Source organism: Muntiacus reevesi, chromosome 6 (genome assembly GCF_963930625.1).
Source record: "Muntiacus reevesi chromosome 6, mMunRee1.1, whole genome shotgun sequence".
Lineage (NCBI taxonomy): Eukaryota > Metazoa > Chordata > Mammalia > Artiodactyla > Cervidae > Muntiacus > Muntiacus reevesi.
In genome coordinates, this window is record NC_089254.1 from 14,881,695 (window position 1) to 14,936,256 (window position 54,562).

At 37.9% G+C, this 54,562-nt stretch overlaps 1 protein-coding gene across 7 annotated transcripts; it reads left to right on the plus strand.

Annotated features, from left to right (window-relative positions):
• The first annotated feature begins 11,837 nt into the window (after positions 1-11,837).
• Positions 11,838-46,909, plus strand: MIOS (meiosis regulator for oocyte development). 7 transcript variants are annotated; one of them, XM_065938937.1, is made up of 13 exons: positions 12,032-12,520; positions 12,650-12,709; positions 13,012-13,103; positions 17,688-19,029; positions 19,346-19,444; positions 25,583-25,837; positions 27,973-28,142; positions 30,534-30,599; positions 32,550-32,708; positions 36,626-36,778; positions 38,184-38,388; positions 44,438-44,567; positions 45,675-46,909. In XM_065938937.1, exons 4-13 carry the CDS (start codon positions 17,736-17,738, stop codon positions 45,769-45,771), a joined length of 2,628 nt encoding a protein of 875 aa, XP_065795009.1. In that variant the 5' UTR covers positions 12,032-12,520; positions 12,650-12,709; positions 13,012-13,103; positions 17,688-17,735; the 3' UTR covers positions 45,772-46,909. The 7 variants fall into 7 exon arrangements, with proteins under 7 accessions (XP_065795011.1, XP_065795007.1, XP_065795009.1 ...); XM_065938939.1 differs by lacking the exons at positions 12,032-12,520; positions 12,650-12,709 and adding an exon at positions 11,838-12,025 and having other exon boundaries at positions 17,685-19,029; XM_065938935.1 differs by lacking the exons at positions 12,032-12,520; positions 12,650-12,709 and adding an exon at positions 11,839-12,025.
• The last annotated feature ends 7,653 nt before the right edge of the window (positions 46,910-54,562 follow it).

Consider the following 54,562-nt stretch of genomic DNA (forward strand, 5'->3'; position numbering starts at 1 on the left):
TTGGCCACCTGATGCAAAGAACCTACTCATTAGAAAAGACCCCAATGCTGGGAAAGATTGAGGACAGGAAGAGAAGGGGGCGACAGAGGATGAGTTGATTGGATGGCATCATTGACCCAATGGACATAAGTTTGAGCAAGCTCTGAGAGATGATGAAGGCCAGGGAAGCCTGGTATGCTACAGTCGTGAAGAGTCAGACACGACTGAGTGACTGAATAAAACAATTTTAAAATAATACATGCCTTATTTTTACAGATAATTCATGAAATATATTAACTTAATAAATTAGATTTCTCCAGATTCGTAAACATTATTGTAAACTGAATCCCTTTTTTGCAAATTTACATCAGTAGATTCTTTTAAATGATTTTAAGAGAAGACAAAATATACTAAACATTGCAACTATTACAAAACTGATACAAAACTTACAAAAGGGCTAAAACTTAGGAAGAAAATTTGTTTCCTCATTGTTTCTGTCCTGATTCTAATTCTGATTCTCTTCATGCTTCTGATTTCTTTCCTCTTCCATTTCTTCCTGGGATTACAATTATACTCAGCTAAGAAAGCCAGGCTTAGCTTTGCAAATATGCTACTGATAGTCCAAATTTTGAACTTGAAAATTAAGTCCATTATCCATTTGAAGATTTTTATAGTCATACATTGTACATTACATCAGAAACAGTCCAAATTATTGACTCAGGCCAACCAGATATGCCTTGATTTTTCAGTGATCTGGTCTTTTCCTCAGAATGACACTGGTCCTGAACTCATTATCTTCAGAATTAGATATGTGTCTAACTTTCAGTGTTGGTTCTGGACATCTTTTTCTCATTTTACTACCAAGAGAAACCTACTTTTACAACTTCTTTGGACTTCATTGTACTTGCTGCTGCTGCTGCTGCTAAGTCATGTCAGTCGTGTCCGACTCTGTGCGACCCCACAGACGGCAGCCCACCAGGCTCCCCATCCCTGAGATTCTTCAGGCAAGAGTACTGGAGTGGGTTGCCGTTTCCTTCTCCAAGGCATGAAAGGGAAAAGTGAAAGTGAAGTCGCTCAGTCGTGTCCGACTCTTTGCGACCCCATGGACTGCAGCCCACCAGGCTCCACTGCCCACGGGGATTCTCCAGGCAAGAGTACTGGAGTGGGGTGCCATTGCCTTCTCCGTCATTGTACTTAGGTAATTTTAAAATTAATTTGATCCGTTGAAAATACAAATTTTCTTTTTCATCCACCATGAAGACTTACAACATTGACATCTTAACTCCAGGCTGAGGAGTTTGGATCTTGGTCTGTAGGAAACACGAGGCAATGAAGAGTTCTAATAAGAGAAACACTTGAGATGCCCTTCAGAAAGACTAGTGGTTCAGAGTAAAAGGGTAGGAACAGGGGAGCCAGAAACCAGTTTGGAGACTATTGTTTGGGTGAGCAGTAATTAAGACCTAAATAAACTAGGACTGTAGCTATGGGAGCACAAAAATTAACAGAATTTGAACACCTGATCTGTTTCAAAAGCATAAATGAGATTTACTCAAATCCTGCCAAATGAGCAGAAGAAACCAGGCAGAGAGGTGGCCTGGGATTAGATTGTAATGTTGATAGCTGCCACATTAGCACTTCAGTGCTCATCAGAAGCGTAGAAGGCAATGGCACCCCACTCTAGTACTCTTGCCTGGAGAATCCCAGGGACAGGGGAACCTGGTAGGCTGTGGTCCATGGGGTCTTGAAGAGTTGGACATGACTGAGCAACTTCACTTTCACTTTTCACTTTGATGCATTGGAGAAGGAAATGGCGATCCACTCCAGTGTTCTTGCCTGGAGAATCCCAGGGACGGGGGAGCCTGGTGGGCTGCCGTCTATGGGGTCGCTCAGAGTCGGACACGACTGACGTGACTTAGCAGCAGCAGCAGCAGCTCATCAGAAGGGGTGGGCCCCGTTTCTTAGTCAACTGGGACTGCTGTAACAAATTACCATTGACTGGGTGGCTTCTAAACAACAGAAATTTATTTCTCACAGTTGTGGAGGCTGAAAGTCTGAGAGGAGGTGTCAGCACAGTCGGGCTCCGGTAGGGTCCTCCTCTGGGTTTCAATGCCAGCTTCTCCTCGTGTCCTCACACGGCAGGAAAAGGGGGAGAGGGCTCTCTGGGGTCCCTTTTATAGGAGCACTACTCCCACTCTTGAGGGCTCCACCCTCATGACGTTATTACCTCAGGAAGGCCCACCTCCTAATATCATCACATTGGGGGTTAGAATTTCAATATATCAATTTGTTGTTGTCATTTAGCCACTAAGTCATGTCCAACTCTGCAACCCCATGAACTGTAGCTCCTCTGACTATGGGATTTCCCAGGCAAGAATACTGGAGTCTGCTGCCATTGCCTTCCTCAGGGGACCTTCCCTACCGAGGGATCGAACCCACATCTCCTGCATTGGCAGGCAGAGCCTTTCCCACTGAGCCACCAGGGAAGCCCATGTCAGTTTGGGAGGGAGTACAGAATTCAGTCCATAAGACCAGGATGCCCACAAATGAAAGAGACCCTGTGAAGAGGCAACTAGCAAAGGAGGAAACGTTAGGATCACCAGTGTGGCAGTTATCACCCTAAAACTACCCCAATTGATAAAGTGCTCTGCGTGCTGCTAGAACTTTATCATTTCTGAGTTAACTCTGTGAGTATCGGATAATGAAGTGTCCTTCTGTCATTACTGAATTTAGCATCCTAATCCTTCCAACAATGCTCTTTAGAATAATATTCATTGAGTTTTTTCTCATTAAAAATGTTTTACACTTTTTTATTTCAGAAAACAGAAAAATATAGTAAAGAGAATATTGATCACCTTTAAACCTACCACCCAGGGAAATCTACTGTTAAAATGTTGGCACAATTCCCTCTAGCCTTTAAAATATAAGGTTAGGGTCACCATGTTTATTCCATATGGTACTGTTTTATTCCTATAACAGTAAACCATGAGTGTATCCTCTATCTTTGCATATTTTTTCCCCCTAAAACAGAGGTTAGTAAACTAATCCAGGCTGCAACCTGTTTCTGTAAATAAAATTTCCTGGAACACAGCCCTTTGTTTCCGAAATGCTTGGGGCTGCTTCTGTACCACAACTGCAGAACTGAGGCATTGTGATGGAGGCAGTACAGTCCACCTAGCTGAAAACATTTACTCTCTGCTCCTTCACCAAAAATGTTGCCAACCTCTGTTCTAAAAGACACTTTTAATGACACATAGGATGAGATCAGAGGCTGTTTTATTTGATGGTGAATGGACCAGTAATTGGGGTTCCCAGGTGGTGCTAGTGGTGAAGAACCTGCCTGCCTATGCAGGAGACGTTAGAGACTTGGAGACGTTAGAGGCCCAGGGTTAGATCCCTGGGTCAGGAAGATCCCCTGGAAAAGGAAATGGCAACTTCCTCCAGTGTTCTCATGCAGAGAATCACATGGACAGAGGAGCCTGGTGGGCTGTGGTCCATAGGGTCGTAAAGAGTCGGACACAAACGAAGCTGCTAAGCACACACACATGGACCAGAGGTTAGAAGCACAGTGGTAGAGCTAGATTGTCTGGGTTCATATCCTAGCCCCACCACTTAAGAGATATTAGGCAATTTATTGAACTTCTCTGTGCCTCAGTTTTCCCACCTGTTTAGTTCATTTCAGTCACTCAGCCATGTCTGACTGTGACCCCATGAACCGCAGCACGCCAAGCCTCCCTGTCCATCACCAACTCCCGGAGTTTACCCAAACCCATGTCCATTGAGTCGATGATGCCATCCAACCATCTCATCCTCTGTTGTCCCCTTCTCTTCCTGCCCTCAATCTTTCCCAGCATCAGGGTCTTTCCAAATGAGTCAGCTCTTTGCATCACATGACAAAAGTATTGGAGTTTCAGCTTCAACATCAGTCCTTCCAATGAACACCCGGGACTGATCTCCTTCAGGATGGACTGGTTGGATCTCCTTGCAGTCCAAGGGACTCTCAAGAGTCTTCTCCAACACCACAGTTCAAAACCATCAATTCTTCAGCCCTCAGCTTTCTTTATAGTCCAACTCTTACATCCATACATGACCACTGGAAAAACCATAGCCTTGACTAAACGGACCTTTGTTGACAAAGTAATGTCTCTGCTTTTTAATATGCTGTCTAGGTTGGTCATACCTTTCCTTCCAAGGAGTAAGCGTCTTTTTATTTCATGGCTGCAATCACTATCTTCAGTGATATTGGAGTACCCAAAAATAAAGTCAGCCACTGTTTCCACTGTTTCACCATCTATTTGCCATGAAGTGACGGGACTTGAGGCCATGATCTTAGTTTTCTGAATGTTGAGTTTTAAGCCAACTTTTTCATTCTCCTCTTTCACTTTCATCAAGAGGCTCTTTACTTCGTCTTCACTTTCTGCCATAAAGATGGTGTCATCTGCATATTTGAGTTTATTGATATTTCTCCTGGCAATCTTGATTCCAGCTTGTGCTTCCTCCAGCCCAGCGTTTCTCATGATGTACTCTGCATATAAGTTAAATAAGCAGGGTGACAATATACAGCCTTGATGTACTCCTTTTCCTATTTGGAACCTGTTGTTCCATGTCCAATTCTAACTGTTGCTTCCTGACCTGCATACAGGTTCCTCAAGAGGCAGGTCAGGTGGTCTGCTATTCCCATCTCCTTCAGAATTTCCCACAGTTTATTGTGATCCACACAGTCGAAGGCTTTGGCATAGTCAATAAAGCAGAAATAGATGTTTTTCTGGAACTCTTTCGCTTTTTCGATGATCCAGTGGATGTTGGCAATTTGGTCTCTGGTTCTTCTGCCTTTTCTAAAACCAGCTTGAACATCTGGAAGTTCTCGGTTCACATATTGCTGAAGCCTGGCTTGGAGAATTTTGAGCATTACTTTGCTAGCGTGTGAGATGAGTGCAATTGTGCTGTAACCTGGGTTAATTTTCCGTCTCATCCTCATAAGATTGTGGTGAATTCTCTGATGCACCACCCAGAAGTCCACCTTCAGTAGTGAATGACTTGCTCCTTCAGCTACTGGGGGTGTTGCCAGAAACTGGACTTCTTTGAGAAACTGTCAGACTTCTTTGAGGACTGCCTTGCCAAGAAAACTGCCTCATTCAAAGTCATGCTAAAAGGTCTGGATCCCTTCTCTGAACTGGAAACACGTACGAAGGGCCAATTCAATTCCAAAGTTTCCCAGATTGGCTGAGGCCTTCATTGGTATTAAATCACAGCTCAGCTTCTCCCTCTGCCCAACCCTGCATTTTCTTCCTCTCTTTCACAAGTGTTTATCTCAATAATACTCCCTAGTAAGCATCCCACATCCTAATCTCCATCTTGGAATATGGTTGCCACAGCACCCAATCTGAGACAGTGTTAAATGAGCCTGTGTTGTGAAGTTTCTGGTACATATGTGCGCTCAGTCGTTCAGTCATATCTGACTCTTTGCAACCCAGTGGACTGTATCCTGCCAGGCTCCTCTGTCCATGGGGTTTTCCAGGACAGAATATTTTAGTGGGTTGTCATTTCCTACTCCAGGGAATCTTCTCGACCCAGGGATTGGAACCTGCATCTCTTGTGTCTCCTGCATTGGCAAGTGGATTCTTTACCACTGTGCCACCTGGGAAGCCCTTCTGACACATAGTATATGCTATGTAATTGTTTGTTACCAAACACATAAATCTACTGGGAGACAATAAAATGGAAATACAAGCTCAAGAAGAAAAAGTAGAATATAAAATTTCCTACAATTAAAGAATAGTTTATTTACTAAATTTTTACATGAATGATAGAAACTTTCACTAAGGTATTTAACTTTCACTGGATACATTTAAAGTTTGATATAACCATTTTATTTACAACATAAACTTTAAAAATGTATTAAAAATCATACCCTTGACAACTTTGTAAATGTATTATGACAATATCAGATGTAATCCCCCCAAAAATAGTAAGTGCATAGTTTTACAAAATTAATTTAGGAGTGTGCTAGAATACTTCTTAAAGACCACTATTTTAAGATGTCTCAGATTTTCATATCTTCAACCTTTGTAAAAAAGATTACCTAAGCCATATCCCATGTTCAGAGGGCCTTAATTTTCACTTGGTGCCTAAAGAGTAAATACTGCTCCCGGGTATAGACTGATTTTGTGTATGTGGAAATAAGGAGAGTTGGGATTGTTCAGTCACAGTCTCCACAGAATATTCCAATAGTTGCTGAACTGCTGCCAAGGGCAGTGGTAAAGTAGAAGGAAATTAGCAATCTTCAACTGCTCTCCTTTATTGGTTTAAAATCACAACCAAAAATTCTATGCTGGATTACCACAACATAAATAAAAGAGCTTAAAAGAAGAGCATGCTGTTAGGGCTACAGAAGTTTAAATAAACAAAACAAACACTAAGACCAGCAACTCTGGCATCCATTGTAAAAATGAATGTTTGATGAAGGCAGCTAGTGTAACCGCAGACCAGTCTGTTAAATTCCCTGATACAGTTTCATCTTCCAACAAATACAGTGCATTCTTGCACTCTGTAAGTATTTTTGAATGCATATTATGTACTCAGGCACTTTAGGAAATCCAAAGTTCTATACTAAAAGTTCGCTTGAGTGCATGCTAAGACACTTCACTTGTGTCTGATTCTTTGGGACCCTATGGACTGTAGCCCACAGGCTCCTCTGTCCATGGGATTCACCAGGCAAGAATACTGGAGTGGGTTGCCATGCCCTCCTCCAAAAAATGTTCCTGACCCAGGGATGGAACCAACGTCTCTTTTGTCTCCTGCATTGGCAGGTGGGTTTTTTACCTCTAGCGCCATCTACCTATGAGAAAAATACCATCTGCCATTTTCTAGACAGCAGGAAGGGAGAAGAGGAAATGGATGGCAGGCAGCTTCTAAGAGACATTCTTCAGTTTTGCTCACAAGAAACACAGTTTAGTAGAGGAGAATCAATTTCAAGCATAATGAGAAAAGGATCACATTCGTATAGGGACTTTAGGGAACAAGGAACTGGCAGCAATATGAGAAGAACGCACTTTCACAAAAGCATGGATGGAAAAAAGAAGGAGAGAAAAAGATATTAGCAGGAGGGGAACATGGATCAGAGAAAGATACTAGTTTAGGAGTTATTCAACAGATTTTTACTGAGCACATACTATTTCTTTTTGCCATTTTCCAGGGAGGGAAAAAAAATAGGAAGTAGACAGTGAGAAGCTTCTCTTTTGAGGGACATGATCCAGTTCTACTCACATCTTACTGATCAGTTTTGTTTTTGCTTTTTTTAACTTTTTATTTTATATTGGAGTAGAGTTGATTAACAGTGTCGTGCTGATTTAAGGTATACAGCAAAGTGATTCAGTTATACATATGCATGTAATCGGGCTTTCCTTGTGGCTCAGCTGGTAAAGAATCTGCCTGCAATGTGGGTGTGGGAGCCCTGGGTTTGATCCCTGGGTTGGGAAGATTCCCTGGAGAAGGGAAAGGATATGCACTCCAGTATTCTGGCCTGGAGAATTCCATGCACTGTATAGTCCATGGGGTGACAGAGTTGGACACAACTGAGTGACTTTCACTCACATGCATATAATCTGATTTAGGTCATACCTGAATGGTCTAGTGGTTTTCCCTATTTTCTTTAATTTAAGCCTGAATTTGGCAATAAGGAGTTCATAATCTGAGCCACAGTCTTGTTTTTGCTGATTGTATAGAGCGACTCCATTTTTGGCTGCAAAGAATATAATCACTCTGATTTCAGTATTGACCATCTAGTGATGTCCATGTGTATAGTCTTCTCTTGTGTTGTTGGAAGAGAGTGTTTGCTATGACCAGTGTGTTCTTTTGGCAAAACTCTATTAGCCTTTGACCTGCTTCATTCTGTACTCCAAGGCCAAATTTTTCTGTTATTCCCGGTATTTATTGACTTTCTGCTTTTGCATTCCAGTCCCCTATAATGAAAAGGATATCTTTCTGGGGTGTTAGTTCTAGAAGGTTTTATAGGTCTTCATAGGAGCTACACAAAGAAAATCTTCATGACCCAGATAACCACGATGGTGTGATCACTCATCTAGAGCCAGACATGTGAAGTCAAGTGGGTCTTAGAAAGCATCACTACGAACAAAGGTAGTAGAGATGATGGAAGTCCAGTTGAGCTATTTCAAATTCTAAAAGATGATGCTGTGAAAGTGCTACACTCAATATGCCAGCAAATTTGGAAAACTCAGCAGTGGCCACAGGACTGGAAAAGGTCAGTTTTCATTCCAATCCCAAAGAAAGGCAATCCCAAAGAATGCTCAAACTACCGCACAACTGCACTCATCTCACACGCTAGTAAAGTAATACTCAAAATTCTCTAAGCCAGGCTTCAACAATACGTGAGCTGTAAACTTCCAGATGTTCAAGCTGGATTTAGAAAAGGTGGAGGAACCAGAGATCAAATTGCCAACACTGGATCATCAAAAAAGCAAGAGAGTTCCAAAAAACATCTACTTCTGCTTTATTGACTATGCCAAAGCCTTTGACTGTGTGGATCACAACAAATTGTGGAAAATTCTTAAAGAGATGGGAATACCAGACCACCTGTCCTGCCACTTGAGAAATCTGTTTGCAGGTCAGGAAGCAACAGTTAGAATTGGACATGGAACAACAGACCTGTTCCAAATTGGGAAAAGAGTACGTCAAGGCTGTATATTGTTACCCTGCCTATTTAACTTATATGCAGAGTACATCATGAGAAACGCTGGACTGGATGAAGCACAAGCTGGAATCAAGTTTGCTGGCAGAAATATCAATAACCTCAGATACACAGATGATACCACCCTTATGGCAGAAAGTGAAGAACTAAAGAGCCTCTTGATGAAAGTGAAAGATGAGAGTGAAAAAGTTGGCTTAAAACTCAACATTCAGAAAACTAAGATCATGGCATCTGGTCCCATCACTTCATGGCACATAGATGGGGAAACAGTGGAAACAATGAGAGACTTTATTTTGGGGGCCTCAAAAATCACTGCAGATGGTGACTGCAGCCGTGAAATTAAAAGACACCTGCTCCTTGAAAGAAAAGTTATGACCAACCTAGACAATGTTATTAAAAAGCAGAGACATTACTTTGCCAACAAAGATGTGCCTAGTCAAAGTTATGGTTTTTTTCAGTAGTCATGAATGGATGTGAGAGTTGGACTATAAAGAAAGCTAAGGGCTGAAGAATTGATGCTTTTGAACTGTGGTGTTGGAGAAGACTCTTGAGAGTCCCTGGAACTGCAAGGAGATCTAACCAGTCAATCCTAAAGGAAACCAGTCCTAAATATTTGTTGGAAGGACTGATGCTGAAGCTGAAACTCCAATACTTTGGCCACCTGATGTGAAGAACTGACTCATTTGAGAAGACCCTGATGCTGGGAAAGATTGAGGATGGGAGGAGAAGGGGACAACAGAGGATGAGATGGTTGGATGGCATCACCAACTCAATGGACATGGGTTTGAGTAAACTCCAGGAGTTGGTGATGGACAGGGAAGCCTGGTGTCCTGCAGTCCATGGGGTCGCAAAGAGTCGGACACAACTGAGTGACTGAACTGGACTGAACTGATGCATGTAATATGTTCTTTTTCAAATTCTTTGTTCATTTATGTTGTTTCATAATATTGAGCAGCGTTCTTGATGCTATACAGTAGGTGTTAGTTGGCGGTAGTGGTGGTTGTTCAGTTGATAAGACATGTCTGACTCTTCTCCGTTTTAAATATAGCAGTGTGTACATGTCAATCCTAACCTCCCTCCCTAACTCTCCCTCTCCCCCCTCTCCCCTGGTAACACTAAGTTCATTCTCTAAGTCTGTGGGTCTTTTTTGATAAAGCCATGCCTAGCCGAAAGGGAAGCCAAGGAATGGTCATCCTGACTGGATCACCAAGTGCCTTGCTGACATGTGTGGGTGGCGGTTTAACAGAAGAAAACATGAGGATGTGGAACATGTATTCCAGAAGAGGATGACAGCAACAGGCAAGTAAAGAGCCATTTTTACAGAATTGTTGTTATTGTTGTTCAGTCGCTAAGTCATGTTCAACTCTTTGAGACCCCATGGACTGCAATATGTGAGGCTCCTCTGTCCTCCACTATCTCCCAGAGTTTGCTCATGTTCATGTCCATTGAGTTAGGAATGAGACGGTGAGTTATGGGATGGTGGGCATGAAAGCCTGAGTGGCCTGAATTCATGGGAAACAGGAGGATGTGGGATTAGAGAGAGTGAGTGTGGTCCTCTCCTTGGAGGAGAAGGAGTGACTCAACTGTACGTTGATGGTAAAGAGCCAGTAGAAATGAGAATGTTGAAGACTCATGGTGTAGGAGAAAATTGATGGTGTAAGGTCCCAGGAGTAAAGGCATATAGGGCCCCTCCTTTTCCTATATGTCAGCTATAAGGAGGTAAAAATGGGAGTGAATGAAGAGGTAGGGGAAGGCTGTGGGAATTCCTAACTAACCGTTTTAATTTCCTTTCTGAAGTAGGAAGCAAGGTCTCCTCCGGAGTGTGTGGGGAGATGTTCCCCTCAGCTTTGTGTGGTAGGAGTGAAGACGGAAGGAACTTGTATTGATGTTGAGGATTTGGGGCCAGGACCAACACCACTGAGAAGAATGGCAAGATAGTGTTGGAAGTGATGAATCCGGTGGTGTCTTGCCTCAGTGCTCAGCACTTTCTTTAGCCTCCACTTCTCCAATGGCAGGAGGGAAAGGAGCCTCAGACCTCCACAGGCAATACTTGCCGCAGACTCTTCCTCTTACCCAAATTATCTGCCTTGAAGATTATCAGGACTAAGCTCAGCATGCTGTTTATATGAATCACCACAACCCCAAATCATGCCCTTTAAACTAAGAACAGACAAGCAAAGATGGCGGGACATCTGAAGAAAGTCTCTGTGTCAGCTTTGTAACACCTATGCAGCATCATTCATTCAACTATGGGAGCCAGAAACCTAGAACCGTCTTTCTCCCTCACTCCCATAATCATCCCAACTTCTATATAGTCCTCAGGCCATACACTTCTCTCCATCCATGGTTATTATGGGTAACCATCATCTCTCATTTGGATACTTACCTATCCCTTCCCCTTCTCTCCCGTAAAAATTGACTACACCACTCTCCTGATTAAAAACGTTCAATGACTGTACTAATGCCTTTAGGGAAAAGTCCAGCCGGACCCACTAAGCTGGTTTCCCAACGCTAATATCATCTTAATCTATCCCCACTTCCGTTTCCCCACTGATACGTGCCCTCCTGACCCTGCACTTTCTCTTCCTCTGCTCTAGAAGGCTCTTCTCCTCCAACCCGTCTGCCCTGTTCCCTTTCCTAGCATCTCTTCGTCCTTCCTCTCTCAGCCCAGCAGTCCTCAAGGAAACATTTCTGACACACACAAACACACGTCTTTATTGCTCAGTCCAGTGTCCCCAGCATTACAGCAAGTACACAGTTAGGCACTCGGGACGTCTTTGTGGAGTGAGTGAGTGAATTGTGAACCAAGTATCCTGGATTTTCTGCTACGTCGATAGCCCGCAAATAAATTTTTAACGGAAACTTAGACTGATTAAATAAGCTAAAACTTCTAAAGCCCTTGAAATCTGAAACAACTCGGTGAAGCGGTCTGGGCCCAAGCGCCCGGGATCCAGCCCACGCGCGCAGGGGGCGGGGCCTGCGGAGGTGGGCCGCCGCGCTCAGGGGGCGGAGCCTACGGAGGTGGACCAGAGCGCCTAGGCAGCAGGCGGGGCCTGCGGGTCGCCGGGAGCTCCGGGACCTCCGGAGTTGTGACCACGCCCCGGGGCGGGGCGACTCCCGGGATCGCCGGGGGCGGGGCTTGCAGTGGGGAACTCCCCTTCCGAGGCCGAGGCGCGTCCGCGCGTCCACGAGGCTTGGTGGTCGGGAAGTGGACCCAGGCCGGGTAGCCAGGTTATTGCCCGCGCCGGCGCAGCCGCCATCTTGCCCGTGTGTGGACTCCCCCAGCGGGAGGGGCGGTGACTAGGCCGGAAGCGGCAGTACGACGGCCGCGCTGCCTCCCAGGTCGGTGAGTGCGGCCCGGGCTCCGTTCTCGGCTCCGTGAGGCTCGAGTCGAGGGCTCGGGGGCGCTGGGACGGCCTCCAGGCGCTCGGGAAAGCCCAGTTGAAAAGCCCGAGCGAGTGCAGACCCGGGGGGGCGTCCTCCGAGCCCAGACGTGGGGAGTCGCGTTCCGCGCTGCAGGGTAACCGCGGCGGGCCCGGCCTCGGAGCTGCGAGCGGCCGGGGGCGCGCGGGTTTCTCTACCCGGAGCTGTGTCCGCGCTGCAGCCTCCTCGGCGCCGGGTTTGGGTGGAACCGCTTCCTCGCCGTGGACGAGAGGCTCAGCCAGTGTCTGGAGCGTGGGAGCCGCCCGCAGATTCCTGCGTTACCCGGCGCTGCTACCAGCTGTGCTCCCCTTGTACCGTATTGAATACTTCTTCAAGGGCCTGTCACCCGGGTGGCGCTGTTCGCTGCCTGTACGGAGTCGTGAAAATTCCGTGAGAGGATAAAGCTTCTCACAGGTGCCACGAGCCTTCCTAAATCACTTAGAAAGTGACTGCCTTTGCAGTCTTTTTTATAGCTATATTTTAAGGGGAATTTGGAGTTATACAGAACATCTTGAAGATGGTGATTGTAGAAATTTCTTGCAGCTGCTGCTGTTATTACGTGTCGTGCTGAGACAAGTAGAAAAGAAAACAAGATGTAACAAGGTGATTGGATACTACACTTAATATTATATAGCGCTTCAATGTCCACTAGCCACACAGGGTTGAGATCTGCTGAAAGTGTAGAATACACCTTGGATTCCCAAGACTTGGTACCAGAAGAAAAATATGTGTCTCATTAATAAATGTTACACGGATTGCATGGTGAAAGGATAATATTTTTGATATGTCGGGTTAAATTATTGTTAAATTAGATTTGATTGATTTCTTTTTATTTTTCAATGTGACTATTAGGAAAGTTTGTTATATGGCTAACACTGTGTTTCCGTTGGACCATGCTATTACAGATGAACATCTGGTGAGGAACACAGAATCATCAACATGGCTTTCCTTTGCTCAGAAATCATTGCTGGGAAGTGAGCCCTTGTTGCACCTGAAGGTGAGGATCTAAATATAAGCTGTAATTATGGCAAATTCCACCCCTTTGCCCCCAGTTGTTGGTGTCTCCAGCATTTGAAAGCATTAATTTCCAGGGCTGTTGAAGGGAATCGTAGTGATACTGACATGTTTTCACTGCAAAGAACTCGTTTAATTTGATTGTCACTATGTGAGATGGAGATAGGAGATGCTCTATCTCTATTTTATAGTCTTGGTGTTTTAAGGTAGTTTTTAGGGTCAAGCTAGTAAGGGGCTGAAGATGTTCTGCTCTTCACCATATTCCTGGTGGTCTTTGTTCAGGAGCCAGGATCTGTCTATATTGTATGTTGGATGGAAAAGAAAAACAGTTGACTCTTCAACAGCAGGAGTTATACATGGGTTTCTTCCAGTGGTAAATACCACAGTGCCACAGGGTCCACAGTTGGTTTAATTTGAGGTTGTGGAACCACAGATATAGAGAAACGACACGTACAGAGGACCAGCTATAAGTTATATGTGGACCTTGCTGCAGGGTTAGTTACCTAACCGCCTAGTTGTTCAAGGGTCAGGTGTATGTTTTTTAAGAGGGTATAGATGTACCTGTGTATTCAGGGCCGGTTTCACGGTGTGTGACCCGTGCAAACATTGTCAGGGCCCATCTTTAAAAGGCCTGGCGCTTGCTATGGTGCTCTTCTGTCATGGTCTTGAAATTCTTAGTATGTTTTGGATAAGTGGGGGAGGGGGCTCTGCACATGCTGTAGTGATCCTTTCTCTGTGCTCTAATCTAGGATGGAGTAGGGAGGTGTTGGGGAAGAATCAGAACATCTGGTCCTCTCTGTACTCCTGTGTGAATTAAGCAGGGTTTGCTAGACTCAACTCTCAAATTCTGTATGAATTCTGATTCTGTGTGAATTACTGTCGTCAGATTTGTAGATGGTAATATAAATATATACATAATACGAGAAGAATTATGGATGATTCTTAATTGTGAGTCATGTAAATTAAATATTTTTTAAAATTATAGTAACACTTTCTGTTTGTTTTTTTTTTTTTAATTGAATTTTGCCATGTGGCACTGCATTTTCTTACCATAGGTCATTTGTGTAAGGAGTACAGTTATGGGATGGAAGCCTATATGATACGTGTGCTTGCTTTAGTATTTGTCTTTTAGCGAGATAGGAAGATGAGCCAGATCTTGGGATACCTCCACTTGAGAGGTTTCTTCTGTTTCCAAGGGCGTGAGTATGAATGAAGCCTCATTTGGCAGTATCTGTTCCTCCTTTGTGTTTTCTTAGCTACTTCCTGTTACACAAGGTGCCTTTTCTTCTTCTTAAATTTTTAAATTGTCTTTAAGATTGGGCATAACTTCAGCACAAGAATACAGGCTTTATTATACTAGTGTGTTAGTTAGCTTGTGCGTGTGTGTGTGTGTGTGCACGCACACTAAGTCCCTTCAGTTGTGTCTGACTCTGCGACCCTCTGAACTGTGACCCGGCAGACTCCTCTGTCCATGGGATTCTCCAGGCAGGACCACTGGAGTGGGTTGCCACACCCTCCTCCAGGGGATCTTCCCCACCCAGAGATCAAACCCGTGTCTCTTATGTCTCCTGCATTGGCAGTCAAGTTCTTTGTCACTAGTGCCACCCACAACTGGGGGAAAAAAAAATGCCATAGACTGGTTGACTTAAATTATATAAATTTGTTTCTTACAGTTCTGGATGCTGTAAGTCTGCGATCTGGGTGCCAGAATGGTCTGATTCTGGTGAAACCTATACTCCAGACAGCTGCCTTTGTACTCACATGGGGAGAGAGCTTTGGTATCTCTTCATCTTCTTTTAAGGACACCAGTTCTTTCAGATCAGGGTTTTACCTCATCACTTTGTTTAGCCTTAAGCTTAATAACCTTAAAGACTCTGTCTCCAAGACAGTCATGTGGAGTAATTGGGGCTTCAGCATAAAGATTTTGGGAGGACACAGTTCAGTCCACAGCAGCCAAGATGGATATCTGGTTGCTAAAATATCTGTCCCTGTTTACTGCTGTGTTCCCAGCATTTAGAACTGTGTCTGGTATATAGAAGCCCAGTAAATATTTACAGAATAAATGAAAGCCAGTGTATTAGAGCGGTCTTCTCAGGGCTGCTCACTGTGGGCCCTTACCCAACAGACGAACCAGTTGTGACAGTGACCTCTTAGTTTTTGGCTGGAGCCAACACCTACTAGAAAGGGCAGGGGTGCATGCGTGGGGAGATTGGTACAACTTGGAGAAATCAGTGTGAGAAGTGTCAGAGGAAGCATTTAACAAATGCATTTACTTAACAAGTAATTACTAAGTCTCTATTACGTGCCTCATACTGTGCTGGATACTGGAGGTTCATATGGAGAGCAGAAGATAGTTTCTGTACTCTCAGGCAGTTTATAATCTAGTAGGAGAGATGGAGAGGGTGATTTAAAAGGGAGGAATGTGATTCGATGAGAGTATATATCTAAGTAACCTGCTTTAGATTCGGGAGGGGATAGAGGGTGGTTGATTTAAGACTGAGCAGGTTTTGACTTGGCCAGGAAGGGAGGGGAGACTGCTGGAGGCAGAAGAAACGTTTGCAGAGGTGTGGCAGTGGGGGTGGAGGGTCACGTCCTAGGAACTGAGAAGAGGGATAGTATAGCTCGAGCACAGTTAGCAGGGAGGGGAAGGGGGTGCATTGAGGCTGGAGCAGTATAGGGTTTTATAGGTTATATTGAAGAGCTGGAAGTCTGTACAAAGAGCAGTTGGAAACCATGAGAGGGTTTTAAGCAGGAGTTGGATAACCTGGATAAGTTTGTGTTTTATTAAGATCACTTTGATGTTACATAATGATGAATTTCGTAAAGGCCAGAGTAGGAAGATGAATAAAAGAATTGCTGAGACAGCACCACAGGCCAGACATGTTGTCTGTTATTTTTTTATGGAGCCAGTATGCAGAGCCCTGAGACTCGGCAGCCTGGGTGGAGGAAAGAAGACAGTGAATAATTCAGTTGAGTTAGCGTCGGGGGAGGCAAGCCCGGAGTGGCAGGGAAATGAAGAAGTTGAGGGTGCTAGTAAGAATATAATTAAAGTGACTGATCTTGGGCATCAGACCTATTAAGGAAGGAAATAAGGCAGTGTTAGAATTCTTAAAGGCTTTTCCCAGTCATCTAAATTTTGTGAGTCTGTTGAAATGCTAGACTGCTAATTCCTGGCTAAAACTTGCAAGATCAAAAAGTTAAGTATGTTTGAGCTGAATTTATTTAGAATATCTTTATTAGGAGTCTTTGCCAGGCTCTGCGTTTGGTACAGGACATAAATGAATGAACCTGACTTTGCGTCTTAAGAACTGACAGCATGGGTGTACAGATACCGGTTGCCATGAAGATTATGAGTATCTTTGTTCATTTTTTAATCCGTATTTACCTATAGCCAGACTCAGTGAAAAACAAAAGTTTACGTTTTTGTAAGCAGCTTGTATTTTTAAACTAACCATTTTTAGCATAACTATTTCTAGTGTCTATGTGCTTAAACTTCTACTAGAATAGTTAACCTTTTCAAAAATCCTGTTTCAATACCTATCAAAGGTTATAGAATTGAAAATTGAAAAAGCCTCTATTGCTCATTCAGTTTCCCAGTGTGCAGTGTATCTTACTGGTCATAAGCAGGATGATTTTAGGTAACCCAGTTGATTTTTAATAGTTATATATTTATTCAATGTATGTTAGAAAAATATGTTTGACATGTCATACTCATGATTCATGGACCTTGTGATGAAAGCAAAATTGATTTTCAGATTTTAAGAATGAGTCAGTTTAAGGAAAAACATTAAAAAGGGCACAGGTGGTAGGTGAATAACTGAAGTTTGGGAAATACTAGTCTTAACCTAATCCTTAAGCTGTATAGATGAGAAAACAAAAGGACCCCCAAACACAAAAGACCTTTTTTGAGCCTTTACTGTACTAGCTGTATGGTATATGTCAGAGCTAGGACTGAAACTCAGTATATTCCTGCTTCTTACCATTGAAATTTGAGGAGACTCATGGCTTTTACTTCAAGTCTGCATTGTCCACTATGGTGGCCTCATGTGGCTATTTATATAAAAATTAATTTAAGTAAAATTTAAAATTTGCACTACCACATTTTCTAGTGCTCAGTAGCCAGTGTGGCTAATAGTTACCATATTGGACAGTTCAGAGAGAGAACATTTCTGTCATTGCAGAAGGTTCTGTTGGATAGTGCAACTTTATTACCTAGGTACGTGATTACTTAGGTACAGTAACCCTTTAAAGTTTTATCCCCTTCAAAGGGATGATACTTATTAATTTACTCACCACCTGAAGTTATTTCAACCCTGATTGAAGGTACTAAATTGAAGGTACTATTAATAGTGCAATTAAGATAATTGATCATGGGAAATAAAACCAGAATGAAGTTCTCAGATTCCTACCAGCTCAACTTACTGGAAGAAGTCCTTCTTTTCCTCTTTTTATTAATAAATGCTGTCTTGAATTCAATACAAATTTCTAATAGAAAATTTCCTGACTTTCTAAATCTGGCTTAGAATTATATTTCGTTAACATTTTAAAACTTTTTATTTTTGAGCAGATTTTCAGTGAATGGACCTAACTGGACTCTCTGAGATCATCAATAAACATGAGCGGCACCAAACCTGATATACTGTGGGCACCACACCAGGTTGATAGATTTGTTGTATGTGACTCTGAACTTAGTCTTTATCATGTGGAATCTACTGTGAATTCAGAACTCAAAGCTGGATCTCTACGTTTATCTGAAGACTCTGCAGCTACATTGCTATCAATAAATTCAGAAACCCCGTACATGAAATGTGTTGCCTGGTATCTCAGTTATGATCCTGAATGTCTCCTAGCAGTTGGACAAGCAAATGGTCGAGTCGTACTGACAAGTCTTGGTCAAGATCATAACTCAAAGTTCAGAGATTTGATAGGAAAAGAATTTGTTCCAAAACACGCACGACAATGCAATACCCTTGCATGGAATCCGCTGGATAGTAACTGGCTTGCTGCTGGTCTAGATAAACATAGAGCTGACTTTTCAGTGCTGATTTGGGATATCTGCAGCAAATACACCCCTGATATAGTTCCCATGGAGAAAGTAAGACTCTCAGTAGGTGAAACTGAAACATCATTATTAGTAACAAAACCACTTTACGAATTAGGACAGAACGATGCTTGTCTCTCTCTCTGTTGGCTTCCACGAGACCAGAAACTTCTGCTTGCTGGTATGCATCGTAACCTGGCCATTTTTGATCTTCGGAATACAAGTCAAAAGATGTTTGTGAATACGAAAGCTGTTCAGGGCGTTACAGTAGACCCATACTTCCATGATCGTGTTGCTTCCTTCTATGAAGGTCAGGTCGCAATATGGGATCTTAGGAAATTTGAGAAGCCAGTTTTGACTTTGACTGAGCAACCAAAGCCCTTAACAAAAGTAGCCTGGTGCCCAACTAGAACTGGTCTGCTTGCCACTTTAACGAGGGATAGTAACATTATTAGATTATATGATATGCAGCACACACCCACTCCCATTGGTGATGAAACTGAACCCACAATAATTGAAAGAAGTGTGCAACCTTGTGACAATTACATTGCTTCCTTTGCTTGGCATCCGACGAGTCAAAATCGAATGATAGTTGTAACTCCTAACCGGACAATGTCTGACTTCACTGTTTTTGAAAGGATCTCTCTTGCCTGGAGCCCAATTACATCTTTGATGTGGGCTTGTGGTCGTCATTTGTATGAATGTGCAGAAGAAGAAAATGATAATTCTTTAGAAAAGGATATAGCAACGAAGATGCGCCTTCGGGCTTTATCAAGGTATGGGCTTGATACAGAGCAGGTGTGGAGAAACCATATTTTAGCTGGAAATGAGGATCCCCAGCTCAAGTCACTCTGGTACACTCTGCACTATATCCTTTGTGTGGTGAGTTCTGTGAGATGAATCAGATAGAAATGTTCTTGAAGTTTGCCGAAAGGTCAGTCTGTAAATATCATGCTGAATGTTTTGTGTGCAAATACAAGTCATAATACTAAGATCACAAAGTGAAATTGTTTAAAACTGTTGAACTTGAGATACTGCCTTGCAGATTGAGTAGGAGGAAGAAAAGTAGATCTCTATAACGGTAGAACCAATGCCTTTTATAAATTGGCTCCAAATGAAAATAAATTTAGTTTTGAAATACTTTATTATGCTTCATCACTAGTATTTCCTATGCATTTAAATACTTATGAAGCAGTATACGGAAGATATGGATCAGAAATCTCCAGGCAACAAAGGATCATTGGTTTATGCAGGAATTAAATCAATTGTAAAATCATCTTTGGGTAAGAAAATTCTGTTTTTATTTTATGCAGTATGTGTTTAATTTTTGTTCTCTTTATTTTTTCCCCATATTTAGTTACTTCAGGATACTGTAATATCTGGCCATTTTTTTTATTGCATTGTTTCTGACTGGATATTTTAGTGAATTGAGTTAAATGCATAATTGTTTATATATGTAAAATTCTTTTTGGAGGGAGTCTTGGTTCTTTGAAGGGATAGTTGACTTTCTAAATCTAGTCATTAATTTATTCACTTTTTTTTGAAGACTTACTTTGAAAGATATTACATTAGAGGATTTATAGGCTCTCCTTGGTGGTTAGTTCAGATTTTATCACAGTATTTGCTCTTATAAAAAATAAATTTAAAAATTTCTAATTGAAAGAGACCCCTTTTTATTTTGCTGTCTAAACCCTCCCACTTGGCAAGGCCTGTATAACTATGACATGAAGTATGGACTTACCTGAAGTGCCTTACTATTTCAGTCCTTGATGATTGAATAAATGTATGAATTAATGTAGGATTGAAATTAATAGACTATTTAACAGTTTTTAAAAAAAATGGAAACATGACATGAAAGCCAGACTTAATGTTTGTTCCCTGACTTCTTTAAACAGTTGTTCCTATTGTCTTTATTGGAATTGAATTGTGAATTTTAGTTGTTTTCTCAGCCTAGCATTTGGTATCTAGCTTTAGATAGCTGTCAAATTTGGTCACAAGTCAAGCTGCTAGAAAAGTAGTTCTTATGATTTTAGTCAAAAAATAGGAGTAGAAGTAATAAATCCAACTTGGTTTTTTATAGAACTTTCATGAATACTGTACAAAAAATACAAAATAAAATGCTCTTTTTTAATGAGTAGTTTGAGCATTTCAACTAAATGGTTGTATTATTTTATTTTTTAAAGGACTTTTAAATTACTTTGGTTCACATTACTGAAGATTAAGTAGACTACTTATATCATCTATTTCATTTTGGTGTTCTCTCAGTAGATCCGACCCAAAAAAGTAACTTTTATTGTAAGCAATAAAGTGAAAGAGCTTAATTAGAGACTTCCATTTGTATTAATTTAAGTAAAGGTCAGTAATTCTGTGTTATCTTGATGAACAGTATTTATAGCTATATAGTAGGTCAGACCACATTGCATTCTCAGTATTGTGAGGTTTACTGTTTTTTGCTGTATTTTGATATATTTCAGGGAAAAGCCAGCCAAGTACCTGTAAAGCACGGGGAAATAATGGAATATCTTTATATGTTTTTGGTGCAGTAGAAACAAACTGAGTATCATGACTTAAAAGTAGGCTTTACCCAAACTGTTTGATTAAGACTACTGTTGGAAAGATTACCTAATTGCTGGACTTTTGGCTTTTTGCTTGGTTTGGATTGGTGTACATATTTTTGTTTCTGCAACCCCAAAGTAAAAAGAGAAATGACTGTCAAAGATGGCAGTCCTTAGGTTTCAATCTTTTCTTTTTTCCTAATTGTATCTTTAATAGTTCAGCACATAGTAAGTCAGCATGGTGAGCCATCCTGCCCACAGTAACCTAGTGCACAAGTTTATCGAGTGCACAGCTAAACTTTAACTTTGGTGACAAATAATAATAGTGAGTGCCTATTACGAATTAGATATCATGCTAGTTGCTTTCTCATGTTACTTGATTTAATTCTTTCAACTGTAATGTAAGAGAAGTTTATTCATTTGGCAAATGTTTATTACTTGCTCACTATATGCCAAGAATTCTAGAAACTAGAGACATAACTATCAATAAGATAGCTAAATCTCTTTCATCAGGGAGACTGAACGAGATATGATTCCTGCTCTTGGGAAGATTACAGTCTATAGTTGACCCTTGAACGAGGAGGTGGTTAGGTTTGCTGATCCCTCTCCCCCAGTCAAAAATTTGCATACTTATATTTCATTCTCAAAAACAAAGAAATTGCTAAGTGACTCACTCAAAGACCGGAAGCCAGAACAGTTTAGATAGAATTAGGACTCAAAGGCTAGTTCTTTTGATTCCACATATTGTGATCTTTAATCAAACACTAACTTTTCCCCACATTTAGAGATCTGTAAAATGAAAATACAGGTACTATATTTATTGAAAACTCTGTATAAGTGGACCCATGCAGTTCAAACTCATATTGTCCATATAGTTCAGAGTATGGACAAGTAAAGTTAGTTATAATACAAGGAAGAACAGACAGTTATGGATAGAATAATTCATAATCCGGTTGTAGGGACTAGTGGTGGTTTCTTGCAGGAGGTAAAGGCAAAGACGGGGTTCAGACAGGGAGCAGCTGCTTCTGTGAGCCCAGAGGAGAGGGAACAGAACACAGTAAGTGTTGCGGGGACAGAGCATGGGAGAGGACGTGAAGAGAGATTGGAGGCAGCGAGGCAGCCCAGGACTTGGAAGCCATGGTAAGGGGCTAGGGAATTTAAAGGGATGGTAAATTATATTTAAATATATTAATTATTTGTTATCATCCCTAACAAAGGGAACCCAAGAAAAGATTTTAGAGAGCAGTAACAAGATGAGATTTGTGTTTTAGAGCTGTCAGTCTGTGTGTGGAATGGATTGGAGAGGATTAAGATTGATAGCAGGGACCCCAGAAGCCATAATAATCAGGCAAGATATGATGGAATTCTTACTGAAGTTAGTGGCAGAAGAGCTAAAGAAATGTGGATAGATTAGAGAGTGGGACAAATTTAATTAATTGGATGAAGGAGTTGGAGGGGAAGGAAAAATGAAAGCATGCTAAGGCAACTGGGATAATACTAATAGCAGTTAATTAGATAGGAATAGCACAGGAAGAATGCATTTGAGAGCAAGAAAAGAGTTTATTGGGGGATAAATTTGAGATAGCCAGATAGTGATGTCCAATGGATAAATGTAGGTTGAAAAAAGGAGGTCATCCATCTTAATTAATTCTTCAAAGAAATTTGATTATATGAAGGAGGATAAGAAGATACACAGAGATAGCAGCATGCGAATTTGGGGTCATGGGGACCTTCTGTGTTTTGTTTTTAACATGGAATTGATTTAGGCATGTTTATTTGCTGATGAGAAGAAATGCATACAATGCAGTTGGAAGATGCAGAACAAAGAGCATGAAGAGCAAAATTCCTAGGAACGGGAACCAAAGCATAGGTGATAGGTTGGCTTTAGACAGGAGAGTGTACACCTGCTCCGTAGCAGGCAGAGGGAAAGGGGAAAGGCCTGTGCATGTGCAGTTGCATCCTATCCTTTGTGACCCCTTGGACTATAACTCACCAGGCTCCTTTGCCCATGGGATTTTCCATGAGACAATATTGAAGTGGGTTGCCATTTCCTACTCCAGGGGGTCTTCCCAACCCAAGGATCAAGCCCATGTCTCTTTTGTCTCCTGCATTGGCAGGTGGGTTCTTTCCCTTTGTGCCACCTGGGAAGCCCAGATGTTTATGCAGGTTGTTTAATGTTCAGTGATCAGAAGCTGATGGGTGTTCCTCCTGATGGCTCCTATTTTCTCAACATAGTAGGCTTGCTTGTTGAGAAGAGCAGGGAGGTTGTGGAGAGAACATAGGATAGAGGAGACAGTTGTCTTGAGAAATGGGAAGACTGTGCAGCAACGTTGTTTTACCTGAAGAAAGAATAAAGGATGGTGGAGCGAGGGAATTAAGGGTGCTGGCAAGACTGATTCATTTGTTGGTCCCTGGGATCTAAGCTGGAGAGGGAGGAAGATGACAGGACACTGGCAAGTAAATACGAGTGGTCAGAGGATGATTTCAAGGTTGGGATTGGGAGCTGAAAGGCTGTGAGGCTGTGGTTAGAAAGTGGCTCCTTTGGAGAAGGAGTCATGCGGAGTATGTCCATGATAAGAGTGGGTAACATCCTGGAGGTGTGGACCACTGGAGATAGGGAAGCAAAGAACCAGAGGCAAGAGTACAGGATGGATCAAGTGTAAAACTCAGTCAGCAGGAGAACGCATGCTCTGAGGGAAGGCCTTGTACAACTTCTGGAGCCAGGTAATAGTGTTGTCAGTAGGTATAATTCCTTCCTTTTAAGATGGCGGAAAATTACATAATGTTGGTCAACTTTCCATCCAACATTGATGAAAATATTTTTCATACTTGAAAGGCAAACTGATCTAGGAAGCATGCCTTTTAAGAGGAATTACTTTAAGGGACAGAATATCTGGGATTTAGATTTTTGAGAACAAAATGCTCTTATAAACACTGGATTATTATATAGATGTAAAAATGCAAAATTTTGTATCTGCAAATAGTATTTGATTGCCTGATGTAGTATTTGAAACAAAAATTTTAATGTTTTTTTAATGTTTAAGTGAACCTGTTTCACTTATTTCCCTCACAGCCATCATAAAATGATGATTTTATTATTTATATGTGGGCAATCTCAAATTTTGGGGATACAATCTTGTCACTTTACCAAGTGACGCTAGTGATAAAGAACCCGTCTGCCAGTACAGGAGACATAACAGTTACAGGTTCGATCCCTGAATTGAGAAGATCCCCTGGAGAAGGGCCTGGCAACGCGTTCCAGTATTCTTGGTGGAAGAATCCCCATGGACTGAGGAACCTGGCGGGTTACAGTCCATAAGGTCACAAAGAGTCAGACACCAGTGAAGCAACTTAATACACATGCAGTGTGTATGAATTGATTTTAATTAACCATATATTTAAAAATTCATGCATATTAAAATCACAATATGACTATGTACTTAAAAGCCACAATATCACATTGCTTACTTGATAACCTTAATTACTTATAGCATAGTTGTCAAGCAGTGGAAATGTCTCTGAGTAGCCAAAACAATGTGACACAGTATCCATGCACTTACAGAATACTTTTCTACCTCCTAGCAGTGAATTCTTTTGATTCATACATATTGGTCTCTATTCCATGATACGGTTTCTGGAAAATAAAAAAACTCTTAAGAAGCTAGATTATTATTAAATTGAGAGGAATTGTCTGAAAAATAAATTGGTTTTTGTTCACCTGTTTAAAGTTGTATTTTTTAATCAGTAGATAATATCATCAGCACTAAATCCAACATTTATACAGGAGATAGGAAAGTAAATACCTTATAGTACATCTGCAGCTTGTTCTACCTGAAATTAATGACTACATACTGTCTAAACAATTTAGTTATTCAGAAAAAAACTTCTTTAATTTTTAACATGTTTTATTAACCTTATTTAATTATTCAGAGTTTTCTCAATTCTTAAAACTTCACTTTTGCAAACTCTAAGTGACTTTGTCTTCAGCAGTTTCCCTCATGGTTGCAAGTAGAGCAGCACACTTCTTTTTGATGGACAGGTATTCTCTTAAAGAAAACCTTTTCTCAGAAGTCTCTTTCTAGCTCCTTGATCTGAATTGGCAAATTTCCAGTAGTGAGATTAAAGAATTTCAAGTGTAATTATTTAACTATTTTTAAAGTTTCCACAATTTTACAAATAACTCATCTTCAGAGTTTTTCATGAAACAATTCCTTACGAAAAGAGAATGAGAATATAAAGTCTCCTGGCTTAGTAAGGCAGGGAAAACCTTCAGACCATGCCTATTGTATTTTAGCTTAGTACTTAACCTTTCAAAGTACTTTGATGATTTTATCTCGCTTTTTCATATAGATGTATATATTCATAGAGCGACAGGAGGAGGAGGAGAGTATGAGCATTGCTTCTCAGGTACTGGGAATACCTTTCAAATAAAAGACAAGATGCCTGCCCTTTTGGAACTTATGTTCTAGTAGGAGAAGTGCTAAGGCTGAAAAATAAATAAAATATGAGAGCATATGTTAGTGTAAAGGAAGTGGAGGGACCAGTGGTCAATTAGATAATAACAGGTGGCACCCTATTTTAGATAAGGTGATCAGGGAGACTTCTCTGACACAGTGACTCAACGTGGCCCACAGAGCGTTGACTGTTACTCCTGTAGCTCTTTCTGGTAACTCAGGAAGCTGTTGTACTTAGCAATATATAAAGTATGTTTTGTTTGTGGCATGTTTTATGTTTATGCTGTCATAATATTGTGGCTGAGAAGTTGAATATTTAAAATCTAATGTTGAAATACCTCTGTAAAACTGACTTCTTTGCCAAATATGTTTAAAAAATAATTAAACATTATAAAGGTGTTTCTTCTTTTAGGCATGGTGGAAAGCAGCAGACATAATTGGAGTGGGCTGGATAAACAAAGTGATATTCAGAATTTAAATGAAGAGAGAATCCTAGCTTTACAGCTTTGTGGGTGGATAAAGAAAGGGACGGATGTGGATGTTGGTCCATTTTTGAACTCGCTTGTACAAGAAGGCGAGTGGGAGAGAGCAGCTGCTGTGGCATTATTCAACCTGGATATTCGGCGAGCCATCCAGATCCTGAATGAAGGGGCGTCTTCAGGAAAAGGTACAGGGTTATATACTAAGATACAGGCCATTCACTGAATCTCTGAGAGAAAAAAATGCTGATCATTTTTAAAACTCTAATCAATATTTTTGGTAAATTTTTTTTTAAAGAGAAATTAGTACAGAACTGTATCTATAAAAGTAAATGTTAGTCCAGTACTTTTGGTTATGTTTATGAAAAAGAAAATGTTTTAATTGTCTCTGTAATACTACAAAGAATACACAAATGTTATTGCAGTGTTTTTTTCTTTAAAGATGATAATTTGGCCAGAATGTTCATAGATAGAAACATAACATAACCATACAATGTTCACATATATTTTGACCAACCCAGTAGTTCACATACATTTAAAGATATTTTTTCTTGGAGACTAGAACTGCTTTAGTTTGCAAGCATTTTTATGGAAAACATTTAACTGTATTTTAGGTTATACTTTACTTTTTGTATGGTTTTTGATTGACTTTTAGGAAACTGAATGACACTTTTAGTGAGACTAATATAGGTTCTTATAAAAATCATACTTTGATCTGCAAAAGTGTTTCTGCTTGAGTCTGCTTATTTGAACATCTTATCCATTTAATATTTTTTTTTAAAAGAAGAAACAAAGGTAAGTGTGGTAAAATTTTCACTCTGACATTTTACAAGAGAAAACTCAGAGAAATGAATCTTAATCCAAGAATTCAGGTGTTTTTTTTTTTAATTGGGACTATTTCATTTCAATACACCAATTCTTAATACACCTTGCCAAATTATGTATGAGTATTCAGAATATTTGGTGGTCCATTTAAAAACTATTACAGTTCTGTTTTACTGTAGGAAAAATACTTGAAATTAGCTATAATATGTTAATTTTACATATAGTCTAAAAGTTGAAAAAGCTAATGTTTTGCCCAGATTGGCCTCTTTTTCTTCACTTTTACTCTAACATAAATCTGCCCCATTTGAGAGTGCAGCAGAAGATATGTGGTGATGGAAGAAAGAATTGATATTTAAAGCCATTTCTAATTTTAATTTTACTATGACCTGAGAGCATGATAATTTTTGTCCTCTGTACCTGAAAAATTTGGTGTTAAGCGCGTATCTTAACAATAAAGGAAAAGTGTCTTCAGTGATTTGAATAACCTTGTTGAGGACTGGAGAAAAAATTTCTCTGAATCAAATAGTCCTTTCCATTTGGAGACAGATTGTTGTAATCAGAATTCACAGAAGACATTCCTTTGTTGTGGTGGTAGCACAGGAAGCAGGCACAAAATAACCTGGGGAAAATGTTATAGAAATGAGGAGCAGGCTATTAAGAACATACAGTGGAAAGTGCTGTTTTATTTGGAAAAGAAGTAAATGATTAGAATTAAGAAACATAATAAAGTTGCTATAATAAACGTAGAAAACACTTCAGAGTAAAGTTAACAGTGAATTTAATTTTCTCTTTGAAGCTAAACTCAGGTTAGGTGGCTAGGCAGCCGTAGGACTGCCTGCCTGCCAGCAACTCAGCAGCAGCCCATGAACGACTGAGAACAAACCTTTAGATGACTATTGGTAACAAACACTTTGTGGCAAGTATGTCTAAATACAATTCTGTGGTCATTCTGGCAGTTAATTTTGCCAGAGAAAAATTAAAAGTATAACACTATAATAAGAATGCTGAAATACTTTTAGTACTTTGCTGATAAAACACGTACATAAGCAAGGGTATTATATATGTAGAAATAGGAAAACAAAGATGATTTTGAAAATCGTAGTGCTGAGATACAATAATATTTACCATCAACACTTTGAAACATCTCTGTGTAAATGACCGTGGTAAAGTTGGCAGTGTGCTTTGCTGCTCCGCATTTAGCTCCTTAAGCAGTAACATACTGTGTAGGAATCTGCCTGGAGTGAGAATTCAGGAATTAAAAGATGTGCTTGTCCTGCTCAAGGTTTGCAATATGGGTAGAGATTTTATAAGAGTGGAAGTTTTTGCTTGTGGTTCTTGCCAGATTATCTAGTATGCGTCAGAACCGTTATCTAATGGGTTTATTTTTCCGAGGGTTTAAAGTCACCCTGTGATCTTTATTTGTTTATGATTGAAGAACTTGAAGAAGGAAACATTAAGCTTGTGATTACTTTTATCAGTAGTTCTTTTTAATGTGCAGGCGATCTGAATCTTAATGTGGTAGCAATGGCTTTATCGGGTTATACGGATGAGAAGAACTCCCTTTGGAGGGAAATGTGCAGCACTTTACGATTACAGTTAAACAACCCATATCTGTGCGTCATGTTTGCGTTTCTGACAAGTGAAGCAGGATCTTACGATGGAGTATTGGTAAGCTAAGCTGATTTCTGTTTCCTGAGACTCCTCTTTTTAAGATAGGAGTTTTTAATATAACTTTCTTAAAATTTTCAAATGTCACTTGCATAAAGTAACATTCCATTTCGATGAATTTATATTATTTAAAACAAGATATCTTAAAAATTTGGAGTTTGTTGATAGCAAACTGACCTTGATTTTTTTTTTTATGGTTTTAATAAAATTTAGAGACATAGAAGGATTAAGATTTTATACTTTAGCTAAGGAACTGAGCTCTAGAACTCTGCAACTCCAGATACATATATTTTATATTGAAATATAATCTTTTAAATGTGTGTATACTGTTTTGTCTTTTTTTCTCTTTTTAGTTGAGTAAATCAGTGCATAATCACCGATGGTCAGGATGTCCAAGTATCTTGTCTGAGTGTTTGTCCTTTGCAGACATGTTCCAGTTTGGAAGATAAATGATCACACTACTTATAGTGGACTTTTTTATTTTTTCACTAATTGGTCTTTTCATTGCAATTTTTTTTTCCTCTCTCTCCTGCTTTAACCACTTATGACCACATCACTAAATAGGTTCTTTATCACAAAGTGGGAAAAGAAAGAAGTGAGCGTTGTTCATCAGTTTTATTATAGGGTTTTAAGCTTCACCTTATTACCACAACTTTTTTGGCATTTGTTGGGCTTCTTTGTAGCACTGAGAAGAGCTATCAAATGTGAAATGTATTTCTGGTTTTTTTTTTGCCATTGTAGCACTTTTAAAAATACACATTGATAATTGATTTAAATGTCAGGTCATAAGAATTTCTAAAAACATGTATTTTATTGAGATATCTTAATGAGTATGTTAAAAAATGTTGTTAGTATTCCTTTTGACAATTATTTAGTTTATGTATTTTGCTTACTTTTAACAAATTACTATTGAACTTTTTTAACCACTTCTTATTAATATCCAACAGCATGTTGGGGGTTTTTTGGTCTTGTTTTTACTATTACTACTCTTTTTGTTAAATAGAAGACTTTAAATGTTGCATCTTGTGAAAATAAAATACTTTTAGGAAGTAGTAGAGGATAATGAAGACTAGAAAAAGAAGTGGACTGTTTAGAGTTTAAATTGATAGCGAAAGATATTGTCTAATTATTAAACTTCTGTGTTTCCAATTAAGTCTATGTTTCCAATTAAGTGATCTATTAAAAATACCCTCTTTTCTTACACCTAAATAAGGGATATCATATCTTGAGTAGGAAGTTTATATTTCCAAACTGTGTCAAGAGTGTACCTAATTAAACTTTATATGTAAGTAATAATTGTCATTGTTCTTTTTTAAAAATTGTAAGTTACAATAATCTCATGAAAGGTTTTGAATTGGGAAATCAGAAGATATTGGCCTGAGTCCTTGCTCTCAGTTACCTAAGCTAGTCAGTGAACTTCTCGAGGTTTTAGTTTTTTCATCTGTAAAATGGGACACATAATATTTATAACTCTTTCCAGATCAAAATATTAACACATGCAACATAATTCAAAAGTTAAATCTAGTTTGTACCAAATGTTTGTCTGTCTAGTTTGTCTCCTGTTTAGGGCAGAACCATATTTTATAATTGAGAAAACACACTGAGGTATCAACTGAAATGAACCTGTGTTTAAATTAGGAAAACCGTACTTCATGGACTGACTTCAATAGGTATAGGATTTTTTATCCACCCTTAAACTGTATTTTTACTTATCACAAAATGAATTGTACTTTCTACATTTGTGGTAAACACTTTTCAAAATAGTATTTTACAATATTGATGAGTATACAAAAACTTAAGAATGTATTATAATGCCTCTTATTTTGCTACAAGCCACCTACCTGTATGACAGTATTTTTCTATAGCCACAAAAGTGTGTCTATTTACTTATTAGAGTATGTTTTAAAACTCTGTGTTTAGAAACATGTATTGATATTTCTAAATCCTGTGCTAGTGTATTTACTGATAAGTCACAGATTTCCTAAACTTGTTGATTAACTTAGAAGCCAAGGAAAGGTTTCCTCAGTTTCACCAGAATGAATTTCAATGATGAAAGGATTATTGGCATCTTAAATTTGATAAACTGTACACCATTGTTTTTGTTTTATATTAAAGTTTTGTAAGAGTGAACTAGTTTTAGTTTTTTTTTGAGTAAATTGGTCGGTTTAAGAGGTACATCTTTACTTCGTATGAATAACCTTAGCACTGAGTTTTCTGAGCATTACATTAAGAAAGGCATCTTAGGCAGTTCATGGCTCTGCTAGTATATACACAATAACTTATTAATACATTTGAAAATTAAGTTGTATATTAGGTATAAAATATCTAGTCTGCAAAATTTAAAACTCACAGCGCCTGAAAGTAACTCCTTGCTGCTTCTCTTCTTTTCAGTATGAAAACAAGGTTGCCGTACGTGACAGAGTGGCATTTGCTTGTAAATTCCTTAGTGATAGTCAGGTAACAATTTAATTTGATATTTTAATTGATTACTATTTACTGTCAGTGGATTAAAAACTAATCTTTATGTGTAAATATGTGTGAGGTTTATATAAAAATTCTTCTAAAAAGTGAGGTAATTTCTTTTAGATTGAGACATAAACATGTATCATACCTAAATTTATTTATTTAAGAATGCTGACTTAACAAGAACCTACTGTATAGCACAGGAAACTATACTTAGTGTCTTGTAATAATCTGTAAGGGAAAATAATCTGAAAAAGAATGTTGTCTATATATATTTTATGTACAGCAAAGGGATTCATATATGTATATATAAAAGAGCAAAGGGATTCATGACTGAAACTAAAACCAGTATAAACCAACTGTACTTCAGTTAAAAGGAGTCTGAGTTAATAGTTTGTTTCTGCCATGATGAGTGAGATTAGTCAGTAGGTAAAGATGTTAAACTAAAAAGTTTGTTTTACTTTGTGATACTACATTAAAGAATTTCTTCATTTTATAATACAATAAACAAGTAGTACATGAGGGTTTGGCAACCCACTCCTGTATTCTTGCCTGAAAAACCCATGGACAGAGCAGCCTGGCGGGCCAAAGTCCGTGTGCTTGCAAAGAGTCAGACAGGACTTAGCAACTAATACTTTCACATGAATATAGCATGTAGATAGTGAGAGAGAATTGAACATAACTAGCTAGTAATACAGTGTGCTAAGTACAACAGTGAGGCAGTGCTAGGGGAACATAGCAGTCTTGGCTAGCGTTTGGAGTAGGATGAAGTCATGGGGCTGCAAAGAGTTTGACACAACTAAGAGACGGAGCATGCGTGCAGCACGAATTCAGGGAAGACCTTATAAGAAATGGTTTGTTTTTTTGTTTGTTTAGGATAAGATTATAAAGGACTCATGAGCTTTACTGGATCAAAATCCCAAAAGAGATTTTTCAAGTTGGGTTTTTTTTTTGCTTTAATTTTATTGAAGTACAGTTGTTTTACAGTGTTGTGTTAATTTCTGCTATTCAGCAAGGTGACTCAGTTATGCTTATATACATTCTTCTTCATATTCTTTTCCATTTTAGTTTACCACAGGATATTGAATATAGTTTTCTGTGATATACAGTAGGACCTTATTGCTTATCCATCCTACATATAACATAAGAAATATTTATTGTTGGTAATCTTTAAGTTCTGTTCCAATTCAGATTCCGAGACTTATATCCTAACAGCCATCAAGAACTTTGCATAATAATGATTGTTGTTGCTCAGCCGCTCAGTCATGTCCACCTCTTAGCAGCCCCAGGGACTGCAGCCCGCCAGGCTCCTCTGTCCGTGGGGTTCTCCCGGCAAGAATACTGGAGTGAGGGGCCATTTCCTCCTCCAGGGGATCTTCTTGACCCGGTGATCCAACCCGAGGCTTCTGTGTGTCCTGCATTGGCAGGCAGATTCTTTGCCACTAGTGCCATTTGGGAAGCTCAATAATAAGGACAATTTTCTTTAAATTTAAAATAGTACACTGGGAAGACCCAGAGGAATTGGGTGGAGAGGGAGGTGGGAAGGGGGATCGGGATGGGGATTACATGTAAATCCATGGCTGATTCATGTCAGTGTATGACAAAAACCACTACAATATTGTAAAGTAATTAGCCTCCAACTAATAAAAATAAATGGAAAAATAAAATAAAATAGTAAATTGTCTGTGGATCCTTTATAGAACAGTTAACAAAACATAGTAAATATCTTTCCTTTTTAAAAAGATATTTTAAATGATCATGGATGTTGTATTGTAATTTATAATAGATGCACACTTAGAGATCACATATCTAGGTTTTTATAAGGGCTTTTGTTTTAAAATGTTTTCTATTAAGAGTAAAATTGTTCTAAATGTAGAATTTATGAAGCAGAAAATACCAATAGTGGAATGGATTGCTTTAGAAAAATCACTTTGAATTTTCCAGTTAAATAGGTATATCGAAAAGTTGACCAATGAAATGAAAGAGGCTGGAAATTTGGAAGGAATACTGCTTACAGGCCTCACTAAAGATGGAGTGGACTTAATGGAGAGTTACGTCGACAGAACTGGAGATGTCCAAACAGCAAGTTACTGCATGTTACAGGTTAGTGCAGTTTGGCAGCAGCAGTTTGTTAAGGAGAAAAAAAAAATGCTTAGCCTTCTATTTTCTTCCCTTACCGAGTGGATATGCTCTTTTGCTTACTTAGGATCTCTAGGAGACATTTAACTTTAATTTAATCACTTGATCTACAAAAGACTTCTGCCTTATTTTATTGTCCCTAAGCCTCCTGCATTGGGTTACCCAGTTTTTCCTTGCCCTTTGGGAAGTGTCAGTCTTGAGTTTATGTAGAGTTCAAATGAAGCAGAAAAACCTCTCTTCGATTTCTCTGATTGTTGACAGAACAACACTGTCTACAAAGAGATTGCCTTTCCCTGATCCGAATTACTGTACCTCTTTCTTGAAGTACAGAAGGCAAGTCACACACAGCTCTAAATTCTCATTATTCCCTTTTATTCTCTCATTTCTTCATTTACTAAATGAGCATGACTCAGAGTAACCATTCATCTATTTTTCTCTCAGTTTTTACTGCCCACTGATTAAAAATGGATTCCTGGCTAAGATTCCCTACAGCTTTGCTTTTGTTGGAAAAATGGTGACATTGTAGAGCACTTTCTTGAGATTTCCTTAGCTCCCCAGCAGATCTCACCCTTTCCTGGTGTTGTCTGTGCTGTTCTTATCCTTCTGTGCAGTACAGTAGCATGCTGCATACTGGGTAAATGAAGTAAAATTCCTCCTCCCCCACCCTGCCTTCTTAGGAACAAATGTAAGTATTGGCCCACAAACCACAGAGTAAACTTACCTTAAGGCATCAGGCTACTGTCCTTCTATAGCATAAGGTATCATTTTGTTAGCAGAATGAGTTTACATCTGTTAAATCATGATATAGATACATGGCTATGAAATACAAATGGTTGGTAACCTTTAACAAGGTTTATAAAATACATTTAAAATGCACTGTATAATTGGATCTTGCTTTAAAAAAGTCTAGTCTGATAATCAGCTGCCTTTTAATTGAAACATTTCCTCCATTTATATGGTCAAGATTCAGTCTACCATCTTGCTATTTGTTTTCTGTTTTGTTTATCTGTTCCTTTCCTGCCTTCTTTCAAGCTAATTAAGTATTTTAGTATTTTACTTTATTTCATCTGTTGGCTTTTTAGTTATACTCCTTTTCATTTTCTTCTTCTTTTAAATAGTTGCTCCAGGTCTAACAATATGCATCCTTAACTCATCAGTCAACAGTTTAACTCCTTATAGTTTACATTTCACACCTGGTACATCATGCTTCCTACTTCACCCTTTCTTCTCACACCTGACATTGTCTGCTTTTTGCTTCATATTTCATGTTTCAAAAATGTTATCACAGTGTAATTCCATTTACAAATCTCCCTCCTTTGTCCTATTGTCATGTATTTTTCCACATACATTATAAACTCCAACTTATAGTTTAGTATTTTTGCTCTTGACAGTCGGGGTGTCTTTTATGTAAATTATGTGAGGAATGAAAATATGGGCTTTTATATTTGTTTATTGGCCGTGCTGTTTTTTTTACTGTCTATTCCTTACAGTAGACTCAAATTTCATCTCTGGTCATTTCCTTTTGGCATTTTTCTTTAGCATTTCTTATAATTCAGAGTTGCTGGTGACAGATTCTCATAGCTTAATTTTATTTGAAAATATCTGTTTTACTCGTTTTCTTTCAACACTTTAAAGATGTGGTTTCACAGTCTTCTGGCCTCCATTGTTTCTGATGAGAAATCAGATATTATTGTCTTTGTTTCCCCTGGGCTGCTTTCAAGATTTTCTTCTTGATTCTTAGCAGTTTAAACCTTGAACCGAGTTGTGGTTCTTTTTATCCTGCTTGTGATTCACTCAGGTTTTTGGATCTGCAAGTCAGTGTTTTTCATCAGATTTAGGAAGTTTTTCCGGCATTATTTAAGTATATCTTTTTTTACCTTAGTCCCATTCTCTTCCCTTTCTTGGACTATTGTTATTAAACCTTTTGATTTTGTCCTACGGGTATCTGAAGCTGTGTTCATTTTCCTTTCATTTGTCCCGGTTCTTCAAACTGGATAAATTCTATTGATGTGTTAATTGGATATCCTTTCACCTTCTATCTGATGTTAGTTTTTCCAGGGAATTCTTAATTTCAGCTATTGTACTTTTTAGTTCTAGAGTCTCAATTTTTTTTTTTTATTGTTTACATTTTTCAGCTTAGTTCCCTATCCGTTTATAATTAAAACACTATTTCTTCTAAGTCTGAATACATGTCTAATAGTTGCATTGAGGTCTTTGCTTATTCTAACATAAGGGCTATTTAAGGTTTAGTTCTATTAACTTTCTTTTTCCTTTACTTTGAACCACAATTTACCTGTTTCTAATATGTCTAGTGTTTTGTCTTTTTTTTAATTTAATACTGGACATTGTTTGCAGTCCACTATAGAAATCTGGTTTCTTTTCCTGCTGAAGTACATTGGTTAATGCTTTTGGAAGTTCGGTTACTTACTGATCACTTTGGTCTTAAATTTTACTACTGTGGGAAGCCCATAATATTCTCAAGTCCTTCTAATTTGATCAGACTTAATCTCTGAACTGTTTTCTCTGCACGCATTTTCAGAATTTGATTTTAAGTTTTATTGAAATGGTTCTAGAGAAGATTTACCACATATGAATTGACCAGATTCTTTCTTAGTTTATCCTTATTGTCACAGAAGGGGAAAGAGTGGGATAGGGAAATTTCTGATTTTTCTGAGTCTTCTTTTTAAATCAGGGATTTAGTTCTGGCTAGTTGGTCATAATTAGGAGTCCAGTAGATATTTACTTTTTTAAAAAATGAAATTGTCAACTATTAGTTTTTCATGTATTCTTTTAGCTAAATTTAACTCTTCTGGTAATTGAAATTAATACCCAATTACTAGGTGAAAGATGTGCTTCTCCTCTCTGATGAGTTGTCTAAAGGTAGATTGTCTTTATTAGCTGTTACAGGTTTCTTTTTTCCATAAAATGAATGCGAAGTTCTTTCTGACATTTCACTTTTCTCTGTGGCCCCAAAACAGAACTGGAAAAACTTGGCTTCAGATTAATTCCCATTGCATCATTGAGGATAGAGGCTTTTTCTGCTTTGTTCATCATGTGAAGATAAGGATGGTATCCTGAATAGAACTAAAAGCAATAGAGGAAAACTCAAAGCAAGCATAGGTGAAATGTGGAACGTCACAGCTGCCAGAGAAAATACAGCTTTCAGAAAAGTCTTACTGGCAGGAAATTGAAGTTGTTAGTGAGAAGGAATCTAAAGTAAATTTAAGGGAAAGTATTTCTTTTCACCATGGCTTAGGGGTCAAAGAACTAAGCATTTTTTGTTCGGTTTTGGGTTCTTTCTTGCTTTTTTTTTTTTTTTTTATGGAGATAAATACATGTTTTAATTGAAGGCCAGGGAGAATAAGCAGTTTTAATTTTCAAATAGATAGGTATACAAAAATGGCATCTGAATTCACAGTGTATTGCTAGATTGAAAGGACCAAGCTCAGTATTATTTTAAATGTGATTGAGCAGTTTTGGTGTGTATTTGGAATGAGATAGTAAATATATTTTGCCAACTTAGAAGTTTTAATTGTTGAGAGAAAAAAAATATTTACGTCGTTTTTTGACTTTTTACTACATTCAACCAGGGAGGTGAATTGATTGCTCTTAGGTCTTTAAACTTAAGTAAGAGAGAATTACACTTCCCTGGCCAGGTATAATAGTATACACAGTGCATATGTATGTTATTGGTAGAAGCCAGTTTAAATTAATGGAGCTTCCATCAACTATTTTATGTGTATCCTTGTTAGGAGCCAGCTTTTGACAAAAAGGTAGCCTGTTTCTTCTCTTGTGACTCCCACTCACATGTTGCCTAGAATCTTCTTCAGGCTTAGCCAGGAAAATTTTTAAAACTTAAATAATTCGTGTTTTCTTTTTAGGGTTCTCCTTTAGATGTTCTTAAAGATGAAAGAGTTCAGTACTGGATTGAGAATTATAGAAATTTGTTAGATGCCTGGAGGTTTTGGCACAAACGAGCTGAATTTGATATTCACAGGAGTAAGTTGGATCCCAGTTCTAAGCCTTTAGCACAGGTAAGTGCTTTGTTTTGGAGAGAATCAAATTGTAACATGTACCTAATAGCCCAGCCAAAAAAAAACAAGTGTTTACATCATGTTATTTGGGTAAATTGAGGGTTCAATTTAATAAATTGCTATTAATAAACTTGTTCTTTTGCTCATGTTGAGTTCCCATTGATGTCTTTGTCTAACCAGACTGTACTTTGTCTTTAGTTTTCATGTTTTTTTGATCCTACACTTTCTAACAGTTCTCTCAGTGTCTTGCACTTTAATCTAACACAGAACAAACCACAGCAGGCCTAGAGGCTCTTAGGCAAACCTAACTCAGTCCTAAGACTGTCTGAGTGAGGCTTTCTAGTGTATTCCAAGACCTTTCAAATTTTAACTACTGTATGTTCTTACACTTTGCACTTGGGTGTTGTGTTTTTCTGCACTATTATATGTAATAAGGCAGGACTTGTTTAATTGTACATATGTATATGTCTAATTACACATAGAAATTTATTTCTTCAAGCAGTAGTTTAAAAAACATGAAATCAGCACTATTTAAAATAAACAAGAATGTACTATATAGCACAGTGTCTTGTTGTAACCTGAAAGACTCTTGAAAAGACTGTAAACCGAATTAACCTTGCTGTGCACGTAAAACTAATACAGCATTGTGGATCAACTGTACTGTGACTTGAAGAAGCAGCATGAGATCCGTTATTGCATAAAGCACTTGATATGAGATCACTGTATCTGATTACAAGCAGTAAATATCATTAACAGCCAGGTATATCCTCGATGTGAGCACTGGATGGTGCTATTTTCCTGTTTTAGAAAGTTGAGAAATTACTGCTTGTATTAAAACAACCTGAGTATTAATAAAGTAGTGTTACATGATATTTGCTACTACTCTGTATCGTAAGTGTTTGAGAGTCTAGGAGTTTAATATAAAGGTAAAATGAACAGTTTATATTGCTATTATTCCTAAGGTTTAGCTACTTACTATTATAGGCTCCTTGACTCCTTTTTATCTTGGGAAATGAGTATTTTCTTTACAAGAAAATTTTGTTCAGAATATTATATTGTTGAAATTTGTATCAAAAGTCATATTAGGATATTTTGTAATGTCCCAGTGTGAACTCTTATTTAGTCTTTGTTATTCCTAAAATTTGGAATCTAATGCTGCCGGGTTTTTCTGTACCTGTCAGTGATATTAGGAAGAATATAACTAAACAAAGTAACAAGAAGTATTCAAATAATGTAACTGCTAAGTGGAAGTCTTAGAACTAGCCAACTTAGCAGATAACTTAAAGTATACAGTAAAATTTTTTAAATTATTGAAAACTAATTTGTCAGGATCAAGCTTTAGTCATTTTAAACTTTATTCATGACGTTTGCATTTTATTCATTTCTCCTTTCGTTTGTTGTGTAGGTGTTTGTGAGTTGCAACTTCTGTGGGAAGTCCATCTCCTACAGCTGCTCCACGGTCCCCCACCAGGGCCGAGGCTTCAGTCAGTACGGTGTCAGCGGCTCACCAACGAAGTCTAAAGTCACGAGTTGCCCTGGCTGCCGAAAACCCCTTCCTCGCTGTGCACTTTGCCTCATTAACATGGGAACGCCTGTTTCTAGTTGTCCTGGTATGACATGATTCTATATAATAATTCAGTATACTTTTTTGAGCTGAAATTGTTTCTACACAATTGATTTAGTAATGTTGTAAATAAAAGACATACCACCTTGGGTTTGTGTTATTTCTAAGAGAAGCCACTTTGCTTGCTTGGCAGTTTTTGTGTTCTATAATTTATAAATCTATACATTAAGAGTAAAATCTCTGTCCACAGTATCTCTAATCTCACATGCTTACCAGTTTAAAGTTTGTAAGAAGAGCTTAAATGTTAAATAATCATATACTGTTTTCTTACCACTTTTTCTAAGAGGAGCTCCCTCACATTTTATGTTTAAAAAGTCATTGTGGCCTCAACTAGTAACAGATATCTTGTGTGCATAAAGAACTTTTGATCATCTCAAAGCACTTTGACATTTTCTCTTACTTCATCTTCAAAATCTGCCTGTGAAAATATATACAGAAAGTATTAACCTAGAAGTCAGAGTCCTGTCCTTCTAAGTTTTGGTGGTGTTTCTGCTATGTTTGTCAGCTATCTCATAAATATATGTACATTTTTAATGGTTAAAAGTATTAGAATTACTGTATACTGCTTAATGTAAACATACAGAGAAAATTTTTGAGACCAATAATCAACTATAAATGTATCTAGTGGCTGGAAATATTTCAGCTATTTATATAAGTTGAAAATCATAGTAAAGCAAAAATTTTAGTTAGAAACATTTGAATATCTGGCATAGTGGTAAATGAATAAGGAATGAAGAACTGCATCTGATATCAGAATGCCTGTTTTAGTTCTGGCTCTGTGATGTTTAGTCTGTGAGATTGAGAGTCACTTTAACCCACTTATATACGGAGTGTTGGACTGGGAGATCCTCCTGTTTACGAAGTTTTATGATTCTGTTCTGTAACTATTCTTCTAAGTAGTCTGTTTTATTGTTACCTTAACATCTGAAAGAGATTTGCTAGTATCATTAAGTTACTATTTTTCAAAATAGATTCTTTTTTTAAAAAATGAATTTCTTTTATCTGTTTTGCTTATTTTACTTATTTTTAGCAGTGCTGAGTTTGTGTCACTGCTCATGGTCTTCTCATTGTGGTGACTTCTCCTAGTGCAGAGCACAGGCCCTAGGACGTGCGGCTTAGGCGTGTGGCGCATGGACTTGGTTGCCCTGTGGCATGTGGGATCTTAGTTCCTGGAGCCAGGGACTGAACTCATGTCCCTTGCATTGGCAGGTCGATTCTTAACCATTGGGGCCCAGGGAAGTCGTCCCCCACACCACCACCCTCCGCCACCCTTTTTTTTTTTTTAACAAATGCAGTATGTAATGCTTTAAATGCACGTTAGTCTTGACTTGTTTTAATCAAAGACTTTCACTTTTTACATTGCATGTTGATCACTTTTTTAATGGCCTTGAAAGAAAGCGTTAGTCCCTCAGTTGTGTTAAACTCTTTATGATTCCATGGACTGTACCCCACCAGTTTCTTCTGTCCATAGAATTCTTTAGGCAAGAGTACTGGAGTGAGTTGCCATTTCCTTCTCCATCTTCCCGACCCAGGGATTGAACCCAGGTCTCCCCCATTACAGACCGATTCTTTACCATCTGAGCCACCAGGGAACGCATTGCTACTAATAAATAGAAAATAACAATTTGAAATAAAAATCTACTACAATGAAAGAACAAGGAGGCAAAATATGGCGTCCAGTAAGTTCTATGTGAACTTAGATACTTAGAAATAATTGAACTTAATATGTCTTTTGGACCGTAAGTCTCAGCAAATTGTAATGGCTAGAGTGCTATTGCTTTTTGCTAGAAAACTAGCTTTTCAGGTTTTTCTATTTGTGAAACAGGTAAGAAAAGATAAAAACAGTTTTCTTGAATTTGAAGAAAATTAAACCATAAAACATTTTAAGCTCTGTTATAGAGGTTATTAATTTAATGAAAATTCAACACCCAGGTTTATCAAGTCTTAAAACTTTCTCATATTTGCTTCAAATTTTTTTTTAATTTGCTGCAGAAATAATATAAGTTTGAATATTTGTTTAATGCACTAAATTAAGTTGAGGCTGATTGCTAGGATGACTCAAAGATCCTGGTGGAGCTTATGGTATATAAATGTATAAATGAGCATGGATAGCTAACATAAAGTAAGTTATATGTTCTAGAAAATAAATGCTAGTTCAAAATCTTTGGGGCTTTCCAGCTGGTGCCGGTGGTAAAGAATCCACCTGCCAGTGCGGGAGATGCAGGAGATGCAGATTCAAACCCTGAGTCAGGAAGATCCCCTGGAACAGGAAATGGTAACCCACTCCAGTATTCTTGCCTGGAGAGTTCCATGGACAAGAGAAATCTGACAGGCTACAGTCCATGGGTTTGTAAAAATTTGGACATGACTGAGCAGCTGAGCATGCCTGTACACAGGTCCTTTTATCTGTCATTCCCAAATCTCTATAAGATTTGAAAAGCCAAAGTTTAGGGGAATTTTTTTGAATTTTCAAAATCTCATATGGAAAAAGAAAAAACCTGTTCAGAATTGACATGAGGTTATTAAAGTTTTTATTTCTCTTGTTTGTGAACTTTCATATATTTCATTGCTGAAATACTGATGTGTTTAATTACAGGATGCTGCCTCAGAGTTTTCCAGAGGGTGTAATTTAATATTTGCTCATTATTTTTCTAACATCCCTAAACATTTCAAATTCTGAAATACACTGGGCTCTCTAAGGTGAATAAGGGGTATTTTAGGTATTTTATAAAGAAAATATTAGGAATTTTGAAAGAAGATAACATTGCTTCTATCTGAAACTCCCCCCCCCCCGCCCAAAATAAAGATGCCATTTAAGCTGGTCCTCTATAAAGTTTTTTTTTTCTTTTTCATTTATTTATTTTAGTTGGAGGCTAATTACTTGATATATTTAAATATGTGAAGATTTTAGAGAAGCCTGTCCAGGTTGTAGACAGAGTACAAAGTATGTACTAGAGTAAAGAGATTAGTAAAGACGGTAATCACTGTGAGTCTGTGGAAACTACTGAGTAGATGACTATAACAGAGTCTAGGAAACAATGCAGGAAAATTAGGGGAGCCTGATTCTGATCTTTAAAGGCAGAGTTGAACTGAGTTAATTATGAAGTAGTAAGCATTTTCTTTTTTTATTCTGTAAAATCAGAAGACTCTTGAATTCTGAAGTAAAATAGGACCTAATAGAAATCAAATACTGGCTCATGGCAGTGTAAAGATTCAGGTGTACAAACCTCCTTGTAGCTCTGTTTGCAGTTAGAGATGGCATCCATCAATCATGCTTTGTGATGCAAATACCCAGAGTTTCCATAAGTTTATTTAACTGAGGGCTCCAAAGTTTTACGCTGAGTTGTGCTTTCAGAGTTGGACTGCTTTTGAGGTGTCTCATTGAATTTATAATTATACATATTTAGTTAAGTTTATAAATTATAAACTAATATGTAGCGTTAAAAACTATAAACATTATCTGTTTAACAGTGTTTTAGTGCCTGTTTTTCCAAGTACTAGAAATGTTACAGTAAACAAAACAGACAAAAATCCCTGCCCTTACAGAGCTTAACTTTTCGGTGTGATACATTTGTAAAAGTTAGATTATATGTTAGTTTATTATTCTTACTATCATCATTATTGTTATTGTTATTCTAGTTAGTGCCTAAGTGAAACTCTGGTTTCCCCTTACCTATTCTGTGACACATACCTTCATGATTTACTATAAATCTTTTAAATTTAAAAGCTGTTTGAGGGACTTTCCTGGCAATTGAGTGGTTAAGACTCTGTGCTTCCACTGCAAGGGGCGCAGGCTACGTCCCTGGTGGGGATGTAAGATCATGCATGCTATTTGGCGTGACCACATATAAAAAATTTTTAAATAAAATTTATTTTTAAAAATTGAAAAATAAAATAAAAGCTGTTTGATCTTTAAAAGCCTTCTCACATGGCAGTGAAGTAGTGCTGTTATTTTAAGCTTTATCAGAAGCCTAAGAATTAATCTGTCCTGGATTCAGTCTGTTTTCTCTATGGATTAGAAGTTACAAAAACAGAGGAAATCACCAGTGAGAACTATACACAAAAGTATAAAATGCTTTATCCTTAAAAGGTCTATATTTTCTTTCTCTCTTCCCACTTTTCCTTCCTTTCATTATTTATTGTTTTTATTAAGCTTTTAGGAAGAATTTCAGTGTCTGTATATCTTAAATCCTTGAACCACCTTTACATCCTTTTGTCTTCATACAATTATTAAAAAAGATAAGTATATTAAAAAACTGTCTGCAAGACTGTCCAGCAGTAGTGTGTTCAGCAGTGACCCAGTGAACTTTTGAATATAGCATTATGTCTTAATACATACACAGTTGCTTCTTTAAGCTTAATATTTTTACTTATCTTTCTATTCTTTTCTCTATATATGGTCATAAAATATTTTGATTTGCTGTTTTAGAACGAAATGAAACATATTAAGGTGGCCAAAATTAATAGAATGAGAATTTTTCAAGCTTTGCAAGTTACATCAATGTGTGTGTGTGAATGTACATGTATAAATAACATTTTTCTTCAATTTTTTGTGGACTCTAATACAAATGTATAGAAATGTACACATCACGTACTGTGATAAATCAGTCGTCAATGAGTCTTCCACCCTGCTTAAGATAATACTGTCTATACCAGTGCCTTGGGTCATCTCTCCCTTCGTCTTCACAACTCTTAGGGATCCTCCTCAAAGCTCACTACTGTCCTAAATCATCTGTTAATTTAGTCTCTTGCTTGTCTGTGTAGTTTTATCACACATTTACTTTTGTCTGTGTTTTAAACTCTATAAATGAATCAAATGGCATATATCCTTTGACTTGCCGTTGTTGCTCAGCCTTGGAATTTTTTTGTTTTTTAGTTTCTGTTGTGGTGATGAATGTAGTTGTGATTTATTCATTTTTATTACTACTTAACATTTATGACTATAACACAAATTCTGCTATTGGACATTTGTTTCTTTCCAGATTTTTACTGTTACGAACATTGCTGCATGTGTCTCCTTTCACCATCCACAGATGTTTCTTTAGTTCATTTTCATGGAAGCTAAGGGATTCCCTTGTAACTCAGTGGGTAAAGGATCTGCCTGCAAATCAGGAGACCTGGGTTCAGTTTCTGGATTGGGAAGATCCGCTGGAGAAGGAAATGGCAACCCACCCCAGTATTCTTGCCTAGAGAGTATGTAGGTAGAGGAGCATGGCAGACTACAGTCTGTGGCGTCTTAAGAGTCAGACACGTTATAGTGACTAAATCGCCAGGGAGTTGCTAAATCATACTGTTTGCTAATGTTTTATTTAGGATTTTATGTCTGTTCAGGAGGGAGGTTGGCATATAAGCTTCTTTTTTATGTTACCTTTGTCTGGTTTTGTTATACCTGCCTTATGAAAGGCATTGGGGAGTTTTCCCTCTTTTCCTATACTTTGGAAAAGTTCGTGTGCGTGCTAAGTCGCTTCAGTTGTGTCTGACTCTGTATGGCCCTGGGGACTGCACCCTGCCAGTTTCCTCTGTCCATGGGATTCTCCAGGCACTGGGGTGGGTTACCATTTCGTCCTCCAGGGGATCTTCCCAACCCAGGGATCAAATCCACGTCTCTTACGTCTCCTGCATTGGCAGGTGGGTTCTTTACCACTCACTAGTGCCAATCGGGAAGCCCTGAAGTTTGTGCAGATGAAAATTACCTGTTCCGTCAGTGTTTGGTAGAACTCACCTGTAAACCAAACTTGGTGTTTTCTTTATGAGAAGATTTTTAAACTACTGATTATTTCTCTAAAATTGTTAATTAGGATTACTTCTTAGTAGGTTTGATAATGTCTGTTTTTCCACTTATTATTGACTATTAAAAATACAAAAAATTCTGGTTATTTGGTATTTTTCAATCTAAACTACATTCTAACATTAAAACTGCTATTTCAATATGATGTGTGATTTATATTTTAATATAATTTCAGATCTACCTTTTAAGAAATTTTGAATCAAGTATTATGGTATAGTTAATGAAGATCATTGTGTTTAACCCATAGGAGGATCCAAATCAGATGAAAAAGTAGACTTGAGCAAGGACAAAAAGTTGGCTCAGTTTAACAACTGGTTTACGTGGTGTCACAACTGCAGGCACGGTGGACATGCCGGACACATGCTCAGCTGGTTCAGGTAACCAGCACATCCCTTCCCTAGTAGGCCTAGGACCAGAGGAGATGAGGCAGAGCGCCTCTTAAACACTTCAGGTTATACAGTCAAAGGATGGGTGGATTTGTTTTTTACTGTCACTTAACACAGATGGTGCAGACATTGGTATCACTAGTTTGTATAATCTTAAACTATAAATACTTAAGATTTAAGAAACTTTAATAAATGTATGGGTTAAATGTTTGAAAAGCATTATTTAACTTTATTTGGGGAGAGGATATATTTACAGTTTTTTACAACTGACTGAATAGCCCATCATATATAATGCATATAGTGTGTAACTGAGTTAAATGATAGAATACATGTCAAGCTTCTGTAATAGTTATCTTTTATATAAGCTTGTTATGTAAAAAATAAACATTTCCTACAAAGGAGACTCAAGATCATATTTAACTCTTACTTTGAGGGCTTCCCTTGTAGCTCAATTGGTAAAGAATCTGCCTGCAGTGCAGGAGATCCAGGTTCGATTCGTGGGTCAGGAAGACCCCCTAGAGAAGGGATAGGCTATCCATTCCAGAATTCTTGGGCTTCCCTTGTGGCTCAGCTGGTAAAAATCCGACAGCAATGTGGGAGACCTGGGTTTAGATCCCTAGGTTGGGACAATCCCCTGAAGAAGAGAAAGGCTACGCACTTCAGTATTCTGGCCTGGAGAATTCCATGGACTGTATGGGGGTCCAAAGTCCGTGGGGGTCACAAAGAGTCGGACACAACTGAGCGACTTTCATTTTCACCTTGAGTGGTATCAGTGGCCCTGTACTCTTCATTGCTATGACTTTTGCACCCAGTTTGTCGCATTGGCTTAAATTTAAACTCTGAGCACACACTGTTACGGTCATAACTGTAAATGAGATCTATTTAGAAAGTAAAGCTGTTCATTTTTCAGCAACTTTTCCCCCATGTTCAGCTTGGTGCTTATTTCTAGTTTAATGCTTTTGGTCTTCAGGTTTTAATTCCTGTATCTTTCCAAATGCCATTTTGAAAAATTGCATTACAGATATGATAGGCTATATGATAAATGTGTGTACATATGTGTAGTTTAGATTTTTAACTGTGACTTGATCTGTGTTTCAGGGATCACGCCGAGTGCCCTGTGTCTGCATGCACATGTAAATGTATGCAGTTGGACACAACAGGGAATCTGGTACCCGCAGAGACTGTCCAGCCATAAAGTGCTGTCACCTAAAGAGGAGCCTTCAAGTGCAGAGCTTCCAAATAGATGTCCTTCACAGCTCAGAAACATACCTCAGAACAAGTCACTCATGACTTTCCTGTTTCAGGAAAATAAATCGTTCTATCAAATCAGCAATTTGATGTTTGAGTGATTTTGATGTACTTCACAGAGACAAATGCTGCTGAAATGAACATCGGTGTGTGAGCATGAATTCTGTCCAGTAGGTTGAAAATGTTCATTTTGGAAAGAACTTTTCTCTGGTTTTGTTGAAATTGTGAATGCTCTGCAAGCAGTTTCTGGAATCACTAAGAACAGACCTTGAACCCATACCTGTTATGTTGAAATTGGATATCTTTTGGTAAAATCTGCACACTTTTGAAATAGAATAATATGAATAATTTAGTGGTTCAGACAGTGGTTTAAGCTCAACCATGCTTAGTTTCCTTTCAAGATAAAATTGTGGGTTTTTACTTTTGGAATTAGAAAGACCCACCCCCCCCAAAACACCCTACACTGGAGAATTATTTCTCAATGTATGATTAATACATATTTTTTTAAGGAGTCTTTTCTCTCATACACTTTCATTTTAAGATAAACCTTTTGGCACTGACATTTATTGTCTTCCTAAGAAAGGTCAAAATTGAGAATGTGTTGTATGACTTTTTCTCGTATGAGGAGAAAAATATGCACCATTTTAAGGAAAAGTATATAAAATTTTCCATTTCCACCTTTTGCTTTCCCAGTGTCCTGATTTGTCTTCCAAGGTTTCTTACCCCGTTAATTCATCAACTTATGCTCATCATCTGAAAGCATTGTGCAGAATGCAGAGTCTGTACAAGGTTTTATGTGACCAACCACTCAGCATAATCTACATGTCCCTACTGTGAGAGCCCCTCTTGTAAAATATTCTGTTTTTACAAAGGAAGATGGAGATGTTGAGGAAAACAGAGTCACTTTGGAGACAATTTCATTTTTTTTACATTTCTAAAAGTATATCTGGGCCAATACAGGGACTTCATTTTAAAATTTTATTTTTTACCTTTTCACAGCTAGATAGTTAAAAGAGAAATACAAAGATTTATAGCATCACCTGGCATATGCAGAGGACTGAATTTCATAGTTGAAGTTGTACTTTTAGAAAAATAGAAAGTAAGCCTGAAACTTAGATTTTGAAGAAGAAATATCTTAAAGAATTTTAGAAGCTTTTATGTTAGCAGTTTTACTTGGTAAAACTAGGATCTATTAGATTAATTTGAGATAAGACCTAAGTCCTGAACAAAGGCAGATTAAATTTATTTTTTGCTTTGAGGTCTTTTTACAAAAGGTCTTTTTCTAGGAAAAAAAATTGAATATCTACACTAAACATCTCATCAAGATGACGATCTTTTTTGTTTAAATCAAAGAACTGGAAATAGTTGTTATACATATATATGTATATATGTATATATTTGGTTTATTTAAACAAAGATTGTTACTAAGGGGACTTCTTCTAGTCTTCTAAATAAGTCTTCCTGATTTCACTTTATTAAAATATAACCTTTACCCTTAAATTTGCTTCAGTTGAAGTGTTTCTTTCAAATTTACTCTGTCCATAGTATGAAAAATTTAATGTCAAACTGTCATATACATTTTTATTTCTCCTTAGCTAAAGGTAAATTTTTTGAGTTGACATTTAGGATAGGCTTATATCTAAAATATGTATAATTTTTGAAAATACAATATAAGACATAAAGTCTGTTATATAATATGCTTGTTTATAACCAAAGGGTGACATTTTTACAAATAATTGTTTAAATCTATGTGTCAGTCAGTCTCCTAATATTTTCTGTGATTCCAAATATTCCTGTAAGATGTTCATTATGCTTATTTTGCATCTCATTGTATATGGACCATGAAAATAGGTTAATTTTTCATTTTTATTACTAGTTCACTAATATTTGGGTTTAGAAAATGAGAGTTTACATAAACATGTTAAATAGGAGTGTTTAATAAAGATGTTTTTATTAGAAAAATTAAATTGAAGTCAACACATCTAATCTAGAAATTGTGTATGACCACTCTGCAAATAATACAGTAAAATAATATCTGTTATTTTGGTGGCAAATTTGATACTTAATACTAGAAGTAACTTTTTTTGTAGACTCTGTTTTTCGGCTTTCCAGAATGATGATTATTCTTTAAAATGGTTTATTCAAAAAGTGTCTTTCCGTTGTCAGTGCTACACGCAGTAAGTATTAGAGTTAGGAACAATGTAGTTCTGCATTTAATTGCCTGGCTGAATGTAATTTCAGCCACTCATTTGCAGATATTCAAAGTATGGGCTTTGAAATTCGAATTATAATCCTTGCCCCAATATCTTGGCTAAGTGACCTAACCTTTTTGAGCTTCAGTTTCCTAATACATTCCTCCTTCATAAGGTAACTGGGAGTGTTCGGTTATGAAATAAACATGAAGTTTTTTATCTTTGTCACAGAATGCTCTGTAAAAGTAGTGCGTAACAGTCATTGTTACCTAATCTTTATTGGTTACCCATGTGTCAGTATATTTTAATTAAATATGGTATACTTTAAGCAAAGGATCTACATTCCTCTCAGTAGTGAAAATTTCCCAAGGGCTTGTTCTTTCAAATCTGAATCAATACAGCATTTTCTTTTGAGATAGAATTTCACTGCTTTTGTTTATCCTGTCTTTTGAATATTACTTCTTCCCTAGATGAAGAAGTCCTCTGAACAACCACCTAGGATTTTAGTGTGACAGAAGAGGGAACCCAGGGATGAAAATTAAAATTTGGGTCAGTCTACACAGCTGACTGGTAACTCATGAAAACTTGAAGTTGTTTTCATATCTATGTTCAACTTTTAAATCCTGGCCTTCATAGGAGAAAATATCCAGGATTTTCTCAGTGCAATCCTTTCTTTCCTGCCATTCTTTTATACTTGATGTTCATTTAAGTTGAAGTTTTGGGGTAGTGGTGGTAATAAAAAAGGAAGTAGACTGTGAAGTCTGTTCTCCCTTGGGATAGCTGTGATTAAAACGTGGGCGCTGAGTAGTACCTGTCGAACAGCTGTTGAGGTAGAGGCATCAGAGAGAGGGGAAAGGCTTGTTAGATGTTGGTTCAGCATCCTTGTATGAGGGCCTGTGACCACAGGGCCGTGGCAGAGGTGGGGCTAGCTCTCCTAGCCACTCCTCTCCCATTACATCATCTGCATGTTTTGCCTTCCTCCCCCCCAACTGTGTAGGTTACTTTGCTGATTATAAAAAAGCATTTTATGAAAATATCGATCTTTATAAAATACTGATTTTTTTCTAGAGTATATATAGACATGAGGAAAGTTTCCCAAATGTTTTTAAAGCTGGCATAATCCAGGTATCAAATGAATATAGATTGCTGAAACAACTGATTTCACTTAGGAATATTCATGATAAACTCATAAATAAAGTGAATATCTGCTTCCCTGGTGGCTCAGTCGTAAAGAACCTGCTTACCAATGCAGGAGATGCGGGTTTGATCCCTGGGTTCGGAAGATCCCCTGGAGAAGGAAATGACAACCCACTCCAGTGTTCTTGCCTGGGAAATCTGGACCGAGGAGCCTGGCAGGTAATGGTCCATGGAGTCACTAAAGAGTTGGACAGAACTCTGAGAAAGCAACAACAAAGTGGGTATCTAATGCCACAGTGTGTTACTGAGAACAGCAGTTACTGTTGGTGCTTTTTATATGCCAGGTGCTAAAGCACATGATCGTATTTTAGTCCTCACGGTAGCCCTGTGAGGCAGATTCACTGTTACTGTCCCCATTCTACATATGAGGTGGTTAAGGGGTAGGGACGTTGGGTCACTTGTCCTGGGATATACAGCTAATTATAGCAGAGCCAAGACTTAGACTCCAGTAGTCTGACTTCCCAGTCTGTACTTTTCACGTTTTATACTTCTCTGTCCTATTTTATGGGCTGTGTATTAGAGGATAATCCACCATGACAAAGGAGGGTTTATTATATTTAGTGTTTATGCACCAAAAGAGAAAAACAAACAAACATGTCAGTGGCTTTTTGGATATAGAAAGCAGTTGATAAAATCTAAAAATGGGTTCCCGATCTGTAATTTTGTTTTTAATCATGAAAAGGGAATATTTTTCCTCCATTTTTCCCCGTCCAATTTTATTGTCTGTCTCAAATAGCCAATATCAACGTAATGAGGAAATACTAGAATCCTTCCCATTATAGACTAGCATAAAACAAGTACTACATGGTTACCACAAGTCCTGTACATAGCAGTGCAGAAGAGGAAAGTGGGTGAAGGCACACCTTTGCTGCTTTTCCAAGTCTTTAAAGTTTGGTATGGCAGAAATACCATAAACCGTGAAAAGGCAAATAAACTGGTAAGCTGCAACATGCATACGAATATTAGACCCTTAATTCACAAAGAATGTTTTCAAATCCATAAGGAAAAGACAGAAGTGGATAACATTTATCAAGGACTTGTGCAGTCAGAATGGCCAATAAATATTAAGATGGTAATAAAGTAATGATAATTAAAATGACAAAAGGATACTGTTCACTCGCCAGTATAGATTAGAATAATATGTGTTTTCATGGCCTTGGGAAAGGAACATTCTCAGATAACTTGTAAGAGTATATTATTAGTACAAGTTTTCCTGAGGACAATGAGTAATATATATCAAAAGTCTTAAAAAGCTTCATACCCTTCGACAGATGGATTTGGGAATATTTTCTGGGAGATTAATTGGATAAGTACACAAAAGTATATGTTTTTTTGAAATGACCACATTGTTTATAATAAATTGGAAATCTATGTGTTCAATAATAAGAGTAAGGAAATTGTCACATACATATAAGCTATTGTTTGTGAGGGATACTCACAAAATATTCAAATAGTATAGGTGTTTTTATTGACAAAGGATGACATGATATATTTATAAATGGAGGGAAAGGCAAGTTACAGGATAGTCTGTTTAGAATATGTTTGCATGGAACACTATTGGAGAGTATTTACAAAATTTTAACAGTGGTCATCTTTCAAGAGAAGAATTTTAAGTAGAGTTTTTCTTATCTGCATCTTCTGGTTTTTCTGCAATAAGGATGAATAGATAAGTAAATATGTATATCACAGCACCTTTTGTATGATCAGTCGCTCCGTCATGTCTGACTCTCTGCCACCCCACGGACTGTAGCCCACCAGGCTCCTCTATCCATAGAATTTTCCAAGCAAGAATACTGAAGTGGGTTACCCTTTCCTGCACCAGGGCATCTTTGGGAAGATTGAGCCAGGGATTGAGCCTGTGTCTCTTGCATATCCTGCATTGGCAGGCCAGTTCTTTACCACTGGTGCCACTGGGAAACACCTTAATGGCTTTTATAAAAATTACCCATGACCTGGTATCTTGTTTTTACCATAATTAACAATCAAATTATTCTCTGAGATGAAGACACTTGCCATAAGGTATTATGAAAATCAAAACATTTAATTGTTTAGAAATCATTTTTGTAGATTTTATATTCTACAGTAATGTATAGGAATAATAAGCAGATGTAGTTCTTTCTCTTAATCATCTCATCATATTTGGAAAAAGTACATTTAGCTCTCCATTTAACACATTGGAAAATGGATCCATAAGGTAATTCTGACTTTCCTGAGGTAGTTCAGTTTGGTTGAGTCGCTCAGTTGTGTCTGACTCTTTGTGACCCTATGAACTGCAGTATGCCAGGCCTCCCTGTCTATCACCAACTCCCAGAGTTTACCCAAACTTGTCCATTGAGTCAGTGATGCCATCCAACCATCTCATCCTCTGTCGTCCCCTTCTCCTCCTGCCCTCAGTCTTTCCCAGCATCAGGGTCTTTTCAAATGAGTCATATCTTCGCATCAGGTGGCCAAAGTATTGGAGCCTGAGCTTCAACATCAGTCCTTCCAATGAACACCCAGGACTGATTTCCTTCAGGATGGACTGGTTGGATCTCCTTGCTGTCCAAGGGACTCTGAAGAGTCTTCTCCAACATCACAGTTCTAAAGCATCAATTCTGTGCTCAGCTTTCTTTATAGTCCAGCTCTCACATCCATACATGACCACTGGAAAAACCATAGCCTTGACTAGATGGACTTTTGTTGACAAAGTAATGTCTGCTTTTTAATATGCTGTCTAGGTTGGTCATAACTTTCCTTCCAAGGAGTAAGCATCTTTTAATTTCATGGCTACAATCCCCATCTGCAGTGATTTTGGACTCCAAAAAACAAAGTCAGCCACTGTTTCCACTGTTTCCCCATCTATTTACCATGAAGTGGTGGGACAGGATGCCATGATCTTAGTTTTCTAAATGTTGAGCTTTAAGCCAACGTTGTCACTCTCCTCTTTCACTTTCATCAAGAGGCTCTTTAGTTCTTCACTTTTTGCCATATGGGTGGTGTCATCTGCATATCTGAGGTTATTGATATTTCTCCTGGAAATCTAGATTCCAGCTTGTGCTTCTTCCAGTCCAGCGTTTCTCACGATGTACTCTGCATATAAGTTAAATAAACAGGGTGACAATATACAGTCTTGACGTATTCCTTTTCCTATTTGGAACCATTCTGTTGTTCCATGTCCAGTTCTAACTTTTGCTGAGGTAGTGCTATATCATTAATGACTTTATTTCAATCTTCTCTCTCTTAGATGTTCCTCATGATGTTTCCTGACTCCTGTATTTTGGCTCTGAGCCTGTGGCTGTACATCTGTCCTTTGTATTTAGAAATCAGATGATTATTGTCCAATCCCGGCTAGAGTGCATTTTACTCAACTCATTTCCAGTAATTTAAGAAGATACAAGTGTTGAATTCTGAACATTCCTGCATGTCTGTGCTTCCAGCAAACAGCCAGGCATTAGCACACTTACATGTGCTGGACACTCAAAGGCTATGATTTCAAAGGGTTGGTGGCACCACTGTTGCCTTGGAGGAGCTGTCTAATGGAAGAGGTAGACATGAGCATTGTTTTCAGCAGACTCAAATTCACTCAGATTAATATTTGTAATTGCTAGAAAGAGTATCATAATAGCATCTTGTCTCTCTCGGTAGGCCAAAATAAATGTCATTTTATTTAATTTTCTAATTTTGGACTTTCAAACTTATTTTCTAATTAGAAATCATTTGAGGAAGTAGATGTCCGTTACATTTTTCAAAAATGCAATTTTCTTGCTGATCTATTAATAGTATAGTATTTTTTAATGTTTTGCTAAGAAAGTAACTTTAGGATTAAAGGATAATTTATGTAATGTCAGAAATAGCAGCAATAATAGTAATTAAGTGAATACAGTTCTTTCATCATTCAATTTGTGAAAAGCATGTTGCCATAACTTAATTTCATAACTGGAAATTGATATAGGAATCTAATTAGTTAGGCTCTTAAAATATAAAGTCATAAAGACAAGAGTAGTCTAAAGAGCATTTGAAGGGAGTAATGTATCATAAATTTGAAAGAGGCATTTTCATAGGAAATCATGCAAATTGTTGGTCTTACGTCTTTCTACATGAGTAATATTAGCTCCACTTATATATATATACATACATGGGAGAGAGGGTAAGTGGGAGTGTGTGGGGATGTGTTTGCGAGAAAGTCTGGAGCTTGAGAAGGCAAATGTCAAAATTCATGTTTGTTCACATTTTATTACATTGCAGCCAGATACTTGGTTGATGACAGTTTAAGAAGTTGCCACTACCAAACGGTGGTAGGTAAAACTAAGTATCCATTTTAGTATCAAGTAATTTGATAGCTGATTATTTTATAGTGAAAATTTGCTGCAGAGTTCCTGTGCTACACGTGTTAGTTACGTCAAGGGAAAAGTACTTTCCTTATCAGTTTGGGAATTTGTATTATTCATTAAGCAGGTATACTTAATATTTGTACAATATAAGCATGTTAACTTTATGGCACATAAATGTCCCCCAAGTACAATGAAGATGTTTAATTTATGGAGCAAAATATTCAGCAACTTGATAAGTGTGCAGAAGTTAGTATGTTTTCTCATCTTAAATATTCTGATCTTCTTCCATTCTTCAAAAATGGAATGCAAAGTCAGTTGTGACCCTTAGGACAAATGCACCATTTTTAAAAGATAAATTTCTGAAATACATGGAATTCTTTTTGAAAAAGTGTATATAATTCTCCCAGTGAATTGTAAGATACTGCTGGCTTCCAGAAGAGAATTTCTTTAGGCTGGGAACATTATTTTCCACTGGAAACATAACCACACATAAATTATAGATAAGCTGGGGCAGATTCTGAAGGTCATTTCTTTGGGTAACATTGTTCACCTAATTTGGTGAACATAAACAATGTTTTTAAGTCTATTTCATTGAATTCTGTTACCTCTGTCTTCAGAAAATAGTTGCATGAATTATAGAATACATCTGTTCCTTCTAGAGATCTGAGAAGCTTAAAATGTGTATTATCCTTACTGCTGGTAAAACATATACTGTGCAGATAAAGGAACCAAAAAGTTATTAATACATTTCCTGCTTTGCCTCTATTTTTTCTCAGTTCTTTTAGAGTTCACTCCCAATTGCAGGATTCTACAGATTTCTAAATAACCTTTCCAATATCTTACATTAAAGTTTGAGGAGTATATATTTTCCCACACAGAGATATCTGAGCAGAGTGAGGATGAATTCTCATAGAATAAAATTTGCCAAACATATGTGATGGAACTGTAGGGAAAAAGAGCTTACCTCTAATTTTCAATAAAGCTTAAAAATAACTACACTGTTATTATGTATGAGGCCTGACAATTGACATTTCTCATT

Bases quoted from the DNA above. Each gene is read 5' to 3' on its own strand.
- MIOS (XM_065938939.1), top strand. From the start codon at position 17,736: ATGAGCGGCACCAAACCTGATATACTGTGGGCACCACACCAGGTTGAT. The intron at 28,143-30,533 runs GTAAGCTAAGCT...TCTTCTTTTCAG, and splicing joins GATCTTACGATGGAGTATTG to TATGAAAACAAGGTTGCCGT. The intron at 32,709-36,625 runs GTTAGTGCAGTT...TTTTCTTTTTAG, and splicing joins CAAGTTACTGCATGTTACAG to GGTTCTCCTTTAGATGTTCT.